Genomic DNA, 72,089 nt, shown 5'->3' on the forward strand with positions numbered 1-72,089 from the left:
TCTCGGCAAGTGGGGCCGTGTAGACCACAGTGATTAGATGCTCTTGAAAGTAAGGCTTCAACTTCTTGGCGGCAAAGTGCACGCCATAGCACATCTTCTGGTAGTGGGGGTAGTTCTGCTTGGAGGTTGACAACACTTCGCTCAGGTAATATACCGGTCTCTGGACAGGTAGTGCCTTGCCTTCCTCCTTGCGTTCCACTACAATGACTGTGCTGACTACCCGGCTGGTGGCGGCGATGTACAGGAGCATGGGCTCCTTAGGAGTCGAAGCCACCAAAATGGGTGGAGTAGTCAACATCTTCTTCAACTGGAGAAAGTCTTCGTCCGCCTTGTGGTTCCACTCGAAAAAAGTGGTCTTCTTCATGAGCTGGTATAAGGGGAGAGCTTTCTCGCCCAGCCGACTGATGAATCGGCTGATGGACGCCAAGCAGCCAGTGAACTTTTGCACGTCCAGCAGTCAACTGGGTACCTCCATCCTCTCAATGGCCTTGATCTTTACAGGGTTGCACTCTATGCCACGTTCAGAGACCAGGAAACCAAGGAGTTGGCCGGCTGGTACTCCGAAGACGCACTTCTCAGGGTTGAGCTTGATTTGGAATCGGCGCAGGTTCTCAAAGGTCTCCTTGAGGTCTTCCAGCAGTGTTCCATGCTTCTCCGTCTTCACCACCACATCGTCCATGTAGACGTGGGCGTTTCTGCCGAGTTGCTTGAGGAGGCACTTCTGCATGCAACGCTGAAAGGTGGCGCCGGAATTCCTCAAGCCGAACGTCATGGTTAGGTAGCAGAAGGCTCCAAACGGTGTGATGAAGGCGGTCTTCAGTCTGTCAGCCGGGTTCAGCTTAATCTGGTGATATCCTGAATATGCATCCAAGAAGCTCAACAGCTCGCATCTGGCTGTGGAGTCTATCACCTGATCAATTCTTGGCAAAGCAAATGGGTCCTTGGGGCAAGCCTTGTTGAGGCTTGTGTAGTCAATACACATTCGCCACTGCTTGTTCTTCTTCAGTACCAGGACCGGGTTGGCTAGCCACTCTAGAAAGAATACTTCCATAATGAAGTCGGCTGTTGGGAGTCGGGCTATCTCTTCTCCGACAACTCTTCTCTTTTCTTCTGATAGGCGGCGCAAGGGCTGCCTGACTGGCTTCGCATCAGATCGGACATGTAACTTGTGCTCGGCGAATTCCGTCGGTACACCTGGCATGCCTTTGGGGGACCATGCGAAGATGTCCTGATTCTCACGGAGGAAATCGACGAGCTTGCCTTCCTATTTGCTGTCGAGGTTTGCGCCTACGACAGTGTACCTCTCTGGGTGCTCTGGATCCAAGGGTATCTTGTTTGTCTCTTTGGCCGGCTTGAACGAACCCTCAGCCTCCGACTCCTTGGGGTTAGGCGACACCTCTAGCTGCTTGCCGGCCATCGCCACAACCCGGTCAAGGAGCCGCTTCTCGACCGCATCACCAGGGACTCGGCCAACCGACTACTTTCAGCCGCACAGGCAGACGACTTCCGGTAGTCGCCGGCTACGGTCAGAATCCCCTTGGAACTAGGCATCTTCGTCTTGAGGTAGGCGTAGTGGGGGACCACCATGAACTTGGCCAGGGTGGGTCGGCCAAGTAATGCATGGTATGGGCTCTCGAGATCCACCACCTCAAACCAAACTGACTCTCGGCGGAAGTGATCTCTGTCTCCAAAGAGGACGTCCATCAGGATCTTGCCGATTGGTGAGCAGAAAATGCCAGGAACAATGCCATGGAATACAGTCCGGCTGTTCTGAAGCTGTCTTTGCTTGATTCCTAACTTCTCCATGGTGTCCTTGTACAGGATGTTGATGTTGCTGCCTCCGTCTATCAGAACTCGCGAGAAACGAGCAGCTCGTCTATCTGTGGAAAAGGTGGCATCCAAGACCAAGGCATAGGAGCCCGGACTCGGCATCACCTCTGGGTGATCAGCTCTGCTCCAGCTGATAGGCTTCTCAGACCAGTGCATGAATTCTGGTGTCTCTGATGCTACTGCATTCACCTGCTGTTGCAGCCGCCTGCTGCGTCGATCATCAGCCACGCTGGTAAATACCACGTAGGCTCCGTGCTCTTCGGGGTACTCGTCTTGTACTGCGCCGACTGGCCTGACAGCTGGCTGCTGGGGCAGAGGCGGAGGCTGCTGCCCAGCAGGCGGGGGAGGCAGGAGGCCGTCTCCTTTGGCGATCCTGGTGAGCCAGTGGCACTTCCGGATGATGTGGTTCGACGGCTTTGCGCCGCTGTGGAACTTGCAAGGACCATCCAGAGTCTGCTCGTATGAGAAAGCCGACAACCAGTTGGGCTTGCCGCCTTTCTGTCGCTTGAGTGGAGGCTGCCCTTCCGGCTGCTGGTCTTCGACTGTCGCCACCTGCCGGCTGCTGGAAGCCGGCTGTGGGGCCTTGCGCTTGTGGTCGCTCTGCTGTTGTCGCCGACTGGCGTCTCCAGCCAGAGTTCTAGGAGCCTGAGGGGCCACTTTGCCAGTCGCGCTAACTTGAATCTCTGCCTTCATGGAGGAGTCGGCTGTGGCATACTTGTCTGCTATGATCAGCAGCTCGTCGAGGGTTTCTGGCTCGTCGCAAAGGAGCTTGTGCTTGAGGAGGGTGCCTTCTCTGCACCCGGTGGTGAAGTAATCGATAGCCTGCACCTCGTGCATGCCCTCACAAGAGTTCCGGAGCTCGGCCCAACGCGTGAGGTAGTCGTGAGTCGACTCGTTGGGGCCTTGCACGCACAAGGAAAGCTGGCGAGGTTTGGGAGGACGCTTGTACGTGCTTGTGAAGTTGCAGACGAATGCATCGGTGAAGTCGACCCAACTGTTGATGCTGCGGGGCTTCAAGCTGTTCAGCCATGTTCGGGCCGTGCCCTGGAGCATGAGCGGAACGTATTTTACGGCAACGCGCTTGTTGCCGTTCGCTATGTTGACGGCCGTGGAGTAGTCAACCAGCCAGTCCTCTGGCTTCACGGAGCCGGTGTACTTGGGCGTGTCTCTTGGGAGCGTGAACCCTTTGGGAAAGGGCTCGTCTCGAATGCGGGGCCCGAAACAAGGTGGAGCCAACTCGTCTTCTTCTTCCAGCGCCAGGGATCGGTGAAGTCGGTCGATCCGGTGGCGGGTGTCGTTTTCTCCGACTCCCTCTCGGCGGCCAAGGCGGTCGTCGAGAGTCGGATGGTCAACAGGCGGCAGGGAGACTCGCCTTTCCTTGCGAGGAGGAGGAGGCGGACAGTCGTCCCGTCGTTCTACTGCTCTTGGGCGGCCGTCTTGGTCGCGCTCTATGGTAATGCGAGTCCGACTACGGCTGACAGCCGGATCCTTGTCTTTTCTTCCGCGGGCGCCGCCAGTCGGCGTCCGAGACATCGCGCCTTGGTCTCGGCATGGAGGCGGGTCGTCGTTTTGTCGCCGCGGCGCCTCTGTGCGGCAGTGGGCCTCGTTCTGCGCGGCAGCCGCGTCGAGGAGCCGCTGGACTCGCTCCGCCATCAGGCGGCGCTCTTCACCCTCGAAGTTGTCCAGCTCGTCCGCCGCCGCCTGGGCGGCTCGAATGTTCTTCGCAGGCATGGCGTACACAAGGCGATTTGCCCCGAATAGGTTGGCGATGGCCACGCCGCGCTGCTGGACCACGCCTAGGCGGCTGGGCCTAGTTGGGGCTAGCGAGCCACCTACAGCGCGATCCATCTCACGCTGGTAGGCTTCTGACAAGCGTCTCATGCTAGCCAGCTTCTTCGCGCCTCCGACGAGCTGAAGGCGGCGCGCCTCCAACGTCTCCGCGTCAGAGTCTTCCGGAATGGGCGCGGTCAGGTCTTGCAGTGTCGCGCCAAGTGGGTCATGCGCTCCTCCGCCGGGATGCTCGTCATGACTGATGATGAGCACCTCTGTGACGGTGCTTCCGTCGCTCTCCGCGCGAGGGAGCGGCTCATCGTAGACCACCACCTTGGTGGGGAACGCGTCGAGCGACGCGGTGTCGGAGTCGACTAGCATCGGGTCGGTGGAGCCTACAGACTCCAAGTCCACGGCAGGCTCGCCGGCGATGTGGAGTTGGTCAAGGAGGCCCGCGAGGAGGCTCTCGTGGCCGCCCGTGCCTGCATCGGATGCAGGCTCGTCGGAGAGGCGAACCTCACCGACAAGATCGGCGAGGCAGCTGGCTGCGCAGGCGATCTCAGCGCCGTGCAGTGCGTCGGCGCAAACTCCGTCTGGCGTGCCAAGCTGGCTGCGCTCGCCAGGGAGAAAAGGGGTTCCCGTCCAAAGTAGGTCTCCGGACGACGGTGCACCAGGCCCCACGGTGGGCGCCAAATGTCGGGGGTTGGGTGCGACATATGCCAAAGGATGGCTTATCATGGTGGGAGCGAGTAGAACGTCGCCGGTGCTTGGAAACAGGATAAGGCGAAGGCATGCACGCCGGCGAATCTTACCCAGCTCCGCGGCTCTCCGTGGAAATAATACCCCTACTGCTGCTCTGCGGGGTCTCCGCATGATCACTATGGCAAAGTGTGTACACGGTTGCTCCTTGAGCTGTTTCCTGGAGGTAGGAGAAGGCAAGGCTAGCTCTCTCCTTCCTATATGATCTGGTCTAGTGCTAATGGATTCCAACCCTTTGCATGGGTGCCCTGGGGGGTTTATATAGGCCTACCCCCAGGGGTACAATGGTAATCCGATTGGACGCGGGCCCAGCCGTCAGTCTCTCTGGCCGCCGTCTTATCCGTCGACTCCTGGGGCCCGCCGACTGGTGGGCCCCGCCGACTGGCTCGGTACGGAGCCGACAGGCCGCGTCCGCCGCGGACGGGTCTTGCCAGCTCTAGATTACTGTAGCTGCGCCTCTAATGACGCGGGCTCGGTCATGGGGTCGTGGCGACAGCTCCGCCCTCTGGCGGGTGATCACTGTGGCCACTCCCTGTTGCGGCTGGTTAATGGTGCGTGGGGCCTGTGGGAGGGGCCGGCCGACTCCTGGGGGCCGACTCCCAACTAGGCCGACTGGTGGCGCTCTCGCCGTCTTCCGTACGCCCGCCGACTGGTGGGACCCGTCGTCCCTGGGTCGTACCGGCAGGCCGTCCTGGGCACAGGACTCCGCCCACTGGGGCTGACGTCAGGGCCGGCATGGCAACAGTGTCGCGCCGGGCGGAGATCTCCGCGGGTATGGCATACTGTGGCCACGCCTGCCCTTGGAAAAGGGTGGGAGTGGACCTTACTGTGGCCACTCCCTGTCCCGTCCCACTTTATGAGGGCATGGGGGTTGTTGGCGTCGTGGGCCGACTCCCCATGGCCGGCTTCTCTGGAAGTCGCCAGTCAGGAGTCGGCTCATCCTGAAGTCGTCCTCGGGACTCGGCCGCGAGTGGGTAGTCGGCTGCCTCACAGCCGACTCTCAGAAGGCGGCTCTTCGTCCTGGGGTCTTGAGGGGTGCATCCTGCCCCGATATCTTGAAAGGTTCTGGGCCTGGGTTAGCCTACCCGTGGCCCATTACTCCGACAGGAGGTGACAAAAAGGTTCGTCGTAAAGGGTTACGTCGATGCAAATTTTGACACTGATCCAGATGACTCTAAATCTCAATCTGGATACATATTGAAAGTGGGAGCAACTAGCTAGAGTAGCTCCGTGCAGAGCATTGTTGACATAGAAATTTGCAAAATACTTACGGATCTGAATGTGGCAGACCCATTGACTAAACTTCTCTCACAAACAAAACATGATCACACCTTAGTACTCTTTGGGTATTAATCACATAGCGATGTGAACTAGATTATTGACTCTAGTAAACCCTTTGGGTGTTGGTCACATGTCGATGTGAACTATGGGTGTTAATCACATGGTGATATGAACTATTGGTATTAAATCACATGGCGACGTGAATTAGATTATTGTCTCTAGTGCAAGTGGGAGACTGAAGGAAATATGCCCTAGAGGCAATAATAAAGTTATTATTTATTTCCTTATATCATGATAAATGTTTATTATTCATGCTAGAATTGTATTAACTGGAAACATAATACATGTGTGAATACATAGACAAACAGAGTGTCACTAGTATGCCTCTACTTGACTAGCTCGTTGATCAAAGATGGTTATGTTTCCTAACCATAGACATGAGTTGTCATTTGATTAACATGATCACATCGTTAGGAGAATGATGTGATTGACTTGACCCATTCCGTTAGCTTAGCACCCGATCGTTTAGTATGTTGCTCTTGCTTTCTTGATGACTTATACATGTTCCTATGACTATGAGATTATGCAACTCCCGTTTACCGAAGGAACACTTTGGTTACTACCAAACGTCACAACGTAACTAGGTGATTATAAAGGTGCTTTACAGGTGTCTCCGAAGGTACTTGTTGGGTTGGCGTATTTCGAGATTAGGATTTGTCACTCTGATTGTCGGAGAGGTATCTCTGGGCCCTCTCGGTAATGCACATCACTTAAGCCTTGCAAGCATTGCAACTAATGAGTTAGTTGCGGGATGATGTATTACAGAACGAGTAAAGAGAGTTGCCGGTAACGAGATTGAACTAGGTATTGAGATACCGACGATCGAATCTCGGGCAAGTAACATACCGATGACAAAGGGAACAATGTATGTTGTTATGCGGTCTGACCGATAAAGATCTTCGTAGAATATGTGGGAGCCAATATGAGCATCCAGGTTCCGCTATTGGTTATTGACCGGCCGGAGACGTGTCTCGGTCATGTCTACATAGTTCTCGAACCCGTAGGGTCCGCACGCTTAATGTTTCGATGACGGTTATATTATGAGTTTATATGTTTTGATGTACCGAAGGTTGTTCAGAGTCTCGGATGTGATCACGGACATGACGAGGAGTCTCGAAATGGTCGAGACATGAAGATTGATATATTGTAAGCCTATGTTTGGATATCGGAAGTGTTCCGGGTGAAATCGGGATTTTACCGGAGTACCGGGAGGTTACCAGAACCCCTGGGAAGTTAATGGGCCATAGTGGGCCTTAGTGGAAGAGAGGAGAGGCGGCCAGGGCAAGGGCCGCGTGCCCCTCCCCCTAGTCCGAATAGGACAAGGAGAGGGGGGCGGCGCCCCCTCCCTTCTTCTCCTCCACTCCCCCCAAGTCCTAATCCAACTAGGAAAAAGGGAGGGAGTCCTACTCCCGATGGGAGTAGGACTCCTCCTGGCGCGCCCCTCTCCTGGCCGGCCGCACCCCCCTTGCTCCTTTATATACGGGGGCAAGGGGAACCCTAGAGACACAACAATTGATTAGTTGATCTTTTAGCCGTGTGTGGTGCCCCCCTCCATCATAGTCCACCTCGATAATACTGTAGCGGTGCTTAGGTGAAGCCCTGCGTCAGTAGAACATCATCATCGTCACCACGCCGCCGTGCTGACGAAAATCTCCCTCAACACTCGGCTGGATCGGAGTTCGAGGGACGTCATCGGGCTGAACGTGTGCTGAACTCGGAGGTGCCGTGCGTTCGATACTTGATCGGTCGGATCGTGAAGACGTACGACTACATCAACCGTGTTGTGCTAACGCTTCCGCTTTCAGTCTACGAGGGTACGTGGACAACACTCTCCCCTCTCGTTGCTATGCATCACCATGATCTTGCGTGTGCGTAGGAATTTTTTTGAAATTACTACGTTCCCCAACAATAGCATACTTTATAGAACCTATGACCGAGGCATAGGGAATGACTTTTCATTCTCTTTCTATTTTCTGCCATGGTCGGGTTTTGAGTCTTTACTCAACTTCACACCTTGCAACACAGGCAAGAACTCCTTCTTTAACTATTCCATTTTGAACTACTTCAAAATCTTGTCAAGGTATGTACTCATTGAAAAAACTTATCAAGCGTCTTGATCTATCTCTATAGATTTTGATGCTCAATGTATAAGCAGCTTCATCGAGGTCTTTCTTTGAAAAACTCTTTTCAAACACTCCCTTATGCTTTCCAGAAAATTCTACATTATTTCTGATCAACAATATGCCATTCACATATACTTATCAGAAATGTTGTAGTGCTCCCACTCACTTTCTTGTAAATACATGCTTCACCGCAAGTCTGTATAAAACCATATGCTTTGATCATTTTATCAAAGCATATATTCCAACTCTGAGATGCTTGCACTAGTCCATAGATGGATCGCTGGAGCTTGCTCACTTTGTTAGCACCTTTAGGATCGACAAAACCTTCTGGTTGCATCATATACAACTCTTCTTTAAGAAATCCATTAAGGAATGTATTTTTGATATCCATTTGCCAGATTTCATAAAATGCGGCAACTGCTAACATGATTCGGACAGACTTTTAAGCATTGATACGAGTGAGAAAATCTCATCGTAGTCAACACCTTGAACTTGTCGAAAACATTTTGCGACAATTCGAGCTTTGTAGATAGTAACACTACTATCAGCGTCCGTCTTCCTCTTGAAGATCCATTTATTCTTAATGACTCATCGATCATCGGGCAAGTCAATCAAAGTCCATACTTTGTTCTCATACATGGATCCCATCTCAGATTTCATGGCCTCAAGCCATTTCACGGAAACTGGGCTCATCATTGCTTCCTCATAGCTCGTAGGTTCGTCATGGTCTAGTAACATGACTTCCAGAAAGGATTACCGTACCACTCTGGTGCGGACCATACTCTGGTTGTCCTACGAGGTTCGGTAGTAACTTGATATGAAGTTTCATGATCATCATCATTAGCTTCCTCACTAATTGGTGTTGAGATCACTATAAATGATTTCTATGATGAACTACTTTCCAATTCGGGAGAAGGTACAATTACCTCATCAAGTTTTACATTCCTCCCACTCACTTCTTTCGAGAGGAACTCCTTCTCTAGAAAGGATCCACTTTTAGCAACAAAGATCTTGCCTTTGGATCTGTGATAGAAGGTGTACCCAACAGTTTCCTTTGGGTATTCTATGAAGACACATTTCTCCGATTTGGGTTCGAGCTTATCAGGTTGAAACTTTTTCACATAAGCATCACAGCCCCAAATTTTAAGAAACGACAACTTTGGTTTCTTGCCAAACCAGAGTTCATATGGCGTCGTCTCAACGAATTTAGATGGTGCCCTATTTAACATGAATGCAGCTGTCTCTAATGCATAAGCCCAAAACGATAGTGGTAAATCGGTAAGAGACATCATAGATTGCACCATATCGAATAAAGTACAGTTACGATGTTCGGATACACCATTATGCTGTGGTGTTCCAGGTGGCATGAGTTGCGAAACCATTCCACATTGTTTCAAATGAAGACCAAACTCGTAACTCAAATATTCTCTTCCACGATCAGATCTTTGAAACTTTATTTTCTTGTTACAATGATTTTCCACTTCACTTTGAAATTATTTGAACTTTTCAAATGTTTCAGATTTATGTTTCATCAAGAAGATATACCCATATCTTACTCAAATCATCTGCGAAGGTCAGAAAATAACGATACCTGCCGCGAGCCTCAACACTCACCGGACTGCATACATCAGTATGTATTATTTCCAACAAGTCTATTGCTCGCTCCATTGTTCCGGAGAACGGAGTCTTAGTCATCTTGCCCATGAGGCATGGTTTGCAAGCATCAACTGATTCATAATCAAGTGACTCGAAAAGCCCATCAACATGGATTTTCTTCATGCGCTTTACACCAATATGACCTAAACGACAGTGCCACAAATAAGTTGCACTATCATTATTGACTTTGCATCTTTTGGCTTCAATATTATGAATATGTGTATCACTACGATCGAGATTCAATAAACCATTCACCTTGGGTGTATGACCATTGAAGGTTTTATTCATGTAAACAGAACAACAATTATTCGCTGACTTTAAATGAATAACCGTATTGCAATAAACATGATCAAATCATATTCATGCTTAACACAAACACCAAATAACATTTATTTAGGTTCAACACTAATCCTGAAAGTATAGGGAGTGTGCGATGATGCTCATATCAATCTTGGAACTACTTCCAATACACATTGTCACTTCACCCTTAACTAGTCTCTGTTCATTCTGCAACTCCCGTTTCGAGTTACTAATCTCAGCAACTGAACTAGTATCAAATACTAAGGGGTTGCTATAAACACTAGTAAAGTACACATCAATAACATGTATATCAAATATACCTTTGTTCACTTTGCCATCCTTCTTATCCGCCAAATACTTGGGCCAGTTCTGCTTCCAGTGACCAGTCCCTTTGCAGTAGAAGCTCTTGGTCTCAGGCTTCGGTCTAGACTTGGGCTTCTTCACTTGATCAGCAACTTGCTTGTCGTTCTTCTTGAAATTCCCCTTCTTCCCTTTGTCCTTTTCTTGAAACTAGTGGTCTTGTCAACCATCAACACTTTATGCTTTTCTTGATTTCTACCTTCGTCGATTTCAGTATCACGAAGAGCTTGAGAATCGTTTCCGTTATCCCTTGCATATTATAGTTCATCATGAAGTTCCAATAACTTGGCGATAGTGACTAGAGAACTCTGTCAATCACTATCTTAATTATCTGGAAGATTAACTCCCACTTGATTCAAGTGATTGTAGTACTCAGACATTCTGAGCACATACTCACTAGCTGAGCTATTCTCCTCCATCTTGTAGGCAAAGTGCTTGTCAAAGGTCTCATACCTTTCGACATGGGCATGAGTCTGAAATACTAATTTCAACTCTTGGAAAATCTCATATGCTCCGTGGCGTTCAAAAACGTCTTTGAAGCCCCGATTCTAAGCCGTAAAGCATGGTGCACCAAACTATCAAGTAGTCATCATATCGAGCTCGCCAAGCGTTCATAACGTTTGCATCTTCTCCTGCAATCGGTCTGTCACCTAGCGGTGCATCAAGAACATAATTCTTCTGTGCAGCAATGAGGATAATCCTCAGATCACGGATTCAATCCGCATCATTGCTACTAAGATCTTTCAACTTAGTTTTTCTCTAGGAACATATCAAAATAAACGGGGAGCTACATCGCGAGCTACTGATCTACAACATAGTTATGCAAATACTATCAGGACTAAGTTCATGATAAATTAAAGTTCAGTTTAATCAAATTATTAAAGAACTCCCACTTAGATAGACATCCCTCTAATCATCTAAGTGATCACGTGATCCATATCAACTAAACCATGTCCGGTCATCACGTGAGATGGAGTAGTTTTCAATGGTGAACATCACTATGTTGATCATATCTTCTATATGATTCACGCTCGACCTTTCGGTCTCTAGTGTTCCGAGGCCATATCTGTATATGCTAGGCTCGTCAAGTTTAACCTGAGTATTTCGCGTGTGCAAAACTGGTTTGCACCCGTTGTATGTGAACGTAGAGTTTATCACACCCGATCATCACGTGGTGTCTCGACACGACGAACTTTGGCAGCGGTGCATACTCAGGGAGAACACTTGTACGCTGAAATTTAGTGAGAGATCATCTTATAATGCTACCGCCGAACTAAGCAAAAATAAGATGTATAAAAGATAAACATCACATGCAATCCAAATATGTGACATGATATGGCCATCATCATCTTGTGCTTTTGATCTCCATCTTCAAAGTACTATCATGATCTTCATTGTTACTGACATGACACCATGATCTCTATCATCTTGATCTTTTATCAACGTGTCGTCACATGGTCGTCTCACCAGCTATTGCTTTTGCAACTATTGCTATCACATAGCGATAAAGTAAAGCAATTACATGGCACTTGCATCTTATGCAATAAAGAGACAACCATAAGGCTTCTGCCAGTTGTCGATAACTTCAACAAAACATGATCATCTCATACAACAACTTATATTTCATCACGTCTTAACCATATCACATCACAATATGCCCTGCAAAAACAAGTTAGACGTCCTCTACTTTGTTGTTGCAAGTTTTACGTGGTTGCTACGGGCTGAGCAATAGCCGTTCTTACCTACGCATAAAAAAACACAAGGCGGTATAGTGATTGCTTTTTGATCTTCAGAAAGAACCCTGTTCATTGAATCCGATTCAACTAAAGTTGGAGAAACAGACACGCACTAGCCACCTGTGTGCGAAGCACGTCGATAGAACCAGTCTCGCGTAAGCGTACGCATAATGTCGGTCTGGGCCGCTTCACCCAACAATACCGCTGAATTAAGAATCAACTAGTGACGCCAATCAATATGTATATACCCACGCCCACAACTCCTTTGTGTTCTACTCGTGCATTGTTGGGGAACGAGTAATTTTAAAAAATTTCCTACGCACACGCAAGATCATGGTGATGCATAGCAACGAGAGGGGAAGAGTATCGTTCACGTACCCTCATAGACCGTAAGCGGAAGCGTTATGAGAATGCGGTTGATGTAGTCGTATGCCTTCATGATCCGACCGATCCAAGTACCGAACGTATGACACCTCCGAGTTCAGCACACGTTCAGCTCGATGACATCCCACAAACTCCGATCCAGCAGAGCTTCATAGGAGAGTTCCATTAGCATGACGGCATAATGACGGTGATAATGTTGCTACCGACGCAGGGCTTCGCCTAAGCACTGCTACGATACGACCGAGGTGGATTATGGTGGAGGGGGGCACCGCACATGGCTAAGGGATCAATGATCAACTTGTGTCTCTAGAGGTGCCCCCTGCCCCCGTATATAAAGGAGCAAGGGGGTAGGCCGGCCGCCCCCTGTAGGCGCGCCAGGAGGAGGAGTCCTCCTCCTAGTAGGAGTAGGACTCCCCTCTTTCCTACTCCTACTAGGAGGGGGAAAGGAAGGGGGAAAGAGAGAAGGAAAGGGGGGGCGCCGCCCCCCTCTCCTAGTCCAATTCGGACCACAGGGGGAAGGGCGCGCGGCCTGCCCTAGGCCAGCCCCCTCTCTCTCCACTAAGGCCCATAAGGCCCACTATTTCTCCCGGGGGGGGGGGGGGGGTTCCGGTAACCCTCCGGCACTCCGGTTTTCTCCGAAACCACCCGGAACATTTCCGGTGTCCGAATATAGTCCTCCAATATATCGATCTTTACGTCTCGACCATTTTGAGACTCCTCGTCATGTCCGTGATCATATCCGGGACTCCAAACTACCTTCGGTACATCAAAACACAAAAACTCATAATACCGATTGCCACCGAACTTTAAGCGTGCGGACCCTACGGGTTCGAGAACTATGTAGACATGACCGAGACACGTCTCCGGTCAATAACCAATAGCGGAACCTGGATGCTCATATTGGCTCCCACATATTCTACAAAGATCTTTATCGGTCAAATCGCTTAACAACATACGTTATTCCCTTTGTCATCGGTATGTTACTTCCCGAGATTCGATCATCGGTATCTCAATACCTAGTTCAATCTCGTTACCGACAATCTCTTTACTCGTTCTGTAAAACAACATCTCGCAACTAACTCATTAGTTACAATGCTTGCAAGGCTTATAGTGATGTGCATTACCGAGTAGGCCCAGAGATACTCTCTGAGAGTCGGAGTGACAAATCCTAATCTTGATCTATGCTAACTCAACAAGCGCCATCGGAGACATCTGTAGAGAATCTTTATAATCACCCAGTTGTGTTGTGACGTTTGGTAGCACACAAAGTGTTCCTCCAGTAATCGGGAGTTGCATAACCTCATAGTCATAGGAACATGTATGAGTCATGAAGAAAGCAACTAGACCATGCCGGCGCGCGTTGCTGCGCCCGTCTATTTTTTCAATCAAATGATTGTGATTTTTGTAAATATATGAGGCATAACAAGGAAGTAACTTGTAAAAAGGATTTCGCCCCAATCGAAGAGTGGAACTAAAAAACGATTTGCTTCATGATTCTTCATAAAGCCGTAGTGTTCTTAAAATTCTTTGTAAGAGGTTGCCAAAGAAATACATCAATTTTTGCAGAATAACAATCGATTTTTTTAGTAAGAACTGTTTCAGTCAGAGCCTCATTTGGCCGTACAGAACCAGTGCTCTCATCTTCTTGTTGAGCTATATATATAATTTCTTCACTGATATATATCATCCTAAGCATAAAAAATGACATGTTACATGATCGTCGCATGGATATGCAAATTAAATAACTATTGCTTAGAAGAACAAATGAACTTGTTATACTTCATTCCTAAAATGTAATACATACTGTAATAAAAAAAATTAAAACAGTCGCTTGCAGGAAATATCTGTAAAGACAGTCATAAGATGGATCTGGTACCAGAAAACTACAAATCACTTGTAGGAAAGGGTCGGGTATGTGTATTCGAGACTTAATAATCGTTGAAGATACATACTCTAAAAGTCTACAACCTGTAATAACACACTCGAGTTACACATTATGAAGGCGAAGTGCATAGGTTCAATCTGGACAAATGATTTCCTTGAAAGATAAACCGAGGAAAGTACTTGGAGTATGGACATAGGATTTATCTCTTAGCAACTCCTTTTCATCATATATAAAAGAGAAAAGTCCTTCATTGCGCTTTAGGACCTGCAGTAACCAAAAACTATTGAGCCGGCGGTCTCTATTTGATACTCGCGCGTTGGCCTAAGATGACATTAAATTGATCTATGAGTAACATCCAGATCGCATATTTATCTGAATAGACAAAGATATTATAGCCAAGAAAGACTAATTTGTCAATGTCATGGAAATTTATATTAAGGCTAACTGATCATACGTTGATGCATAATCTTACTTCAGATCAGCGATTTTGTCGTCGGAGCAGTGGCCCAGCCTGTCTAGCTCTATCTAGCGAGGAATAGAAGCTCGTCTAGGATTATAAGGAATCCAATGGCTGGAGACATCCAAAATTTCAAATCCGACAGCTAAAATCGCTGATAGCCTGAGAGGGCTGGATTAATACGCTGTTTTAATATGCTTCAGAAAATCAAAGGTATATATAAATAGTTCATAGTTGGTTTTTGATGTCTAGTTGATGTATTTTTCTGGTGTCTTGGAACAGTCCATGTGAAGATGTGTACATCATATCAGCTGAAATTATTTGTACCACCCAAAAGACAAATAACTTACTTAATAGCGAACAAAAATGAAATGTAATTAAACTGCAAGAAGTTACAAAAATAAAGCAGTCACTATGTGCAGGAATCCGTGCAATGTTTTGGAGGTAAATCTGCACTGAAGTGGAAATAGAGAAGCATTGCATGACCTCTCGGCAGATCAAAACCTATATTATCTTCCTTACACTCTTTCTTGGATTGGCATTTAGTTCAGCACCTACAGGGTTACAATCTACAGTACTTCCGCAGATGATTCCTAAGCATTTGAAATTAAAGGACAAAAATATGCATATAATTAATCTGACCATATACATGCAGTAGCTTCTGAAGGGCCTTCTTTTTTGGCAAGAAAGCTGCTGAAGAGACCATAGTTTTCTAAATCTCTAATAATAGGTAGCCATACAATTTACTTTTAAAAGCACACTTAAGCGACTATAGTAGTGCCTAAATATGTGGTACAGTATAGCCACAACAACCGATCTAGTATCATAATACGGATCAGGCATTGTCTACAGAACACAAAAAGGAATCAGAGTTAGTGAATCCTCGCAGAAGATCGTTGGACCAAAAGTGGAATTACTGTATCATAATATTAGAAGAAAAGTACCCATGACGCATTATCTGCAATACCCATGTGTCAGTTGCAGCGTCAGATGGTTTGTTGACATGCAAGTTTTAACTAAGCATGATAGAACCATCACCCAAATATATAAAATTTACAACTTACCATAACTGATCATCTCCCAAATAGTACCTATAGATAGAACACATGTTCTAATCCCCCTGGCCTGTTTTTAATTAATTATGGAATATCAACTAACTTCACCCTTTTGCATCCCAAGAAGAATAAGATGAGTCCCCGCGAAGCTTTGTACCTTGTAAACCTCATTGACCTAACCGGATAGAATCAAGAGAAAATGTATAGGATTGAAATGGAGTTTAGAAGTGGAAAAAACATACCTAAAATAAAATCAATCATGAATTAATACCGATGGTATTAAAAGTCTCCCAATTCTGCTAATCAGTTGCAATATTATCCATTGAAGAAGAGCGCAGAACATAGAGAAGCCAATGTATAGTCACTTGCATGGTGAAAAATTTCATCCTCGGTCACTCAAAAAACTGGAAACTTAAGTCAATACCTGCAAGACATCCCTTGTGAGATGAAGCAAGAGACTATCCAGTGTGGGAGATGGAAGATCGGGCAAAGTAGTGGCACCTAAGTTTCATGCACATTTTTCTTGGCACAGATTATGGGCAAAGTTTCATTCGATATTAATCTTCTTGGCATCATCAAGCCATTCACCTAACGCCATCACGGTAGGAGGGGTTTGTCACGGCCGCTTCACACCTTCATGAAAGGAAACTGCCGCATACAGTAAAAAACAGTACCATGGCATCAATGATATAGAAACATAAACTAAGCAATCGTACATCCTTAATACATGGATACTAAACATAAAGATAATGGTATGGCAGTCCATGTGAATGAACTAATTAATTGGGCGACAGCCACCGGAGAACAACTCATTACTCATATATACATAATCTCTTAATATCACACACACTTAGGTTAGGAGTAGCAAAACAAAGAACAGCTAAAAGAATGAGAAAACTATTTCTTTCAAGCACGTGAACACGCTGTATCACACACCACGGTCATTCTTATGGGTTGAACATCAGGAAGACCCAGTCCTTGGTTCTTATGACCGCCCGACACCTGGATTGATCGGCCCTCGGTTCACCCGCATCTGGCGCTTCCGCTTGATCCCCTCAAGCTAGATTCCCTCGCGAGTGGCACGAGGCGGTCGCCCACTTCGCCTGAATTGAGCGGACGCAGCATCCGCCTTGGTCAGGGTTAGCGAGCACACCAATCGCCCGAGACCGATCGGTTCGATGCTTTTTGGACCGCTCACGGAATGCTCCCTCGCTATATGGGCTGTTTGGCCCAATTAACCAGATTAGTCAGAAAAAGTTACGGGAGTAGCTGCCCTCACCAAGATGCGGCCTGCGGGGTCGGGAGCTTTGCATCCATCGGTTAGAGACGGCCATAATGTGAAATCAGATCTGAAGGCTCCGAAGGCTGATAGCGTGAGGGAGCTCCTAGGGTGTGGAGATCGGCGGACGCCGCGGGCGGGGGTGAGGGGTAGGGGTACCTTGAGGTGTCCGGCGTACTGGTGGCATAGGGAATCCGGGTCATGATGGGGACGTAGGATCTCGCCGGCTTCAGCACCGGGACGGCGGCGGTACACCACCAGTTTGGCCGTCGGTAGAGAAAACGAGAGGTCGGGGAGGAGGTCTCCTGAGGGAGGGGAGCGCTCAGGGGAGGAGGTCTCCTGAGGTAGAGCAGAAAAAAAATATGCCCGTCAGGATTAACCAGATGAGCAACGGACCTGGCGGCGGTGCACACATCGTGGGAGAGAGATGAGAGGTCGGGGAGAGGGGACATCTTTCTTCTCTGCATCGAGCCCCTCGAGCGAGTGGCTTAGCGGCCTGTACGTAAATGGGCTTGCAGACCGTCAAAGCCCAATCAACCACAGGCATTCAAAAAAGTTTCCAGAATAGCGGCCTGTTAGGACAGTCAGCCCACTTCACGGTAAACTACTGCTTAGACATAGATCTGACGGCCAGAAACTAATTAAACGCGAAATCTAACGGCCGAAAACGTTGATGGCCTGAGAGGGCTCGCTTAGTGTTCAGTTTTAATATATCTAAATAGCAACAAACTAAACGATCATTGTGCTAAGCTAACAAATGGGTCAAGTCAATCACATCATTCCCTAATGATGTGATCCTGTTAATCAAATGACAACTCATGTTTATGACTAGGAAACTTAACCATCTTTGATTCTGTTGGAAATATGCCCTAGAGGCAATAATAAATAAGTTATTATTATATTTCCTTGTTCATGATAATCGTTTATTATCCATGCTATAATTGTATTGATAGGAAACTCAGATACATGTGTGGATACATAGACAACACCATGTCCCTAGTAAGCCTCTAGTTGACTAGCTCGTTGATCAATAGATGGTTACGGTTTCCTGACCATGGACATTGGATGTCATTGATAACGGGATCACATCATTAGGAGAATGATGTGATGGACAAAGACCCAATCCTAAGCCTAGCACAAGATCATGTAGTTCGTATGCTAAAGCTTTTCTAATGTCAAGTATCATTTCCTTAGACCATGAGATTGTGCAACTCCCGGATACCGTAGGAGTGCTTTGGGTGTGCCAAACGTCACAACGTAACTGGGTGGCTATAAAGGTACACTACAGGTATCTCCGAAAGTGTCTGTTGGGTTGGCACGAACCGAGACTGGGATTTGTCACTCCGTGTAAACGGAGAGGTATCTCTGGGCCCACTCGGTAGGACATCATCATAATGTGCACAATGTGATCAAGGAGTTGATCACGGGATGATGTGTTACGGAACGAGTAAAGAGACTTGCCGGTAACGAGATTGAACAAGGTATCGGGATACCAACGATCGAATCTCGGGCAAGTGTCGTACCGATAGACAAAGGGAATTGTATACGGGATTGATTAAGTCCTTGACATCGTGGTTCATCCGATGAGATCATCGTGGAACATGTGGGAGCCAACATGGGTATCCAGATCCCGCTGTTGGTTATTGACCGGAGAGTCATCTCGGTCATGTCTGCATGTCTCCCGAACCCGTAGGGTCTACACACTTAAGGTTCGGTGACGCTAGGGTTATAGAGATATTAGTATGCGGTAACCCGAAAGTTGTTCGGTGTCCCGGATGAGATCCTGGATGTCACGAGGAGTTCCGGAATGGTCCGGAGGTAAAGAATTATATATAGGAAGTGCTATTTCGGCCATCGGGACAAGTTTCAGGGTCACCGGTATTGTACCGGGACCACCGGAAGGGTCCCGGGGGTCCACCGGGTGGGGCCACCTGCCCCGGGGGGCCACATGGGCTGTAGGGGGTGCGCCTTGGCCTATATGGGCCAAGGGCACCAGCCCCAAGAGGCCCATGCGCCAAGAGATGAGGGAAAGGAAGAGTCCTAAAGGGGGAAGGCACCTCCTAGGTGCCTTGGGGAGGATGGACTCCTCCCTTGGCCGCACCCTTCCTTGGAGGAAGGGCCAAGGCTGCGCCCCCCTCTCCCTTGGCCCTATATATAGTGGGGGGAAGGGAGGGCAGCAACACCTAAGCCCTGGCGCCTCCCTCTCCCTCCCATGAAACATCTCCCTCCTCCCGCAGCGCTTAGCGAAGCCCTGTTGGAATCCCGCTGCTTCCACCACCACGCCGTCGTGCTGCTGGATCTCCATCAACCTCTCCTCCCCCCTTGCAAACAACAAGAAGGAGGAGACGTCGCTGCTCCGTACATGTGTTGAACGCGGAGGTGCCGTCCGTTCGGCGCTAGGATCATCGGTGACTTGGATCACGACGAGTACGATTCCATCAACCCCGTTCTCTTGAACGCTTCCGCGCGCGATCTACAAGGGTATGTAGATCCACTCCTCCCTCGTTGCTAGATGACTCCATAGATTGATCTTGGTGACATGTAGGAAAATTTTGAATTTTTGTTACGTTCCCCAACAGTGGCATCATGAGCTAGGTCTATGCGTAGTTTCTATGCACGAGTAGAACACAAAGTAGTTGTGGGCGTTGATTTTGTTCAATATGCTTACCGTTACTAGTCCAATCTTGATTCGGCGGCATTGTGGGATGAAGCGGCCCGGACCGACCTTACACATACTCTTACGTGAGACTGGTTCCACCGGCTGACATGCACTAGTTGCATAAGGTGGCTAGCGAGTGTCTGTCTCTCCCACTTTAGCCGGATCGGATTCGATGAAAAGGGTCCTTATGAAGGGTAAATAGCAATTGGCATATCACGTTGTGGTTTTTGCGTAGGTAAGAAACGTTCTTGCTAGAAACCCATAACAGCCATGTAAAACATGCAAACAACAATTAGAGGACGTCTAACTTGTTTTTGCAGGGTATGCTATGTGATGTGATATGGCCAAGAAGAATGTGATGAATGATATGTGATGTATGAGATTGATCATGTTCTTGTAATAGGAATCACGACTTGCATGTCGATGAGTATGACAACCGGCAGGAGCCATAGGAGTTGTCTTTATTTATTGTATGACCTGCGTGTCAACATAAACGTCATGTAATTACTTTACTGCTAACCGTTAGCTGTAGTAGTAGAAGTAATAGTTGGCGAGACAACTTCATGGAGACACGATGATGGAGATCATGATGATGGAGATCATGGTGTCATGCCGGTGACGATGATGATCATGGAGCCCCGAAGATGGAGATCACGAGGAGCAAAGTGATGATGGCCATATCATGTCACTATTTGATTGCATGTGATGTTTATCATGTTTATGCATCTTGTTTACTTAGAACGACGGTAGTAAATAAGATGATCCCTCATAATAATTTCAAGAAAGTGTTCCCCCTAACTGTGCACCGTTGCGACAGTTCGTTGTTTCGAAGCACCACGTGATGATCGGGTGTTAGATTCTAACGTTCACATACAACGGGTGTAAGACAGATTTACACACGCGAAACACTTAGGTTGACTTGACGAGCCTAGCATGTACAGACATGGCCTCGGAACACAAGAGACCGAAAGGTCGAGCATGAGTCGTATGGTAGATACGATCAACATGAAGATGTTCACCGATGATGACTAGTCCGTCTCACGTGATGATCGGACACGGCCTAGTTGACTCAGATCATGTAATCACTTAGATGACTAGAGGGATGTCTATCTGAGTGGGAGTTCATAAGATGAACTTAATTATCCTGAACATAGTCAAAAGGTCTTCGCAAATTATGTCGTAGCTCGCGCTTCAGTTCTACTGTTTAGATATGTTCCTAGAGAAAATTTAGTTGAAAGTTGATAGTAGTAATTATGCGGACTAGGTCCGTAAACTGAGGATTGTCCTCATTGCTTCTTAGAAGGCTTATGTCCTTAATGCACCGCTCAGTGTGCTGAACCTCGAACGTTGTCTGTGGATGTTGCGAACATCTGACATACACGTTTTGATAACTACGTGATAGTTCAGTTAAACGGTTTAGAGTTGAGGCGCCGAAGACGTTTTTGAAACGTCGCGGAACATATGAGATGTTTCGAGGGCTGAAATTGGGATTTCAGGCTCGTGCCCACGTCAAGAGGTATGAGACCTCCGACGATTTTCTTAGCCTGCAAACTAAGGAGAAAAGCTCAATTGTTGAGCTTGTGCTCAGATTGTCTGAGTACAACAATCATTTGAATCAAGTGGGAGTTGATCTTCCAAATGAGATAGTGATGTTTATCCGAAGTCATTACCACCAAGCTGCTAAGCTTCGTGATGAACTATAATATATCAGGGACATATATGATGATCCTTGAGATATTCGCGATGTTTGACACCACAAAAGTAGAAATCAAGAAGGAGCATCAATTTTTGATGGTTGGTGAAACCACTAGTTTCAAGAAGGGCAAGGGCAAGAAGGGATACTTCATGAAACGGCAATTCAGGTGCTGCTCTAGTGAAGAAACCCAAGGTTGAACCCAAACTCGAGACTAAGTGCTTCTGTAATAAGGGGAACAGCCACTGGAGCAGAATTACCCTAGATACTTGGTAGATGAGAAGGCTGGCAAGGTCGATAGAAGTATATTGGATGTATTATGTTAATGTGTACTTTACTAGTACTCCTAGTTGCACCAGGGTATTAGATACCGGTTCGGTTGCTAAGTGTTAGTAACTCGAAATAAAAGCTACGGAACAAACGAAGACTAGCTAAAGGTGAGCTAACAATATGTGTTGGAAGTGTTTCCAAGGTTGATATGATCAAGCATCGCACGCTCCCTCTACCATCGAGATTGGTATTAAAACCTAAATAATTGTTATTTGGTGTTTGCGTTGAGCATAGACATGATTGGATTATGTCTATCGCGATACGGTTATTCATTTAAGGAGAATAATGGTTACTCTGTTTATTTGAATAATACCTTCAATGGTCTTATGCCTAAAATGAATGGTTTATTGAATCTCGATCGTAGTAATACACATGTTCATGCCAAAAGATATAGGATAGTAATGATAGTACCACCTACTTGTGGCACTGCCACGTAAGTCATATCGTTATAAAACGCATGAAGAAGCTCCATGTTGATGGATCTTTGGGCTAACTCGTTTTTGAAAAGTTTGAGACATGCGAACCATGTCTATTGGTGTATATACATGAAGAAACTCCATGCAAATGGACCGTTTGGACTCACTTGATTTTGAATCACTTGAGACATGCAAATCATACCACATGGGCAAGATGACTGAAAGCCTCGTTTTCAGTAAAATGGAACTAGAAAGCAACTTGTTGGAAGTAATACATTTTGATGTGTGCAATCCAATGAGTGCTGAGGCGTGTAGTGGATATCGTTATGTTCTTACTTCACAGATGATTTGAGTAGATGTTGAGTATATTTACTTGATGAATCACGAGTCTGAATTATTGAAAGGTTCAAGTAATTTCAGGGTGAAGTTGAAAGATCGTCGTGACAAGAGGATAAAAGATCTATGATATGATCATAGAGATGAATATCTGAATTACGAGTTTGGCACAGAATTAAGACATTGTGGAAATTGTTTCACAACTAATATAGCCTGGAACACCATAGTGTGATGGTGTGTCCGAACATCATAACTGCACCCTATTGGATATGATGCATACCATGATGTCTCTTATCGAATTACCACGATAGTTTATGGGTTAGGCATTAGAGACAACCACATTCACTTTAAATAGGGCACCACGTAATTCCGATAAGATGACACCGTATGAACTATGGTTTAGAGAAACCTAAGCTGTCATTTCTTAAAAGGTTTGGGGCTACGACGCTTATGTGAAAAGGTTTCAGGCTGATAAGCTCGAACCCAAAGCGGATAAATGCATCTTCATAGGACACCCAAAACAGTTGGGTATACCTCCTGTCTCAGATCCGAAAGCAATAAGGGATTGTTTCTAGAATCGGGTCCTTTCTCGAGGAAAAGTTTCTCTCGAAAGAATTGAGTGGGAGGATGGTGGAGACTTGATGAGGTTATTGAACCGTCTCTTCAACTAGTGTGTGGCAGGGCACAGGAGTTGTTCCTGTGGCACCTAAACCAATTGAAGTGGAAGCTTATGATAGTGATCATGAAACTTCAGACCAAGTCACTACCAAACCTCGTGGGATGACAAGGATGCGTACTACTTCAGAGTGGTATGTAATCCTGTCTTGGAAGTCATGTTGCTAGACAACAATGAACCTACGAGCTATGGAGAAGTGATGGTGGGCCTGGATTCCGATAAATGGCTCGAGGCCATATAATCCGAGAGAGGATCCATATTTGAAAACAAAGTGTAGACTTTGGAAGAACAGCTCGATGGTCGTAAGGCTGTTGAGTGCAGATGGATTTTAAAAGGAAGACGGACAATGATGGTAAATGACACCATTAGAAAGCTCGACTTGTCGTTAAGATGTTTTCCGACAAGTTCAAGGAGTTGACTACGATGAGACTTTCTCACTCATAGCGATGCTAAGAGTCTGTTGGAATTACATTAGCGATTACTGCATTATTTATGAAATCTTGCAGATAGGATGTCAAAACATTGTTTCCTCGATGATTTTCTTGAGGAAAGGTTGTATGTGATACAACCGGAAGGTTTTGTCAATCCTGAAAGATGCTAATAGGTATGCAAAGCTCCAGCAATCCTTCTAAGGACTGGAGTAAGCATCTCGGAGTTGGAATGTATGCTTTGATGAGATGATCAAAGATTTTGGGTGTATACAAAGTTTATGAGAAACTTGTATTTCCAAAGAAGTGAGTGGGAGCACTATAGAATTTCTGATGAATATATGTTGTTGACATATTGTTGATCAGAAATGACGTAGAATTTCTGAAAAGCATATAGGGTTATTTGGAAAGTGTTTTTCAATGGAAAGCCTGGAATAAGCTACTTGAACATTGAGCATCAAGATCTATAAGGATAGATCAAAACGCTTAATGGTACTTTCAAATGAGCACATACCTTGACATGATCTTGAAGGTGTTCAAGATGGATTAGTCAAAGAAGGAGTTCTTGCCTGAGTTGTAAGGTATGAAGTTAAGACTTAAAGCTCGACCATGGCAGAATAGAGAGAAAGGACGAAGGTCGTCCCCTATGCTAAAGACATAGGCCCTACAGTATGCTATGCTGTGTACCGCACCTGAAATGTGCCTTGCCATGAGTCAGTCAAGGGGTACAAGAGTGATCCAAGAATAGGTCACAAGACAGCGGTCAAAGTTATCCTTAGTAACTAGTGGACTAAGGAATTTTCTCGATTATGGAGGTGGTAAAAGAGTTCGTCGTAAAGGGTTACGCCGATGCAAACTTTGACACTAATCCAGATTATTCTGAGTAGTAAACTGGATTCGTATAGTAGAACAGTTATTTGGAATAGCTCCAAATGTAGCGTAGTAGTTGCATCTACAAGATGACATAGAAATTTGTGAAGTACATACGGATCTGAATGTTGCAGACCCGTTGACTAAAACCTCTCTCACAAGCAACATGATCAAACCCAGAACTCATTGAGTGTTAATCACATAGTGATGTGAACTAGATTATTGACTCTAGTAAACTCTTGAGTGTTGGTCACATGGCGATGTGACCAGTGAGTGTTAATCACATGGCGATGTGAACTAGATTATTGACTCTAGTGCAAGTGGGAGACTATTGGAAATATGCCCTAGAGGCAATAATAAATAAGTTATTATTATATTTCCTTGTTCATGATAATCATTTATTATCCATGCTATAATTGTATTGATAGGAAACTCAGATACATGTGTGGATACACAGACAATACCATGTCCCTAGTAAGCCTCTAGTTGACTAGCTCGTTGATCAATAGATGGTTACGGTTTCCTGACCATGGACATTGGATGTCATTGATAACGGGATCACATCATTAGGAGAATGATGTGATGGACAAAGACCCAATCCTAAGCCTAGCACAAGATCATGTAGTTCGTATGCTAAAGCTTTTCTAATGTCAAGTATCATTTCCTTAGACCATGAGATTGTGCAACTCCCGGATACCGTAGGAGTGCTTTGGGTGTGCCAAACGTCACAACGTAACTGGGTGGCTATAAAGGTACACTACAGGTATCTCCGAAAGTGTCTGTTGGGTTGGCACGAACCGAGACTGGGATTTGTCACTCCGTGTAAACGGAGAGGTATCTCTGGGCCCACTCGGTAGGACATCATCATAATGTGCACAATGTGATCAAGGAGTTGATCACGGGATGATGTGTTACGGAACGAGTAAAGAGACTTGCCGGTAACGAGATTGAACAAGGTATCGGGATACCAACGATCGAATCTCGGGCAAGTGTCGTACCGATAGACAAAGGGAATTGTATACGGGATTGATTAAGTCCTTGACATCGTGGTTCATCCGATGAGATCATCGTGGAACATGTGGGAGCCAACATGGGTATCCAGATCCCGCTGTTGGTTATTGACCGGAGAGTCATCTCGGTCATGTCTGCATGTCTCCCGAACCCGTAGGGTCTACACACTTAAGGTTCGGTGACGCTAGGGTTATAGAGATATTAGTATGCGGTAACCCGAAAGTTGTTCGGTGTCCCGGATGAGATCCTGGATGTCACGAGGAGTTCCGGAATGGTCCGGAGGTAAAGAATTATATATAGGAAGTGCTATTTCGGCCATCGGGACAAGTTTCAGGGTCACCGGTATTGTACCGGGACCACCGGAAGGGTCCCGGGGGTCCACCGGGTGGGGCCACCTGCCCCGGGGGGCCACATGGGCTGTAGGGGGTGCGCCTTGGCCTATATGGGCCAAGGGCACCAGCCCCAAGAGGCCCATGCGCCAAGAGATGAGGGAAAGGAAGAGTCCTAAAGGGGAAAGGCACCTCCTAGGTGCCTTGGGGAGGATGGACTCCTCCCTTGGCCGCACCCTTCTTTGGAGGAAGGGCCAAGGCTGCGCCCCCCTCTCCCTTGGCCCTATATATAGTGGGGGGAAGGGAGGGCAGCAACACCTAAGCCCTGGCGCCTCCCTCTCCCTCCCATGAAACATCTCCCTCCTCCCGCAGCGCTTAGCGAAGCCCTGTTGGAATCTCGCTGCTTCCACCACCACGCCGTCGTGCTGCTGGATCTCCATCAACCTCTCCTCCCCCCTTGCAAACAACAAGAAGGAGGAGACGTCGCTGCTCCGTACATGTGTTGAACGCGGAGGTGCCGTCCGTTCGGCGCTAGGATCATCGGTGACTTGGATCACGACGAGTACGACTCCATCAACCCCGTTCTCTTGAACGCTTCCGCGCGCGATCTACAAGGGTATGTAGATCCACTCCTCCCTCGTTGCTAGATGACTCCATAGATTGATCTTGGTGACACGTAGGAAAATTTTGAATTTCTGCTACGTTCCCCAACAGATTCAACAAGCTAGTCAAGTAAAGGCATACTAGGGACACTCTGTTTGTCTATGTATTCACACATATACTAAGTTTCTGGTTACTACAATTCTAGCATGAATAATAAACATTTATCATGATATAAGAAAATATAAATAATAACTTTATTATTGTCTCTAGGGCATATTTCCTTCACGGACGACCCGCCGGAGTTTGGGATGCCCCGCTGCACATGCTATAAGAGGACGTAATCTACCTGAGCTACTACTTTTTCGCCTCAGTGTTTGTTTAGTAAGCACTTTGATAGAAACTAAGGGGTTATTTGGTTCGAGGCCTAATCATGCCACACTTTGTCATACAATGTTGCCACACTTGTCTAAGGTTAGTTTTTCAAAATGAGAGGCACAAGTTGGCAAGCCTAAGGGAATCTTGCCACACTTTTTGAGTGTATGTGATGTGGGATCCTAATGTGCCTTTGCTTAAGGTGTGACTTGAACCAAACACCCATTCAAGTTGGTCAAACTTGCCTAACCTTAGGTGTGGCAACCTTAGGCAAACTTAGTAGCAAACCAAACAACCCTTAATAAATCAAGATGGAGGTAATCGCAAACCAAACAACCCCTAATAAATCAAGATGAAGGTAGTACAATGTAGCGCTGTCTGATAGATGTAATTGTGTAAGTTACTTCCTGGAGAAATATAAGAGTGTTTAGATCACCAAAGGTTGGATCTACTCTCGAATTTCAGGCAGATTTGATGAAGATTTATTTACCGAGAAGCGGGTGCAGAAAGTTGTGCAGCCCGGCTGCGGTGCGGTGCAGGAGAGACGGCTGATCGAGTCTGAACTGAACTGAATATTGCTTGTTTCCGTCCAGACCGGCTCCTCCTCCTCTTCCTCCTACCAACCCAACCCAACCCAAGCCAGCCCCAGGCCCCAGCTCGTCGCGGCTCTGACTGAATCCCCCCTTCACCACCGGACAGCTACCGCCGACGCCCCGATCCCACCCCTCTCCCCCTCCCCCTCCCCTGCCGCCGCCGCCGCCTCTCACGCCCCCTCCCCGCCGCGACGTAGGTCGCGCCCCGTCCGTCGCCGCCTCGTCCGCGATCTCAGGCCGCTTGGAGGTACGTACGAGCTTGTTCGATTGTTACCGTCCAGCGATTAGCTAAGCACCCACCGACCTCCACGATTTCTGCGCGCGCACGGCACCCCACCATCTAGATCCCTAGGTAGCAAGGCGTCCAAGATGAGATAAGAATATTCCTGTTCCTGCGGAGTCTCTGTTCATGTCACCGAGACATTTTCTTTTTCTGTTTATAAGCACCGGTATCGTGACCCAGTCGAGATTTTCTGATCTGCCCTCTGTTTTCTGGCAGATACGCTCGTCGATTCAGCCCCGCGGCCGTCGTCCAGCGAGGAGGGGAGATGCAGGTCAGCCACTCATCTCTTGACTAGCATCAGTGATTTAGTTAGGCCTAGGGCGTTCCACGATGTCCAACCTTGTCAGTTCAGTCTAGTGTATGACCCAAGAGCTAGTGGGAGGTTCACGATAGGGCAACCCAGACCAACCAAAATTCTTGTCAAATTCCCAATTCATGCAAACTTTTATACTAGTCAATAACATTTCTACCATATGATAGTTTTACAGTCCTTTTTAACTAGGCAGCGCCGGCCTCTTGAGGCTCGACAGTTTTCTAGGCAGCGTTTGCCTCTTGACATAGAAATAACTAGGCAGCCCCTGCCTCTCGACAGGATTCTACATCAAAAGCAACAGGCGTAGACCACCACGAGTTCATGCCACCAGCAGATCCCTTGTTCCTTGGCGCAGCCTCAGTTCCTATAAGATCAAATGGCAGGCATGAGAGGAAAGATAAGTGACAGGCTGCAAAAGATTTGGCAAAACAAAAGAAAATGTTAGCAACACTACAGCCTACGGATAAAGCATCTAGAAAATTAACTAGTAAACAAAGTTATGGTTTGCAAGAAAGAGATAAAGCAACACTCTGCAACCTACATGAGCTTCTACAAGCTATGTTCTGCGGCCATGCGTTGGCGTCCAAAGGTGTTATCATCAGAATATGTTCAGAAAAGCATATTATCAAAGAATAGGGGATACAAAACAGTAGGACGAAGCAAAGCATCTTTGGTAGCATGTTATCGATATAGGAAAAGTAACAAGTAACAAAAGTTAACTCCATATAGCAGCTCTTTCGATGACCCCATGTTATTTAGTTATGTTTCTTTGCTGGGAACACTACTATGAATAAAATGCAGTTGTCTTGCGATACTAGTAGCTTAATTATCGATCTGTTCAGTAACTGTTATTTTTCAGAACAAGTGTGTCATTCTGCAGACTGGACTTGTAGTTGTGCTGCTGGAGATCATGTTTTGATATTCATAATAAAATTAACAACTAAATTATCGGGGCATGCCTAATCGACAACCTATTATAATTGTAACATGCCATAATTAGTGAAACTTGTCCGTAGTTAAGACCAAGGTAACACTTCTTGTCACTCGATCGTTTATTTTTCTCCAAAGGACACCCCGGCTGGATTTCATTATCATAGCAATAACAATGTCCCAAGCGTCTGTGCACACATGAAGAAAGAAGAGAAAATTCCTTATTTGACACTACTTTAAAATGTGTTTCCTTATTTGACACTAGAAAACTTTTTCTTCCCTATTTAACATGGGGTCTATATTTTATGCCTTTCATGACACTTTTGTCTATTTTTTCATCTAACATTATTAAATTGCATGTAAAAAGACAGTTTTGCCCCTCGTATAATATGAACTGGTCATCTGGAATACGTCGATGAGCTGTCGACTACAGTACATGCCCCGTCCCTGTGGTCGAGCTCCTCGGCCGCACGTCCTGGCAAGAGGCAACCTGGGCAAGGCGTCGCGCACGTCTTTGCCAGACAGCAAGATACCCCTGACCAAAATGGACTCAACCGGATTCCACTCCATACACAAGGACCAGCTCGTGGACTCGGTCAACACGCGCGCATGCAGGGTGCAAGTGCAATGGCGCCGCGCTCCGCATGCCTCCGCCTACTCGACAGCCTTTCTATTTAGATTCGGTAGCGAGCTGCCCCACTCGTTGTATCACATATCACATGAGGGGCAAAAACGTCTTTTCAGGTGTCATTTAACACACTTAAGGCTTAAAATGGACAAAAGTGTCATGAAGGGCATAAAATTTAGACGCATTGTTAGATAGGGAAGAAATTTTTTTGCAGTGTTAAATAGGGCAAAAAGTTTTAAGACAGTGTTAAATAAGGAATTCTCTCAAGAAAGAGTTAAACTATGCTTGGTGATCAGCCAAGAAGTAAACTATGCTCGGTGATATGCCAGAACAGGATAGTCACAAATGGAGTTCCATAAAGCAAGTCTATGAAGAAGAGATTGAACTCACCTAGGTAGTAATGGTGCAGAAATAGAAATACTGCACGGGTCCACACCTGACCAACCAATTGTTACCAGATTTAACCAACCTTGTATATTCATAAGCAAAAGTAAGTTTGAGTGAGGCACTATTATGTAACATTGATAGGAGCTCGGATTCGATCAACAATTCAACTGAAATCCAAAGTTTCCGCATAATAACATGAGGCAGAAGGTTAACAAAATTATTCCCAGGTTCAGGTGGTGGTGATCACCAGTCGCTTACTGAGGCTACTTGATTACACCTGTTAGCCCTAGCTGGATGGTATTGCCTAATGTCTGAATACAGCTTAGGTAGTCTTATTCAGCAGCTTTTTGGAACAAATTAGTATCGATCTCAACAGCCACAATCAGAACTACTGCGTCCCAGTTTAGTGATGTTATTTGTTTCCCGTTGCTCTCAGGCAATGATAACCTTGGTTCTTAAAACATTCTGACAATGTCTTCGGTCTATAGGCATCAAGAGCTAGGCTCTTCAAGGAGTACAAGGAGGTGCAGCGAGAAAAGTCAGCCGACCCAGATATCCAATTAATCTGTGATGATTCAAATATATTCAAATGGACTGCTGTAATCAAGGTATTTGCTTCTATCTCAAGGTGATGCAGGAACGAGCAGTATCAGCTTTGTTACTGATGCCTTTTCTTACTGTTTATGTCGTTAGGGCCCATCGGAGACACCTTTTGAAGGTGGCGTATTTCAACTTGCATTCTCAATTCCCGAGCAGTATCCTCTACTGCCTCCGCAAGTCCGCTTCATCACCAAAATTTTCCACCCAAATGTTCACTTCAAGGTTACTTTCTATACTGCCTTCTTTGAAATACATGCTTATTTTGGGGTATATGTATGAATTTGTGTTTTTTTGACCTTGTTGAAAGAAGGTAGAATCCTGATCTTCTTGGTTCCTGTTATTGAATTTTTCCTGCAATAACCTGAATCAATGTTTTATAAATATAGACCCATTTGATACTATTATTTGTTTGGTTTGTACTGTTGAAATTCCCTGCAACACATAAATACATCATGGGCCCATTTATGTGAACACAGCAAGCAGTACCTGTTGCTAAATCCAAAACTAAAGGGAAATTTCTGTTTCCTCAATTTCTCTTCTATTGTTTATGTCTCTAGACTGGTGAAATATGCCTGGATATATTGAAAAATGCATGGAGCCCTGCATGGACCCTACAATCTGTTTGCAGAGCCATTATTGCGTTGATGGCCCATCCAGAAGCAGACAGCCCACTTAACTGTGACTCAGGTAGCTTCATACCCTACTCATGAATTCGTTTTAATCACATTACTCGCTATTTCCTACTGGTGAACTGATTGGTGTTTATGTTCTCACTGTACGTCAAGCTATGTCGCATGAAAACGTCGTCGCCTTTATGGATTCAGCTCCTTTGTGACGTGGTTCTTTGAATTGCCTCTATAGTGAGGTGGTAGATACTAGGTTTCAAAGTATTGCCAGCTTTTAATACTTGGTATGTTACACAAGATTTGTGATTTACGAACCAGTGGGCTGTTACCCTAATGAAACCCCTGAATATTATAAGGTAAGGGTATCAAGTATCCATGGATAAATGGTGAGAGATTATCAAATCGATCACGGCTGCATTTAACATGGCATCCATGACATGAGGAATCGCTGGCCTCCATCATGGATCTGAACTTATACAAAATGGAAGTGATAAGTCTCTCTGCTTGCACAACTCCTGACATAAAGCGTGTAGATTTCCCAAAATCAGTTTTTGTTCAGCCGTCATACTGCTTAAAGTAGCAGGCCATAATATCGGTATAGTTGGGTCATAATGCTGTTTCCTGACTTCCCATTTGTGTAATGCAATCACAGGCAATCTTCTTCGCTCCGGTGACATCAGAGGCTACCAGTCCATGGCGCGGATGTACACCAGGCTAGCTGCCATGCCAAAGAAAGAGTAATTTGCAGGGTTGCAAAGGTACACCAGAGCAGTAGCGCTGGCGCTGGCTGATTGATTCATGCATGTATCAACTCCCTAAGTTGTCAGGTGTAACTCGTTGCTATCCCCGTATGAACTTGTGTGGTCTGATTTTCTTACCCGACTTGTCGTTGTGGGTGTAATGTTGATTCTGTTGGGCTAAAAAGGATTTAAGCGTAAACGCTTGATTCATGATGATGTGTAATAAAATAATCCTCATAGGGAATTGGTAACATGTATATGGTTCCTCCAGTGCGCTATCCTCTGGTTGATTACCTGCTGTCCTCCTGTACACTTTGAGTTGCTGAAGCCTCGATGCCCCTACATATATGCATTGGTCCTTGCAGTTAAGTTTTTTTTTGAGGGATAAGGCCTAGTCTTTATTGATCAAAGTCCACAATGAGTGGGATTTTGTTTACATCATGTGGTTGGCCAAACCACACATGACGCCCCGTGGCTAAATTTAAAGCGTGTCTAGCTAACTTATGAGCTTCCCTATTACATTCACGACCTTCATGAATAAAACTACAAGTAAAATTGATAGAACGAAGTTTGATCTCATTGATGATGGCGCCATGCTTTCCCTGCGAACCTTGGTTGATGTCCTCGACTACCCCTTTAGCATCTGAAGATATGACAAAACGCTGCAAAAGGAGGTCATCCGCAATGCAGAGTGCCTCCAGGCAAGCCAAAGCTTCCAGCGTCGTCGGGTCATGTACGCCTTGCACCACCAGTGCGCAGCTGCCTAGATAGTTTCCCCCTGAGTCACGGCAGACCACCGCTACTGAACCACCCCTGCCTATCCTCACAGCTGCATCAACATGGACCTTAGCATAGTTTGCGGGTGGGGCTCGTGGTCGGGTGCTCCTGATTCTTTCCATATGAATCCTTGGCGCCCCTTCCGGTTTTCTTTCCTTTAATTGTTCAAGCTCACCAATGAACCTCGTTGTGAAAGAGTACAACGATTGTGGGCTCTGGAAGATTCCTTCATGGATGGATTTTCTTCTGGTCGTCCAGATTGCCCATAACATGACTGCCAGTTTGACAAACAGGACATGTGATAGCGTCTCCATCTGTGCAAACAAGCAGTGTTTTGCGTTGGGTTCCAAATTTGCCACAAGTGACTGCCCAATCTCATTCTCTACTAAAGCCCAAACACACCTGGATGTAGTGCACTCAAGTAGGGAGTGGCGCCATGAATCCGGAGAACCACATAATCCACATGTCGAGGAGTTAGACATATGTCGATGAGACCGAACATCTTCCGTCGGCAGGGATTGTTTTGAGAGCCGCCATAGGAACATGCGAGTTTTCCCGGGAACTTGGGTTTTCCAAAGTGTTTTCCATTCTTTCTCTTCCCCTCTAGCGCCTGACGAGCCTGCTTGACCTTCCAGCCAGGCTTCCCGGCGCTGCCTCGTCGCCACAAGCATATTGTATGCCGATCTCACGCTAAAAAGACCATTTTTCTCAAAATGCCAAGCCCAGAAATCTGATATGTTTCGGGTGCAAAGGGGTATGCTGGTTATTACTCTGGCATCAAAAGGCAAGAAAACTTGCCGGACCCTCTGAATATCCCATGTGGCTGTCGTTGCTTCAATGATTTTAGAGACAAATTGTGGGGGGTTCGCTGTCAAGCAGCCATAAGGGCGAAGCATCTCACTTCGTGGGAGCCAATTATCAGTCCATATTCTAGTACTTTCTCCATTGCCTATTCTCTTAATGATTCCCTGCTTTAGTGTGTCTCGGCCTTCTATTAAAGATCTCCATATTTGGCTCGGGTGGGATCCCAAGGTAGCTTCAAGAATTGTCGAGTCAGGGCAGTATACAGCTTTCAAAATACGAGCACTCAAGGATTCCGGGTTTTGAAGTAAGCGCCATGCTTGCCTAGCTAGCATAGCAAGATTGAAAAGCTCAAAATCCTTAAAATCCAAACCTCCCATGCTTCTTGGTTGTGTCATATCCTTCCAAGATACCCAATGTGGTTTGCATTTTCCTTCCTTGCTTCCCCACCAAAACTTCCTTATGAGTATATTTAGTTTTTCACACAAACCCCTAGGCAGTTTGAAACATGACATGGAGTAGACTGGCACCGCTTGTGCAACCGCTTTAACCAAAACCTCTTTCCCAGCAGTGGAGAGTGATTTTTCAATCCATCCTTGGATCCTACTCCATAAATGATCCTTTAAACCCATATGCAGTTAAGTATACTCTTGTGCTTCCTCTCCCCCACTGTCCACTGATAGTCTTATCGACCGCTTATGTCGTTTTGGACCAGAGTCCAGAGGCCCAGGCAAATTGGACTAGAGGCCAGTCAAATATTGCTACTGTAAATATATTTTGTTTGGTATATCACATTGACTTCCTCAATATGGTTTGGATGATTATCGGCTAAGAATGTAAAAATATCGGAGTGATATATTTTTTTGAATAAAAAGGTAGAGCATTTTCTACCTTATGCATTCAGAATGGGCAAAAGTGCCCGGATGACCAAAGTCATTTACATGAAGGTGATGTTAACGCTGCACACTATGTGCAGCAGGCCATCACTAGACCTGAATTAGGATACAAAGCACAGGGTGGGAAAAGAAGAGGCAACTCTCAAAAGGCTAATTAGGAGCGAAAACATTTGCCACACAATAAAAGGTTATGTCTGTATGTGGTTTAGCGCGCAGGCTCCATAGCTTGATGAGGTCGTGTCATGTGGTTTAGCGCGCAGGCTCCATAGCCTGATGAGGTCGGCAACCTTGTTGTATAATTGTCTCGTTTCAAAAGGACCTATCAAACACCTGGGCATTCCTGGCATTCCAAAGGATAACTGTGCATGCTGTGAAGAGAACATGCCACTTAGTGCCGTATCGAGCCCGCGGCTGCTGTGAACCTAAGAGATCACCTGCTGCCATAGAGGATGAGGCAAGTTCCTGTATCTCTAGCTTGGACCATAGGGCTTGTGCTAGCTTGCATCTTAGCAAAATGTGGTTCATTGTCTCCGCGGCTGGGCATAGATCACACCCGTTATGTGGTACAAGTCTGTCCCAATGCTTTTTTAGCATATTGTGTCAAGTGTTGTGTCTGTCCCGGAGGGCAATCCACAAGAAAACACGGTGCTTGTGCGGTATGATCCTGTTCCAGATATATTTAGCTGACGTACAAAGCTTTCTTCTAAAAGTGAGCAGCTTGTAGAAGTAGTCGGTAGTAGCACATTTGTTTTCCAAAAGAGGCACTCTGGTGTCTGGCATACCTTCCTGTAGCTGAACATTACTCAAGATTGCGGACATGCCCTCTAGCTCCTGTGTTGCTATGGAAGAGAGGTTTGGATGTAGTTGAAAGCTCCATTGCCCATGTCTGAACCGTGAGGCAACTGTGCAGAACTTGGACGTGGAGAAGGAGAAAAGAGTCGAGAAGCATGTCATGAGCCGACCACAATCGAGACAGTGGTCGTGCCAGAATGCAGTACCCTGTCCATCCCCAATCTTGCATTTGGTAACCTCCATAACCACTCGTAAGTTGGGCTTGAAGCCTCTCCAGATAGCGGTGTCCCGACTTTGTGGAGACTAGGAGATTTCCCTCTGACAGTAAGTGCGTGCAAACCAATTGTAACATGGAGCTTCCCGCTGCTGCAATATCTTTGCCATGAACTTGCAAACGAGGGCCCTGTTGTGTGCTGCAATATCTCTTACCCTCAACCCTCCATTCTCTTTTGGCAACATGACCACTTCCCAAGCGACAAGGCATTGTCCTCCCTTGACCTAGTTCTTTCCTTGCCATAAGAAGCCCCTCAGGATTTGTTCAACCTTGTCTAGAGATTGTTGTGGCCATAAAAAACAACTCATGAAGTAGCTGGGGATCGCTGCCAAGACTGCGTTAATCAAGGTCAGCCCCCCCCCCAAGACAGAAAAGTAGCCAGCCAGCCAGCCAGACGCTTGTCCACTTTGTGAATCACAGGCATCAATAGGCCATGCGTGATCTTGTTGATAGAAAGGGATAATCCAAGGTATGTGCACGGGAAAGCTGTCACTTGACACTGTAGAACATCTGCAATACTCTGGCAGGTTTGTTGGTCAAGGCATACTGGCATAAGGATGCTCTTGTGGTAATTGATCTTTAGTCCCGTGAAATCACTGAAAGCCTGTAGAATCCGTTTGATAACCCATGCTTGCTGGATGTCCCCTTGCATTAAGATCAACGTGTCATCCGCATACTGCAGGATCGGGAATGGTCCATCTCCTCCAAGTGGGTGCTTAAGGTTCCCCGCTTGGTGTTCCCTTTTGCAAAGCTGTTGCAAAACATCGGCGACTAGGATGAAGAGGTAAGAGATAGGGCATCCCCCTGCCTTAAACCACTTCTTGATAATATCCTCTCCCCAAGAGATCCATTGATTATAATCCTGGATGAGCTAGTTGATAGGATATCATGTATCCATCTGACCTATCTGCTTCCAAAACCTCTGGCTGCAAGGATGAGCTTCAGAGTATCCTAGCTGACACTGTCAAACGCTTTCTGGAAATCTAGCTTGAGCACTAGCATTGGCTTTTTCATCTTTTTTGCCTGCTGTACCAGTTCGGCTGCCAGTGCAAAATTTTCAGCTATGCATCTTCTAGGCAGAAAACCAGATTGTAGAGGATGTATGAGGCTCAGAATGAAATGTTGTAGCCAGACTGTTAGAACCTGTTGCAAGCTTGGGTATACTAGCTTTCTGGAAATCTAGCTTGAGCACTAGCATTGGCTTTTTCATCTTTTTTGCCTGCTGTACCAGTTCGGCTGCCAGTGCAAAATTTTCAGCTATGCATCTTCTAGGCAGAAAACCAGATTGTAGAGGATGTATGAGGCTCAGAATGAAATGTTGTAGCCAGACTGTTAGAACCTGTTGCAAGCTTGGGTATACTGTGGACCAAAGCAATGGGTCTAAAATCCTTAATATCCATTGGGTTCTCTTTCTTTGGGAGCAACACAATATTGGCAGTATTGATGCCGCACATATCACTACCATGCTCATAGAAATCCTGAAAAATATGACATACAAAACAAAATGGTACGCATGGATCTTCCACTCCATATACTTATCCAGATTTGGAGCACCCCGAGAACACTGGTATGGTGATCTTGATGCGACCACACTGGTTGTGTCGCTGCCCAGAACCATGGCGAATTTCAGCATCTCGCCGCGGTCAGCGTCAATAGCCTCCATGAACAGATGAAAACATCATCATCAGAGTAGCCTCGGTTGTGCGACGGTGATCATACCAGGGTGTCGTATCCCTTTGCCTCTAGCTGAGGCTGAACAACCGCAGTCAACTGATGATGTGGTGTAAATGGTATTGTCAGGCCCAAGACTGAAGATCCCCTGTTCCCGCGTGCCAGTTACGATTATAGCCGTCCATCTCGCATCCTAGGGTCACCAGGAAAAGTTAACGGTTCACTTAAGTGGGTCACTCTCCTCCGTTGATCGACCATCCAATGGCTGTGAAGGCGCAGGAGAAGCTGTTCATCGCCCAACAAGCCATGTGCTCTGCTTTTTCTGATTTTCTGCTTTCTAGCTGCTGTAATGGCTATAAAAGCCAGCTCTCCCTTCAACTCGAGGCATGTAATAGAATTATTGGGTGTAAACCCTAGCCGCCGATGGCGTGCTAACTACTTTCCCCTTCTTCCTGCAATGAAAACCCTAGCTAAATTCACCCAGTTCTTGTCTGAATCTCGCTAGTTCGTGTTAAAATTTAGTAGATTGGGACTCTGGTCCTGACAATTGGTATCAGAGGCCAGTCCTTCCTCGGCGGCGGTGTTGATTGGAGCACTGTAGAGGTTGGCTCCGGCTATAAAATCCCTCTTTGAGCTCTGATCTGGTGGCGGAGGCAGTTGGTGGTGGCCGGAGTGGCAGCGTTCGGGTGTAGTCAGAGAGACAGCCTGGTTGCCTGAGAGTAATTCTCTGGTGGTAAAATTCCAGCTCCTGTGATCTGACCGTGCACCATCGGAGGCGGGCGCAGGCGGCAGCGTCGGCGGCGGTGACAAGCCATCCCACCCTCCCAACCCCCTATGGTGGTGATCGCAGACGGCGAAATCATGACGGGCCATGCTGATTCAGGTTCAACCGCGGAACTGCAGCTCGAATCCCTCGAATTGGACATCAAGACACTGCAGCGGGACCGAGAGGAAGATCGCAAGGAGTTCCAGCAGTTTCAAGCGACAGTTAAAAGAAATTTTGCTACGATGCAGAAGAACTTCAACAAGATCCAAGACAACTTCTGACGCTTAATGTTAGAGCCTGAACCAGCCCAAGAAGAAGGTGTGGAAGGGCAAGGTAGTGTGCAGATGAAGGACAACCAGATCAACTCACCGCAAGTGGCTCCGGGTCGGCCAAAACAACTACAAGCACCTACTCCTCCTTCTGTAGCAATGCCTGAAAAAGGAGCTCCTTTGCCAATTGGTACAGCTGTTCTCCGTGATCAGACAGGTAAAGAACTGAACATGGATGGCACTCCTAAAGTTCCTTATAGACACCCACACTATGGGCAAAGCAAGGAAAAAGAACACCTTCAGAAAATACAGAGAGATGTAGTTCAGCTGGAGGAAATGCAAGAAGAAGATGGGGCTGAAAATTATTACAGAAGAAGGAATGTTCTTACGGTCAAGCCTGCTAAGTTGAACATCTCTGAGTTTGACGGACAAGACCCTGAATCTTGGATTCAGAACTTGGAGCAATATTTTGCTGCTGCAAGAACTCCAATTGAGCATAGGACAGAGATGGCCATTTCTTATCTTAAAGGCCCTGTTATTCAGTGGTGGAGGGGTACTGGCTATGCACCCTCTAATGTACCATGGCATAAGTTTTGTTCTTACCTATCTGATAGGTTTTCTGTGGAGTCAGCTTGTGACGCGGTCAGTAACTTTCATGCTGCACATCAAGCAACAACAGTGGCTGCTTATGTGGAACAATTTGAGCAACTAGTGAATGGAATGAGAAGAGAAAACCCTGCTATTCCTGATGATTATTATGTCTCCAGTTTTGTTTCAGGCCTCAACCCTTATATCAGAAGCTTAGTGGAGTGTTTTCAACCAAAGGATCTGCAAACTGCTGTGTGGTATGCCAGAAGAATGGAGAAATCTCAGCCTCCCTCTCAATCAGTGCAAAATAAGCAGTATGTGCCTCAACCAAGAAGACAAGTCATGTTTGAACCACCCAAACAACTGCTTCCTAATGCAGCACCAAACAGGAATGTGGTTATTCAGCAAGCCAAACAGAACCAGGTGTGTTATAAATGTAGAGAGCCTTGGGTGCCTGGTCACAGACAGGTGTGTAAAATGAACCAGAAAGCACAAATTCAAGCTCTACAAGCTCAGGAGGATGGAACCCCTGAAACTATTTTTGTAGCAGAGTATGATGATCAGGAACTGGACAATACAGAGCAGATAACTGATGAAACTATATTGAAAGTGTCCATGCATGCTGCTATGGGCATTGGAGCAACTAAAAATACTTTCATACTGACAGTTAAGATGGGTAATACTATGGCAACTGCACTGGTGGATAGTGGTAGTACTACTACTACTTTTATCTCTCCACAAATGGCTACCAAGTTGGATGTTGTTCCTAGTTCTACACCAAAAACTAAAGTAGTGGTTGCTAGTGGAGGCATCCTTTGGAGTGAATTTCAAGCAAAGAACTGTCACTATGAAATACAGGGCCATGCATTTATTGATAGTTTCAGAGTGCTGAAGTTAAAGGGGTATGACATCATCTTAGGAGTGGATTGGTTGAGGAAATATAGCCCCATCCAAATGGATTTTATTAAGATGGAAATGGAAATATCTGCTCCTGAAGGACAGTTTATCACTTTTGTGGATGAAACTGTACCTCTCTCTACTGTTATTGAAGTGACTGACAACACTGAAAAATTAGTGGAACAAGCTGTGTGTGGATTTTTCTTGTTCACTAGTTCTGGTCCTCAAATGATAGCAGCTGCTCAAGAAGTACCTGCTGCTTTTAAACCACTGCTAGATCAATATGAGAAGCTCTTTCAAGAACCTACTGAACTTCCACCAAGTAGGCCTTGTGACCACAGAATTCCCTTGGTAGAGGGAGCAAAAGTAGTCAACCAAAGGCCCTATAGAATTCCTCAGCACCAAAAAGAAATTCTTGAGAAAATCATCTTAGAACTTCTCAAGAATGGAATTATCAGGCCCAGCACTAGTCCTTTCTCCTCTCATGTGCTGTTAGTTAAAAAAAGGATGGAACATGGAGGCTCTGTACTAATTATAGGAAATTAAATGCAATTACCATAAAAAACAAATATCCCATTCCTGTTATAGAATATCTGTTGGACCAGCCACTACTAGGAAAAGGGCTACTAATGGCGCACCAGTTTTGCCTACTAATGGCGCACTACTGGTGCGCCATTAGTATCATGCCACTAGTATTTCTTACTAATGGCGCACCACCGGTGCGCCATTAGTATCTGGTATACTAATGGCGCACCACGCAGTGCGCCATTAGTATAGAACACCATGCGCCATTAGTATGCCTCCCAGGGGGCCATATTTAACCATGTGCTTTGGCATACTAATGGCGCACTGTTGGGTGATGCACCATTAGTATGAATATTAGGGTTTTTTTTACTTTTCTGATTTTTGCACAGGTTACAAAATATATTATTTGACAGAATATAGACAGTAGCACACAGCAACAGCAGATTCATCGAATACAATAGAAGATTAGTCTTCGAATACAATTCATCATATTAGTCTCCGAATTCAAAAGACCGAACAAAGATTAAACATTACAAATCTCGAGACCGCGAGTATCGAGTTTGTCTTCACATTACAAGTCGATATCGATCATCTAAACTACCATCACATAGAAGAGAGCTGCGGTCATCACGATGAGCATCATCGCGATGAAACTGGTCTTCATCCGGTTCCTCCAACGCTCCCTCCTCTCTCCCGCTAGATAGCGGGCGTATCTAGATTCCGCCTCCGCCCTAGTGGTGTACCCTTTGTAACTGTTACCGCTGAAACGGTGAACCTGTCTCCGACACTCCTCCCAGTCGTCGTTGACTCCGGGAACCTTACCCTTGTACACGACATACGACGGCATCTCTATGCACAAGCCAAACAACAGACAATACATACATAAGCAATATATTAGTATGCAACAAAAGGATTGGAAGAGAAAAGCAAGACATTAATAGCACAATTCATGGTCCTACTAATAAATAGCATCGATTACATCTAAGTTGAACGACTGTCCAAACCAAAGAGACATACAATTCATTAAAGTTTAATTACAACATGAGCCAATCAATGTTTCAGAACTACACATCACTACTTTCGACTCGACTCATGGGACAGGAGCGTGGATGAAGCCGCCGTCTGTCGTGATGGTCAGGAAATCACGGGCGTTGTCAGCCTGCATTTGTAGCATTCCGTCTATCTCACTGTTGGACGGTTGATATCTGAGGAAGAACTGCCCCGAGGTATGAAGGACATCTTGATGGATGATGTCCACAAACTCCGACTGGATGCGAAAGAATTCTTGTCTGATGTCCGCGTCCTGGATTGCCGACAAGCTCGCGGCCCAATCTTTGAGATTATCTGGTAGCAGAAGGTGATGAAGGTCCCTTACGATTGCCCGCATGTGATGGAGGGCGTAGTAGGCATCCTTCTGACCGCCAGGCGGCTGCTTGGTGCAGCATAACGTCGTATTGTGGGCGAACACGTGCTTGCCGTACTTATGAACTGCCCTGGTGAAGGTGCCTCCAGATTTGGCGTAGCCAGGGAGAACATCATCAAGAACTTTCTTGATATTTGTGTAGTCTATCTTGGAGTCACGGTTCGGGTCGAAATACGTGGCCATGGAATATTTCGGGCTTAAGAGGATGAGTGTGCAATGTGTGTCACTGCACAGAACCCGGAATGTTAGAAAAAAAAAGAACGATCGAAATCTAAGAAATCATATGTTACGGGGCGGTTAAGGGATGACTTACTCGGGAAAGTAAGCCACAAGGAAGTTATCCTTATCTGGGTTTGCCAGAATGACGCCTTCGAGGTGTGAACTCGCGACTTGGCGGTCCCCAATGCTGCTCAAGAGCTTGGCACGCATGTAGAAGGGGTCGACTATCATGATGTCCGGGGTCTTGTCTCTAATGATCCGCATCTCCATACTCAGCGAAAACATCCGAACGAAGGTGTAGTGCAGCGGATGAAGGTTAAACATAGCAAAGATGTCATCAAACCGCAGGACGATCATACCCCCGATGTCGCCATCCACAAAGCCCTTGCCCTCTGGCACCTTGGCCACGAAAACCGGGTATGACACATCATTCTCTCTGAGATGCCGCTTCTCCAAAGAAAGAACACTGTCGTGTAGGCTCCGCATAGCACCGGTTGCAGCATTGAGCATATTTGTTGGTAGCATCGCCCTACCCGCCACATGCACCCTCCTCGAGATATCCTTAGGTGAAGGTGGCCCGTCCTGAGCATGGATCGTACTCGGTGCCGGCTGGCTCGCACCGGCGCCCTTTTTAGTCTTCGGTTTTCGGCTCTTCTTCTTGATCTGCTGTAATGGGACCGAGTTCTGCTCACAGACCGCCTTCTTGAGCGTGTTGGGGCTGATAATATTTGGCACCTCAGCTATCTGAGGCTCGGTGAAGGTGGCAGCTGGAGGCGTCTCCTGAGAATTGAACGCCAGACGACACCTATTGCAACTGGGTTTCTCCGCCGTACCAGCTAGATCGCGGTCGTCTTGGTTGGGTTCTTGAGAAGGAGGCCCACAGAACTCGTCACTGCACCCATGTTCGGCAAAGTACTTATCGACATTGGTAAATGTATCGTCGTCGTTGTCGTCGTCGTCTGGATCCTGTGCCATATGCATGTCCGGATCCTGTGCCATAGGGATGTCCGGCATGTCCGGTAGCGTTGCGGCGTTCTTGCCATGGCTTGGCATCGGCATGACTGGCGGTCTTGTCTGTGGGTGGTGTCCCCCACCCCCAAACGAATCTGGCTCTTCGGCCAAAGCAGGGGCCAGCTTACGCAGGTGTTGAGGGTCATCTCATCTTCTTCATCGGCCCCAGCGGGTTGAATCGGAGGTAACAACTCGTCGCAGCCTGGCAGCACCCGAACCACTTCAACCATATACACTGTGGGTGGCATCGGATTACCGTGGAACACGGGGTTGCCCGGTTGAACGATTCTGCCCTTGGCGACATCGACCAACTCGCCGCCCACGAAGTGCAGGAGAGTGCAAGGAACGTCGGCGGCGCCCTGCGAAAACATGTAGGGCGTCAGGGATGCCCAATCAAAGGCAAGGAGATGAAGTCATCGGCCGAGAGGCTTAGTTACCATGGTGCCATCGAGCTCGACTAATGTCGAGGCACCGCCAACGGCGGGCGTGCAACTGACGGAGGGGCCGCTTGCTGGCGAGGTGCCGGCCGGCGTACACCCGGGTGCATTAAGCTCCAATGCCCGTGCCGGCGCCGGAGACATGAATACCGCCTCCGCCGGAGACACCAATGGCGCCGCCTGCACGCTGTGCGAGTTGCTGGTCGTCAAGCTGGGAACCGGGGGAGGCCCCTGTTGGCCGCCCGCAATCCACGTCGTCAGCCCATGAATCAACGTAGGCACCATGGCGTTGAGCTTCGTTCCCAGTTGTTGTTCCACTTGCTCTTGGACAAGCTCCGGAATCCGCGCCACTTGTGCCTTGAGTGCTTCAACCTCGCGCGACTGGCTTTCCGAGCTGGTCTTTTTCTCCTTTCGCCCACCAGCGGTATAGTATGACGACCATTTTGTGGACAAGCCTTTGCCGGCCACACGACCAGCTGACGTCGGCTTATTGAGCTTATCCTTGTTTTTCATTACGTTCAACGCCCTATTCAAAGGGGTGTCGAAAGGGGAGCTCTGAGACGACCCCGCGCTACTGCTTTCTTTGTCCTGCAGAAGGAACGTGAACGATTTAGAAATATTGGGGATTAATTAGAATGCAACCATATGGAGCTAATTACGCGGGGGTGTATTCCTTACCAGAACAAGCTCAAGTGCCTTGGTCTTCGGATCCGTGGTAAGCTCCTTTGTTACCGGGTCCTCCTTGTACCGGGCCCTGAGAAAGTTCCTGGTCTGCTTGTCACGATATTTCTTGAAGCGGGGCGGTAGGCCTTGCTCGGCACGCTCCGCGTCCTCCTTGTCCCATATAGGCTCCGCCACTTTGTAACCGCCGGGACCGAGTTGGTGGACCCCTAAGTTCAACTGCCGCGTTTCTTTCCCCCACTGACTTGATTCGGAGGTTGCGGGGCTCTCGCACTTGATCTTGAACTCCTTGTAGTCATCTTTGCTCATCAAAGGATATTTCGCCTTAATCTTCTCATAACTATCACCTTTTTCAATCATTGCCTTCACCGTGCTTTTCCAAGTAGACAGGGCCGTGCTCATCCTCGTGAGGGCGGCACCATTCACTTTATTCCCTGAGAGGCGTGTGTTTTCAAACTCAGCGGGGAACTTGTATCGTTCGTGCAGCTTCGTGAAGAGGAGGCTGCGCAAATTTCCTCGGTCCTTATGCCTTAGGTTCTCGGTGTTGATCGAGACGGTGCTCCGGAGAATGCACCCGAGCTGAACCGAGTACCCCTTTACTATATGTTTGGGAGCCGTCGGATTCCCGTCGGAGTTCACTTCAGTAAATTCCTCCCTGACGGTGCCGAGCATGTTCGGGCACCGGTCCTTCCATTGCCTCTTCGGTTGGCTGCCATCTGTGCGTGTGCCGCCATCATCAGTGGTGGCATCCGCGGCGCCATCATCAGTGGTGTCATCCCCGACGCCACTAGGGGTTGTGTAGTCAGGATCAGTGTCTTCCGCGGCGTCCTCATAGCGGTGAGGTTCTTCCTCCAACTCCCAGGACAGCTCCCAGAATTGCTTGCCGCCCGAACCGCCGGCCTCATCGTTGTGGGCCATGTTTCGCTCCAAATAGGAAAAAAGTTTGGTCAAAAAGTTGGTTATTGTCAAGGAACAAGATCATGGTCTCATCATTTAGGGTTTGTCGACATCAAGTCATCCTAAAAGCTAAGCTTTTATCATTTAGGGTTTGTCGACGCCGAGGCACCCTAAAAGCCTAAGCGTACATCATTTAGGTTCTCATCGACACCGAGGCACCCTATAGAAGCCAAGTTAAGTTTTCATCATTTAGGGTTTATCGATGCCGAGGCACCCTAGGTTAGGCCTAATCACTTGGCACTAATCACTTGGCTCTATTGCCACCTATGTTGGGTTTATCATCTAGGGTTTATCGATGCTAAGGAGAATTCTAAGTTGGGCCTAATCACTTGGCTCTATTGCCACCTATGGTTTAATGCAGCAAGAATGGCGGGGCAGTTGATCCTACTTAACTAAGTACTAAGATACCCCGGCCCATGCATTAGTCGCAAGTACCCCATATGTCCGATTTTTAGCAAAGTAATGCTAAAATTCACGGAAAATTTTAGCATGACCTTTGCTGAAAATAGGACATATGGAGTACCCGAATTTGCCGAAACATAAGTTAATTGACATTTCGGCAAACTCAAGGGCCTCTCGGGGTACCTGCAAATTCATCACGACACGAAGGGCCTCTCAAGGGCCTCAAGCAGCAGCGACATCTCCCAGGACCCCATTTTTTGCAACAATCAGAGCAGAGAATTCAGCATATTTCTATACAACAACACTGTAAAGATGAAGAACAGTTCTACATCAGCCCATTTATATACAACAACAGTACTATAGTTCAGTACCATATGCCTACATTTCAAAATCCAATCATCTCACAATCAAATAAAATTTCCAGAGGCAGAGCCACTGTACAATACTGTATCAAGGCAACAACCTAATTTCAGTAAGGAAATTAACCGAATTTAAAGAGATAAAGCTTCTTGGCTCTCCACACTCTACTCCACTGGAGGCACCAGAACTAATTTGCAATCAACCCTGAACAATAAGTATATTTCAGACATCTGGAACTAAACTAACCTAACTAATCACAACAAGGTGGCATGCATAGAAATCTGGAACTAAAGTACAATCTGGATTTATAGCACATGCTGCAGCCACTATAGAAGTTATTAACGTAACAATAAAAGCCTTCAAGGGGCAAATAAAGCCACAGTTCAAGTGCTCAAACTCTCAAAGGGACATGTAGGAGCAAACCTTGGAAGCAGCAGGAGCAGCTGCAACAGGAGCCGATGATGCACTCACCCAGAGGCCTAGCCAGGGAACCTGCATAATCAACAAACACATAAAGCAACCATGAATATAATTAAACACATACATAGGCAGATTAATCTGCCATGCTAAGTGATAGCATACTAAGGTAGAACAGAAAGCACTATAGCCCATTATCTGTTGTTTGGGCACTACCGTGAACACCTTGATAGATATATTTGTGCGGCTTTTACCAAAAAACTGAGTGGTAACTGATCATTGAACACTATCTGTTGTTTGTCAGTACTATTTTCTTACACTAATATTTCAAAACATGCACACATCTCTGTTTCTGAGTGTCAGGAAATGATCGCATGATATCTTGCACCACAAATCATCTCAAGCAATACTGCGGTAACCAAAGATGCCCTTCCTGTCACCACAAAGCAGCGAGCAAGCATATGCAGCACATGAACATGCATGCTGTCACGTGACACTTACCTATGATTGAAAAATAAAGATGAAACTGTTCTGCGGTATTGACAGTAGAGAAGCAGAGAAGTAGTGCACTGAACAAGAAACAGTAGTACTTTTCTACACAGTAATCACGTGTATATCAGAAGGATAGTTTTTCATCAGCCTAGAACTAGCACAAATCAACTCAGGTCTCAACCAACATACTAAAATTAGTATTGTCACCATTAAGACCTACGTGGATCATTTCATTTGTGAACACATTTGATTGTCCAAACATAGTACTCCTAGCATATTCTAGTTGTTGCTAACACTACTCCTAACTGATGTTACCATAAGAGCTAAGATAGCAAAAACTACATAAAGCACTGCAGCATTCCATCATGAGTGCACATCTACAACAGCACAGTTGCTACTAGTTCACAAGGATACCAGATCAGATCAGAGATCAGGCTCACCGTGCACACTTATCCACCTTCCCCTTGCTCCGCTTGTTGACAATGGCCAGGATCACCTTCTTGTTCTCATCTAGGTACTGCACGGTTCCAACGCCAAACTTTTTCATGTTAATACATTTCAGTACAGGCATATCTTTGAATACTAGTACATCACAGCTCAGTGCCAACACCTCCATGTTCTTGATGTTTTCCCACATCAGTCAGTCAAGCACAACACATGAACAGACCATTTATCACCAATTAGGTACCAGATTGGGGATTAGGTAGTATTGATTATATGCACATATACAAAAGATCTGACTGATTGTTCTCGAATGACTGATTATATGCACAGTTACATGAACAGACCATTTATCACCAAAAACCTATCTGTTGTTCCCGAATGACTAATTGTTCCCGAAGAAGAAGGAAGGGGAAGGGGGAGGAGAGGGGAGGGGCTCACCTGCGAATATGTAGTCGAGGTCGTACACGGCGCCGGGGTTGCGCCGGCGAGCTTGCCACCCACCTTGGAGCCGGAACCCTAGGGGTCGGGGCCTGCGCAAGACCACAGCCAGGAGGCGCAGCCACACGCGAACAGCGAGGTCAGTGAAGGTGGCGCGGGGGCGAGGGCGCGGGGGAGCTGCGATGGTGGGGGGCGCGGGGGCGGCGGGGGTGGGCTCGATCTGGGCCTGGACGGGCGGCTTCTTCGCGGGGAAGGAGAGGCAGGGAAGGCAGGGAAGAAGAAGGCAGAGAAGGAGAGGCGGCGGCGTCGCCGACGGCGTGCAGGCGCGACGGACGGAGGGGGCGGAGCAAGGCGGGGCGGCGGCGTACGGTTGGGGCGGAGGGGGCAAAGTTAGGTCGAGTGGGGATCTGGCGAGGGAGGGGAATAGGTGGAGTGGGGGTGGGTTAGCAATGGCGCACCTCCCCCTAGTGCGCCATAAGTATGACGATAGCGATGGTGCACCTCCCCCTGGTGCGCCATTAGAATTTTGTTTTGATTACAGTTCGAGCACTCAGGTTATATTCCCCCTAACCGTATCCCCATCACAACACACACACTAGCCCGACTGGTCAGCACGCAGCACACACACTAGGAGGTCCTGGGTTCGATTCCCAGGCTCCCCAATTTTGTTTTTATGCATTTTTTCTTTGCACATATCTTTTTATCCATGCATCCAAATATAACATGTCACATATGCTAGATGCTCAGAATTTCATGTAGAAAAATAATATGCAGTTTGTTGCCATGTTAACAACATTTAAAATGCTGTTTGATATTTATTTGTGTTTAAATATGTTCAAACTTGTTTAAATCATAATAGTAATATTTTTTTATAAAAACAATACTAACTTGTTTAAATTTGTTTTTTTTGCAATTTTAGTTGCATTCATTTGTGACGGTGGAGCGGGCCGGGGAGGGTGCGGGGGAGAGGGTGCGGAGGGTCGGCGGCGGCGGCTGGTGGAGCGGGGGAGAGGGTGCGGGGGGGGGGGGGGTGCTCGGCGGCGAGGGCGACCGGATCTGGCGAGGTGGGATAGCGATCGAGATGGAGGGGGATCGAGATCGAGTGTCTATGAAATTTAAAAAATATTCATGAGTTCAAAATTAAAGTGCTCATGAAATACAATCAAGAAATGAAGGCTACAATTTAAATACAATCGATCTTAGCTAGCTATCTATTCACAATCTTCTTGCCCTTCTTTTTCGCAAATGGAGTTCTTTTGTGGAATGGACGTCCTTTAGGTAGGGTGGTCCTGCTTCTTCTTGTGGTGTATGCTGCTACTTCATCGTCGTCGTCATGTTCGATCTTCGGGTCGCCGTACTTGTCGAAGTCTTGCTCATTGGCTACTCCATCCATTCCGATGATCTTCCTTTTGCCTCTCCTCACGACAACACGACTGGGCTTTGTCGGATCGGTAATGAAGAAGCATTGGTCCACTTGGGAAGCCAGTACCCATGGCTCATTTTTCGCGGTGACGTTTGCGCCGGCGGTCTTGGATTTGGCTTCGGGTATAACCATGGTGGTGAAATACCGGTCTTCTTTTAGGACGCTCTTGGCCCATCTGACACGGAACATCGGGACCTTCTCTCCAGCATAGCTCAGCTCCCAGATCTCCTTGATCCTTCCGTAGTATCTGTCCTTGTCGTTACCGGTGTAGGATTCCATCGTTACCCCGGAGTTCTGATAACCATCGCTCTTCATGTCCTTGTCCTCGGTGTAGAATGTGTAGCCGTTGATATCGTACGCCTCATAGGTCATCAGGTTGTGCTCGGCGCCCTGTGACAAGGTGAATATGAGTTGTTCTTCCGCGGAAGAATCCTCATGTAAAGGGTACGACAGAAGCTTCTGCTTGAACCAATGCGTGAAACATGAGTTGTGCTCTTTGATTATATGTCCGTCCGTCCTTTGTTGGCCTCGGTCATTGTATGTCTTCTCAATAAAGGTTTTGTGCTCTACCACCCAAGGATCGACCACGTCTATGTGTTGTAGCTCGACTAGGTTTGCTCTTTCAAAGTCGGCGAGTCGACCCTCGAAGTCGACATGCATTTCGCGGCGACCCTCACAGTGACCCCATCCAGCAAGCCTGCCGAGGTGCCTGTTGATGGGCAGACCAACGGGGTTCTCGATGCCTAGATAATTCATGCAGTAGGAGATGCACTCTTTGGTCTGAAAGCCCCTGGCTATGCTTCCCTCTGGACGTGACATGTTGCGAACGTATCATTTGATGACACCATTCATCCTTTCGAACGGCATCATGCTGTGCAGGAACATCGACCCGAGTTGGATGATATTCTCCACGATATGGACCAGCAGATGCACCATAACGTCGAAGAATGCGGGCAGGAAGTACATCTCAAGCTCGCATAGTATCACCATGATCTCTTCCTGTAGCCTTCTGAGTTGCCTCACGCCAACCGACTTCCTGTAGCGTTTCACGGACGTGCGCATCCATGATCCCACGGATTGCAACTGGAAGTATCTGCGTCATCAGCACGTGACAGTCGTGAGACTTCATCCCGCTGAACTTCTGCTTCACTGGGTCTAGGTATCTGCTTATCTTCCCCGCGTAACTGTAAGGAAGTTTTACTCCTACGAGGCAGGTGAAAAAATGCTCGATCTCCTCCTGACTTAGAGTGAAGCACGCGGGAGGGTAGTCATTTCCCGTCTTCTTGGCCTTTTTGCCTTTGCGACGATTTTCTGTGTCCTGCTTCGCCTCATCATCATCATCATCATCATCATCATCATCATCATTAGCGTGAAGCTCCTACCTGATGCCCATTGATTTCAAGTCTGCCCTTGCTTTCGGCCCATCTTTGGTCCTCTCTGGCATGTTGAGCAGGGTACCAAGCAGACTCTCGCACACGTTCTTCGTGATATGCATGGCATCAAGGCTGTGAGGCACACGGTGGATCTTCCAGTACGGAAAGTCCCAGAAAACAGACCTTGTTTTCCATACCTTCAGCAGTGGCTCTGGCGCCTTTTTCTTCTTTCCCGGCAGTGGGCAATCTTTCCAATTTTTCAACAGCCCGTCTATTTCCTCGCTGCTCCTCATACGCGGGCGTCTTCGGGGTTCGGTTTCACCATCGAACAGATCCTTGTGTTTCCTCCATGGGTCATCGTCGTGAAGCCACCTTCGATGTCCCATGAACACGGTTTTCGAAGACCCGGGATCTCTATCTAGCTGGCGATACATTGTGTCATCCATGCACCTGACGCATCCAGAAAATCCGTGGACCACCTGCCCCGCGAGATATCCGTAACCGAGATAGTCGTGCACCATCGTGAGCAGTGAGGCTCTCATAGGGAAATATTCTTTCTCTGCGGCGTCCCATGTATTGGCTGGCGTTTTCCACAGCGTGTCTAGCTCCTCTTTCAGCAGCCCCAGATACAGATTGATGTCGTTCCCTGGTTGTTTCGGCCCTTCAATTAGCATACTCATGTGAATGTACTTCCTCTTCATGCACAACCAAGGGGGAAGGTTGTACATCCACACAAACACAGGCCAGGTGCTATGTGTGCTTCTCTATCTGCCAAACGGATTGACTCCATCGGTGCTCGTGCCCAGCACGATGTTCCTTGGATCCTTCCCAAATTCTGGGTGTTCGAAGTTCAACGCTTGCCACTGGCTCCCATCCTTAGGGTGACTCAGCATCTTGTCTTTTTTATTTATCTCCGGATCATTTGCGTCATCTTCTCGCTTCTTCTCCTCCCTATCCGCATGCTAATGCAGGAGCTTTGCTACCTTAGGGTCCGCGAAATACCTCTGCAGATGTGGAGTGATCGGAAAGTACCACACCACTTTTCGAGGAGCTTTCTTCCTCTTCTTGTATCGAGTGACGCCGCACACCAGACATATGGTAGACTCCGCGTGCTCGCCCCGATAAATGATGCAATTGTTCATGCACACATGGTATTTCAAATGCGGTAAATCCAGAGGACACACGAATTTCTTCGCCTCCTCGAAACTGGTCAGGCACTTGTTCCCCTTGGGAAGACGTTCGTGCCAGAATGACATGTTCTCGTCGAAGCATGCGTCGGTCATTTTGTGTTTTACCTTCATCTCCAGAGCCATGAGCATTACTTTCAGGCGGGTATCCTCGGGTCTGCATCCTTCATACAATGGAGTAACCGCGTCTATCTCCAGTTGATCCAGCTTGGCATTCTCTCGGGCGGCAGCTCTTGCGTTATCCGTCTGCTTGAGAAGCAGCTCTTGAATATGAGGGTCCTGCACCCAGCCCATCAATGGTCCATCGTCGTCTGCTCCGCCGGCATCTTCATCTTCATGATCATGCCCTTCGTCTGCTCCGGCATCTTCCTCATCATCATGTCCGGCATCTTCTACATGATGACTATGTACAGCATCACCATCGTGATCATGTCCTGGAGATTCTTCGTCTTCTCGCTCGCCCGAGCCGCGGTGGTTGTCTTGCTGCCCTTCCTCATTTCTTGCCCGGCCCCCATGGACGGCTTCATAGTCATCTTCATCACCTTGCCACCGATAGCCATCCATGAAACCACGCAAGAGCAGGTGGTCCCACACCTGCCCGGAATCCGGGTCCGCAATAAGGCTCTTCAGCTTGCATCTTCGACACGGACATCTTATCTCCGTCTCGTTCTTTTGAAGCATCTCGGCCTTTGCGGAGCTCAAAAACCTATTCACGATGCCTTCGGTCATCGTGCGGACCATGGTCGCCTGCGGGGTAGAGCAAAACGATATTTTAGAACCAAGAAAAAATTTGGCATGACTTTCCCTAAAAATAGGACCAAAAAGAATGCATAGTGCCAAAATTCTCGCCAAAACAGAAATGAATCAACATTCCGGCAAAATATTGGCAACTATCGCATTTCAAATACCGGTACCTGCAAACACAAACATATATGCAACACCACAAACATGTGCAACACCACAAACATACATAGATCTAGCTAGGCCACAAAAAGTGCATGTGCACGTTGTTGGAGCGAGCTAGGGAGAAAAAAGTAGATCTACAACATGAAGATAGCTTTCCCCTTACTTACCTATAAAAAAAAGGTAATTTCACCACTTAATTTTGATGAATCTATGGTGCAAATGAGGTGAGGAGGAGGAGGCAGCCGACAAGCTTGGAGAAGAAGGTGGAGGGAATGAAGTGGGGAAAGTGAGTGTGTTGGTGTGGCAGTCCAAAATATCTAGCTGGTCCCAGGTTACTAATGGCGCACCATACAGCCATGCGCCATTGTAACCCAACATACTAATGGCGCACCTGCTGGCCGTGCGCCATTAGCAGTTTTGCAAAAAAGTAAAAAAAATATACTAATGGCGCACCGTGGCAGAGTGCGCCATTACTAGTTTAAACTAGTAATGGCGCACTTTGCAACGGTGCGCCATTAGTAGTTTTGCAAAAAACAGAATAAAAAAATACGGTAGTGGCGCACTCCATGGCTGGTGCGCCATTACTAGTTAGAACTACTAATGGCGCACTTTGCTAGGATTCACCATTAGTATGTTTGGAAAAATGAAAAAAATTGTTACTTGTGGCGCACCTTGTGCCTGGTGCGCCATTAGTGTCTTCCACACTAATGGCGCATCGCCACATGGTGCGCCATTAGTATATAGTAGTGGCGCACCACTTCTCTGGTGCGCCATTAGTTTCAATTTCATCTATAGCCCTTTTCCTAGTAGTGAGCTAAAAGGAGCCAAAATATTTTCAAAAATTGATTTGAGAAATGGTTATCACCAGATCAGAATGGCTGAGGAAGACATTCCAAAAACTGCCTTTGCAACTCACATGGGACTGTTTGAGTACTTAGTGATGTCTTTTGGACTTACTAATGGACCTCCTTCATTTCAGGCCTTAATGAATCTCCTATTTGGACTTCTCAAATTTGTAGTGGTATTTTTTGATGATATTCTGGTGTTCAGTTTTTCCATGGAAGAGCACTTAGATCATCTCAAGCAGGTGTTTGATATATTGCAAGCAAATAAGCTATATGCCAAGTTAGAGAAATGTTCTTTTGGCCAGAAGGAAATTGAGTATTTGGTCCATGTCATTAACTCTGAGGGAGTTTCTACTGATCCTACTAAAATTGAGGCTATTAAATCATGGCCTGCTCCAACAACTGTAACTAAATTGAGGAGTTTCTTGGGATTAAGTGGATATTACAGGAGGTTTATCTAGGGATATGGGATAATCTGCAGGCCCCTCTTTGATTTCTTGAAGAAAGATGCTTTTGCTTGGGCACAAGAGCAACAACAAGCATTTGAAACACTGAAGCAAAAACTTACTCATACACCTGTGCTGGCTCTGCCAGATTTCAAAAAACCATTTATCCTGGAAGCAGATGCTTGTGGTTATGGTTTAGGTGTTGTACTGATGCAAGAGGGCAGACCACTTGCTTATTTTAGCAAGAGTATTGGCCCAAAAGCTGCTGCATTAAGCACTTATGACAAAGAAGCTATGGCTATTATTGAAGCTGTGAAGAAATGGAAACATTACTTCTCTGCTACTTCCTTAATCATCAGAACAGATCAAGAGAGCTTGAAGTACATCCAAGAGCACAAAATCACTGAGGGCATCCAACACAAGCTGTTGTTAAAGTTCCTTGGACATAATTTCACTATAGAATACAAGAAGGGCAAGGAAAACAAGGCTGCTGATGCACTGCCTAGAGTAAAACATGCAGTTTCTGCATTATTTACTACTGCTGCCTCACTTGCTTGGGTTAAGGAAGTAGTGAGCAGCTACCAGCAGGATGATAAAATCAAGGAACTAATTGCTGAGTGTTCTATGGATAAAATCACTGGTAATGCTTACTCCTTCAAGTTGTAGTGGGGAAAAGCACTAACCTGAGGCAGGAGATACTAGCAACATTTCACAATTCTGAGCTAGGAGGACACTCTGGTGAGAGAGCTACTTATTGATAACCCGCAAGTATAGGGGATCGCACCAGTTTTCGAGGGTAAAGTATTCAACCCAAATTTATTGATTCGACACAAGGGGAGCCAAAGAATACTCTCAAGTATTAGTAGCTGAGTTGTCAATTCAACCACACCTGGAAACTTAATATCTGCAACAAAGTGTTTAGTAGCAAAGTAATATGATAGTAGTGGTAACGGTAGCAAAAGATAACAGTAGTAAAAGCAATGTTTTTGGTATTTTGTAGTGATGATAGCAATAGCAACGGGAAAGTAAATAAGCGAAGAACAATATATGGAAAGCTCGTAGGCAATGGATCGGTGATGGAGAATTATGCCGGATGCGGTTCATCATGTAACAGTCATAACCTAGGGTGACACAGAACTAGCTCCAGTTCATTGACGTAATGTAGGCATGTCTTCCGAATATAGTCATACGTGCTTATGGAAAAGAACTTGCATGACATCTTTTGTCCTACCCTCCCGTGGCAGCGGGGTCCTTACGGAAACTAAGGGATATTAAGGCCTCCTTTTAATAGAGAACATGAACAAAGCATTAACACATAGTGAATACATGAACTCCTCAAACTAAGGTCATCACCGGTAAGTATCTCGATTATTGTCACTTCGGGGTTAACGGATCATAACACATAATAGGTGACTATAGACTTGCAAGATAGGATCTAGAACTCTCATATATTGATGAAAACATAATAGGTTCAGATCTGAAATCATGGCATTCGGGCCCTAGTGACAAGCATTAAGCATAGCAAAGTCATAGCAACATCAATCTCAGAACATAGTGGACACTAGGGATCAAACCCTAACAAAACTAACTCGATTACATGATAGATCCCATCCAACCCATCACCATCCAGCAAGCCTACGATGGAATTACTCATGCACGGCGGTGAGCATCATGAAATTGGTGATGGAGGATGGTTGATGATGACGATGGCGACGGATTCCCCTCTTCGGAGCCCCGAACGGACTCCAGATCAGCCCTCCCGAGAGGTTTTAGGGCTTGGCGGCGGCTCCGTATCGTAAAACGCGATGATTTCTTCTCTTTGATTTTTCTCTCCTCGAAACTCAATATATGGAGTTGGAGTTGGAGTCAGAGAGGCATCAGGGGGCCCAGGAGGTAGGGGGCGCGCCCTAGGGGGGCAGGCGCGCCCCCCGCCCTCGTGGGCAGGTGGTGGCCCCCCTGGCCTTCATCTTTTACAGGTATTTTTCATATTTTCTGAAAAGTGGCTCTGTGAAGTTTCAGGTCATTCCGAGAACGTTTGCTCCTGCACATAAATAACACCATGGTAATTCTGCTGAAAACAGCGTCAGTCCGGGTTAGTTCCATTCAAATCATGCAAGTTAGAGTCCAAAACAAGGGCAAAAGTGTTTGGAAAAGTAGATACGTTGGAGACGTATCAACTCCCCCAAGCTTAAACCTTTGCTTGTCCTATTCAGTTGAAAAACTGAAAGTGATAAAGAAAAACTTTTACAAACTCTGTTTGCTCTTGTTGTTGTAAATATGTAAAGCCAGCATTCAAGTTTTTAGCAAATATTATAACTAACCACATTCACAATAACGCATAGGTCTCATGTTTACTCATATCAATAGCATAATCAACTAGCGAGCCATAATAATAAATCTCGGATGACAACACTTTCTTAAAACAATGATAATATGATATAACAAGGTGGTATCTCGCTAGCCCTTTCTGAGACCGCAAAACATAAATGCAGAGCACCTTTAAAGACCAAGGACTGATTAGACATTGTAATTCATGGTAAAAGAGATCCAGTCAAGTCATACTCAATGTAAACTAATAGTAATGAAAGCAAATGACAGCGGTGCTCTCTAACTGGTGCTTTTTAATAAGAGGATGATGACTCAACATAAAAGTAAATAGATAGGCCCTTCGTAGAGGGAAGCAGGGATTTGTAGAGGTGCCAGAGCTCGGTTTTGAAACAGAGGTGAATGATATTTTGAGTGGTATACTTTCATTGTCAACATAACAACCAAGAGATGGCGATATCTTCCATGCTACACACATTATAGGTGGTTCCCAAACAGAATGGTAAAGTTTATACTCCCCCTTCCACCAACAAGCATCAATCCATGGCTTGCTCAAAACAACGAGTGCCTCCAACTAACAAGAGTCCCAGGGGGAGTTTTGTTTGCAATTATTTTGATTTAGTTTGCATAAAGCATGGGACTGGGCATCCCGGTGACCAGCCATTTATCTCGTGAGTGAGGAGCGGAGTCCACTCCTCTTGAGAATAACCCACCTAACATGGAAGATACAGACAACCCTAGTTGATACATGAGCTATTCGAGCATACAAAACAGGATATTTATTTGAAGGTTTAGAGTTTGGCACATACAAATTTACTTGGAACGGCAGGTAGATACCGTATATAGGTAGGTATAGTGGACTCATGTGGAATAACTTTGGGGTTTAAGGGATTGGATGCACAAGCAGCATTCCCGCTTAGTACAGGTGAAGGCTAGCAAAAGACTGGGAAGCGACCATCTAGAGAGCGATAACAGTCATGAACATGCATTAAAATTAATCAACACCGAGTGCAAGCACGAGTAGGATATAATCCACCATGAACATAAATATCGTGAAGGCTATGTTGATTTTGTTTCAACTACATGTGTGAACATGCGCCAAGTCAAGTCACTTAAATCATTCAGAGGAGGATACCACCCTATAATACCACATCACAACCATTTTGATAGCATGTTGGCACGCAAGGTAAACCATTGTAACTCATAGCTAATCAAGCATGGCACAAGAAACTATGATCTCTAATTGTCATTGCAAACATGTTTATTCATAATAGGCTGAATCAGGAACGATGAACTAATCATATTTCCAAAAACAAAAGAGGTCAAGTTCATACCAGCTTTTCTCATCTCAGTCAGTCCATCATATATCGTCATAATTGCCTTTCACTTGCACGACCGAACCATGTGAATAATAATAATAATAGTGCACGTGCATTGGACTTAGCTGGAATCTGCAGGCATTCAATAAAGAGGAGAAGACAAGGCAATATGGGCTCTTTTGTCAGATAAACAATAATGCATATAATAGCCACTTCAACAATTTAATTATGGTCTTCTCCTATCGACCCTCAAAGAAAAGAAAAGAAATAAAACTATTTACACGGGAAAGCTCCCAACAAGCAAAAGAAGAACATGAAATCTTTTTGGGTTTTCTTTTTAATTACTACTACAAGCATGGAAATTAAACTAACTAAAAGCTACAACTATTTTTTTTGTTTTCATAAGGTTTATTAAACACACAAGAAGAAAGCATAAAAAAGGAAAATAAACTAGCATGGATGATACAATGAAAAAGTATGAGCACCGACATCTAGCAATGAGTGTGTGAACATAAATGTAATGTTGGTGGGAAATATGTACTCCCCCAAGCTTAGGCTTTCGGCCTAAGTTAGTCTATGGCCACGGCTGGCCTGGCGGATATCCATAATAGTAGCTGGGGTCGTACTGCGATGCGGCAGATATCGCCTACTGAGCTGCAGCATGGCGACGAGCGGCCTCCGCTCTCCTCTCGTACTCATCTTCCTCCTCTCTGGTAATAGTATATCTTCCTCTTGCCTGATAATCAAAGAAGGCAGGAGCAGGGAGAGTAATACGGACGGCACGGCATCTGTCAAAGATTAGTCGATACCGGAGAGGTGATTCGTTCCTCTTGACAAACTAGTGGTGAACTATAGCATTAAAATCTAGATAAGCAGGAGGTAATTCAATATCATCTTCGCGTATGGCTATACCAAGAAAATTAGCTATGCGGGTTGCATAAATTCCACCAAAGAAATCTCCATTAAGTCTATTAAGATGCAACCTACGTGCAACAATGGCTCCCAAATTATAAGATCTGTCTCCTAACACAACACTCCTAAGAATACTGAGGTCAGGGACACACATGTGACATGCCTCATCTTTACCGTTAATGCATCTACCTATGAAGAGAGCAAAGTAATGTATAGCAGGAAAGTGAATGCTCCCTATGGTAGCTTGTGTAATATCTCTAGATTCTCCCACAGTTATGCTAGCAAGAAAATCTCTAAATTCAGATTTGCGAGGATCCCTTATACTACCCCATTGTGGAAGTTTGCATGCAGTGGTAAAATCCTCAAAGTCCATAGTGTAAGAATTATCATAAAGATCAAACAGGACAGTTGGAGAATTACGTGAAGTTGAAAATTCAAACCTCCTCACAAAGGCACTGGTGAGGTTATGATACTGACTGCACTTCTCTTCCTCGAAGCTCACGAGATCAGCGTTACGCAAATATGCGTTGAATTCTTCCTTAATTCCCGCTCGATCCATAAAGTTCTCAGAAGGCCATTCACAAGGACGCACTGGAGCGTCTCTTGGTGGCTCGTCATCAGCATCACGCATTGCAAGCCTGGGTCCTTGCTTCCTTGAAGAACCACCTTAGAACATTTTCCTAAGCATATTTCTTCCTCTGGAAAATTCTGAAAATTTTAGTAACTTCAAAATAAAAGTAAACCAAACTCAATAATATTGATAGCAACTACTCCTACAAGTGCCTAGAGCCTATATTATGCATCAATACTACTTGGAACCATATAAATTTGACATGCAAGCTCAAGAACAGGGTCACCTAAGCAACAAAAATTTGCAATGAATAAAGCACTAGAACAAAAACTAATTGGACCAATGGAGGAGTCACATACCAAGGAACAATCTCCCCAAACAGTTTTGTGAGAGGTGCTTTGAGCAAGGAGATCGAAAATGGCAGCAAAATGAGCTTGGACTCGGGTTTGAGCTGGATATTCGTGTTTGGGGGGGGGAGAAGGAGTGTGTGGGTGAAAGGATAAGTGGAGGAGGGCCACCGTGGGCCCACAAGGCAGGGGGCGCGCCCAGGGGGTAGGGCGCGCCCTCCACCCTCGTGGGCAGGTGGTTGGCCCCCCTGCTATGTTCTTTGTGCCAAATATTCTCAAATATTCTGGAAAAAATCATATTTAAATTTCAGGGCATTTGGAGAACTTTTATTTTCGAGGTATTTTTATATTGCAAGGATAATCAGATAACAGACAGAAAAATATTTATATTTATTTTATTTAATATAAATAACAAAAAGTAAAAGTGGGGTACAGAAGGTTGTGCCTTCTAGTTTCATCCATCTCATGATCATCGAAAGGAATCCACTAACAAGGTTGATCAAGTCTTGTTAACGAACTCATTCCGAATAACATGGAACCGGAGAAATTTCGAATAACACTATGTTACCTCAACGGGGATATGCACATCCCCAATAATAATAATAATACCATATTTCTTCTTGACAGTAGGAAGAGGAAATTCATAACCTCCAAATATAATCGATGGAAATTTTCCAATAGAGTTGATACTATGAACTTGAGGTTGTTTCCTCGGAAAGTGTACCGTATACTCATTACCATTAATATGAAAAGTGACATTGCCTTTAGTACAATCAATAACAGCCCCTGCAGTATTCAAAAAGGGTCTTCCAAGAATAATAGACATACTATCGTCCTCGGGAATATCAAGAATAACAAAGTCCGTTAAAACAGTAACGTTTGCAACTACAACAGGCACATCCTCACAAATACAGACAGGTATAGCAGTTGATTTATCAGCCATTTGCAAAGATATTTTAGTAGGTGTCAACTTATTCAAATCAAGTCTATGATATAAAGAGAGAGGCATAACACTAACACCGGCTCCAAGATCACATAAAGTAGTTTTAACATAGTTTCTTTTAATGGAGCATGGTATAGTAGGTACTCCTGGATCTCCAAGTTTCTTTGGTATTCCACCCTTAAAAGTATAATTAGCAAGCATGGTGGAAATTTCAGCTTCCGGTATCTTTCTTTTATTTGTAATAATATCTTTCATGTACTTAGCATAAGGATTTGTTTTGAGCATATCAGTTAATCGCATACGCAAAAAGATAGGTCTAATCATTTCAGCAAAGCGCTCAAAATCCTCATCATCCTTTTTCTTGGATGGTTTGGGAGGAAAGGGCATGGGTTTCTGACCCCATGGTTCTCTTTCTTTACCATGTTTCCTAGCAACAAAGTCTTTCTTATCATAACGTTGATTCTTTGATTGTGGGTTATCAAGATCAACAGCAGGTTCAATTTCTATGTCATTATCATTACTAGGTTGAGCATCATTATGAACATTATCATTAACATTACCACTAGTTTCAGGTTCATTACCAGATTGTGTTTCAGCATCAGAAATAGAAATATCATTTGGATTCTCAGGTGTTTCAACAATAGGATCACTAGAAGCATGCAAAGTCCTATCATTTTTCTTTTTCTTCTTTTTAGAAGAACTAGGTATATCTATATTATTTCTCTGAGAATTTTGCTCAACTCTCTTAGGGTGGCCTTCAGGATACAAAGGTTCCTAAGTCATTCTACCAGTTCTAGTAGCCACTCTAACAACATTATCATTATCCTTACTATTCAATTCATTGAGCAAATTATTTTGAGCTTTAAGTACTTGTTCTACTTGAGTGATAACCATAGAAGCATGTTTACTAATAAGTTTAAGTGCACCTTTAACATTAGCCATATAATCACCCAAGTGTTCAAGCATATTTGAATTGTTTTTCAATTGTCTACCAAAATAAGCATTAAAGTCTTCTTTCTTAGCCATAAATTTATCAAACTCATCTAAGCATGGGCTAGCAAATTTAGTAAATGGGATTTCAGCTTTATCATATCTATAGAGAGAATTTACCTTTACTATCTGTGTCGGGTTATCAAGACCATGAGTTTCTTCAATAGGTAATGGATTAAGATTATATGTTCCTTCAATAGGCGGTAAATTAAGACCGTGTATTTCTTCAATAGGAGGTAAATTCTTAACATCTTCAGCTTTAATACCTTTTTATTTCATATATTTCTTTGCCTCTTGCATATCTTCAGGACTGAGAAATAGAATACCCTTCTTCTTTGGAGTTGGTTTAGGAATTGGCTCCGGAGGTGTCCAATTATTTTCATTTGTCAACATATTATTCAATAGAATTTCAGCTTCATCCGGTGTTCTTTCCCTGAAAACAGAACCAACACAACTATCCAGGAAATCTCTGGAGGCATCGGTTAGTCCATTATAAAAGATATCAAGTATTTCATTTTTCTTAAGAGGATGATCAGGCAAAGCATTAAGTAATTGGAGAAGCCTCCCCCAAGCTTGTGGGAGACTCTCTTCTTCAATTTGCACAAAATTATATATATCCCTTAAAGCATCTTGTTTCTTATGAGCAGGGAAATATTTAGTAGAGAAGTAATAAATCATATCCTGGGGACTACGCACACAACCAGGATTAAGAGAATTAAACCATATCTTAGCATCACCCTTTAATGAGAACGGAAATATTTTAAGGATATAGAAGTAGCGAGTTCTCTCATCTTTAGTAAACAGGGTAGCTATATCATTCAATTTAGTAAGATGTGCCACAACAGTTTCAGATTCATAACCATGAAAAGGATCAGATTCAACCAAAGTAATTATATCAGGATCAATAGAGAATTCATAATCCTTATCAGTAACAAAGATAGGTGAAGTAGCAAAAGCAGGGTCAGGTTTCATTCTAGCATTTAGAGATTGCTTACTCCATTTAGCTAATAACCTTTTGAGTTCATTTCTGTTTTTGCAAGCTAAAATAGCTAAAGAAGCTTCTTGATCAAAAACATAACCCTTAGGAATAACAAGTGATTCTTCATCATCACTTTCATCAGTATCATCAGATTCAATATTTTCAATTTCTCTAGCCCTAGCAAGTTGTTCATCAAGAAAACCACTAAGTGGCATAGTAGTATCAGGCATAGAGATAGTTTCATCATAAGTATCATGCATAGAAGAAGTGGCATCATCAATAACATGCGGCATATCAGAACAAATAGCAGAAGCAGGTATAGGTGTCGCAAGCTTACTCAAAACAGAAGGTGAATCAAGTGTAGAGCTAGATGGTAGTTCCTTACCTCCCCTCGTAGTTGAGGGATAAATCTTAGTTCTTGGATCTTTCAAGTTCTTCATAATGATAAGCAGATATATATCCCAAGTGACTCAAAGAATAGAGCTATGCTCCCCGGCAACGGCGCCAGAAAATAGTCTTGATAACCCGCAAGTATAGGGGATCGCAACAGTTTTCGAGGGTAAAGTATTCAACCCAAATTTATTGATTCGACACAAGGGGAGCCAAAGAATACTCTCAAGTATTAGCAGCTGAGTTGTCAATTCAACCACACCTGGAAACTTAATATCTGCAGCAAAGTGTTTAGTAGCAAAGTAATATGATAGTAGTGGTAACGGTAGCAAAAGGTAACAGTAGTAAAAGCAATGTTTTTGGTATTTTGTAGTGATGATAGCAATAGCAACGGGAAAGTAAATAAGCGAAGAACAATATATGGAAAGCTCGTAGGCAATGGATTGGTGATGGAGAATTATGCCGGATGCGGTTCATCATGTAACAGTCATAACCTAGGGTGACACAGAACTAGCTCCATTTCATTGATGTAATGTAGGCATGTATTCCGAATATAGTCATACGTGCTTATGGAAAAGAACTTGCATGACATCTTTTGTCCTACCCTCCCGTGGCAGCGGAGTCCTTACGGAAACTAAGGGATATTAAGGCCTCCTTTTAATAGAGAACCGGAACAAAGCATTAACACATAGTGAATACATGAACTCCTCAAACTACGGTCATCACCGGTAAGTATCCCGATTATTGTCACTTCGGGGTTAACGAATCATAACACATAATAGGTGACTATAGACTTGAAAGATAGGATCTAGAACTCTCATATATTGATGAAAACATAATAGGTTCAGATCTGAAATCATGGCACTCGGGCCCTAGTGACAAGCTTTAAGCATAGCAAAGTCATAGCAACATCAATCTCAGAACACAATGGACACTAGGGATCAAACCCTAACAAAACTAACTCGATTACATGATAGATCCCATCCAACCCATCACCATCCAGCAAGCCTACGATGGAATTACTCATGCACGGCGGTGAGCATCATGAAATTGGTGATGGAGGATGGTTGATGATGATGATGGCGACGGATTCCCCTCTCCGGAGCCCCGAACGGACTCCAGATTAGCCCTCCCGAGAGGTTTTAGGGCTTGGTGGTGGCTCCGTATTGTAAAACGCGATGATTTCTTCTCTCTGATTTGTTTCTCCCTGAAACTCAATATATGGAGTTGGAGTTGGAGTCGGAGAGGCAACAAGGGGCCCATGAGGTAGGGGGCGCGCCTTCATATTTTCTGGAAAGTGGCTCCGTGAAGTTTCAGGTCATTCCGAGAACGTTTGCTCCTGCACATAAATAACACCATGGTAATTCTACTGAAAACAACGTCAGTCCGGGTTAGTTCCATTCAAATCATGCAAGTTAGAGTCCAAAACAAGGGCAAAATTGTTTGGAAAAGTAGAACGTATCACTTATCACAGAGTAAAACTAGTCTTTCATTGGCAGGGTATGAAACAAGATGTGATCACATTTGTGAAAAATTGTCCTGTCTGCCAGTTGAACAAGTCTGAGCATACTCCTTACCCTGGATTGTTAGAGCCACTGCCTGTTCCTGATTTTGCATGGGCTCACATTAGCATGGATTTTGTAGAGGGTTTACCCACATCAGAGAACAAGAACTTGATCCTAGTGGTGGTTGACAGATTCACTAAATACTCTCACTTCATTGCTATGAAGCATCCTATCACAGTCCAGTCTGTAGCAAGAGCATTCTCTGAAAATGTGTTTAAACTTCATGGAATGCCACTAGTGATTGGAACTGACAGAGATAAAATTTTCACCAGCAATCTCTGGCAGAAGTTGTTTAAATCACTGAACATCAAGTTGCACATGAGCACTTTTTATCATCCACAAATTGATGGGCAGACAGAGAGAGTGAATCAGTGCTTGGAGAATTATTTGAGATGTATGTGCTTCCAGCAACCAAGGAAATGGCATGGATGGCTGGCCCTAGCAGAGTGGTGGTATAATACCTCTTTCCATACCTCTATGAAGATGACGCCTTTTCAAGCTCTTTATGGTTTTCCACCTCCTATGGTCGCTGAATCAGCTCTACCTGACACTATCTATGAGGACAATGAGGATTTGCTGCAGAACAGAGAGCTAGCAGTAGAAGTGATCAAGCAAAACCTCTTGAAAGCACAAGCTAGAATGAAATTCTTTGCTGATAGAAACTGGAAAGAGAGAGAGAGTTGGTAGTGGGAGAAATGGTCTATCTTAAGCTGCAGCCTCACAGACATAATTCTCTCAGTTTGCACAGACACATAAAACTGCACTCCAAGTTTTATGGACCATTCAAAATTCTGAGTAAAATTGGAAATCATGCATACAAGTTGCTTCTGCCTGAGGACTGTCAATTGCATGATACATTCCATGTTAGCCATCTTAAAAGGCACATTGGTCCCAAAGTGGTGCCCTCCTCCAATCTTCCCCTGGTTGGTCCAGATGGGACAATCAGAATTGAACCTGAGGCTATTCTGGAGAGGAAGCTAATTCCAAGAAAGCAAGGCAGTATAAGCATTCCAGTGGTCAGGTGGTTGGTGAAATGGGCAAATCTACCACCAGAAGAGGCAACTTGGGAAGATTCAACTTTTATCCAGAAGGTTTTTCCTGCATTCGGAGCTTGGAGGACAAGCTCCAGCTCAATCGGGGGGGGGGGTATTGTCAGGCATCTTAGGGTCCAATTACGATTATAGCCGTCCATCTCGCATCCTAGGGTCACCAGGAAAAGTTAACGGTTCACTTAAGTGGGTCGCTCTCCTCCGTTGATCGACCATCCAACGGCTGTGAAGGCGCAGGAGAAGCTGTTCATCGCCCAACAAGCCATGTGCTCTGCTTTTTCTGCTTTTCTGCTTTCTAGCTGTTGTAATGGCTCTAAAAGCCAGCTCTCCCTTCGACTCGAGGCATGTAATAGAATTATTGGGTGTAAACCCTAGCCGCCCGTGGCGTGCTAACTACTTTCCCCTTCTTCCTGCAATGAAAACCCTAGCTAAATTCACCCAGTTCTTGTCTAAATCTCGCTAGTTCGTGTTAAAATTTAGTAGATTGGGACTCTGGTCCTGACAAAATGGTGAAATCAACATCGTGGCGAGCTGTCTTGCCTTTTTCACATCAAAAGTAGCAGCTCATATATTTCCTCGAGCTTCAAAACTTATCAGCACAGCAATTGATCCGCAAATTAAGTATTAAGGAAATAATAGGATCTCAGCTTACAAGATTTGGTGCAAAACGAAAGAGACAACATGCAAACCTTGCCACGTCAGAAATCACATGGAAGATATGGGGCGACGAATCGTATAGCTATAGAAAGTCTCCTCCAATCCGCATGCACGACAACAAACCCTAGATGAGATTTCAACTTATATTCGGAAGAAAATGGGCATACTCTACCATCTAGTGTTTTTTCAAGTCAATTCTACCATCTAGGGTTTTCCAAGTCATTTCTACCATCCACCATCTAGGGTTTGTTCAGACTCCTCCACCATCTAAGGTTCAACATTGTAGCAGAACCTTTTTGCATATCAAAGCCCTCACTCCGGAGGGAAGAGACATGTTACCCCCATAGAATACACACCAAACTTTGATGGGCTGCAAGTCCCGGACTTCATGTTGTACACGTCTTTCGTCTCCATGAAATAAATCACATCTTCCTCCACCTCTCCACAAGGCGCCGGGACAGACTTGGAGAAGTTCATGCTAACGAAGAGTGCTCGACCGCCTCCTAGCACTTCGGTCAGTGGCACCCAAGCGTGTGTGCTAAAGTCTGCTTCGAAAACATCCACCTGGAGAGTGTCCCACAGAGTGGCATAATAGGGCTGCTCACGGTGTTGGAAATGATGCCTTACCATGAGTAACTTCCCATGCGACTCGATGAGGTGCTAGCTAGTTTTGATGAAAACATCAGGTCCAACGTCTTGATCATATTCAGTGGATAAATTGATATAGGTAAAGCCATTGTCTTCCTCCTCTTCCTCGTCGTTGTCTTCTTCATCTTCCTCCTCTTCATTTTGGTCATTATGGTCCTCCTCGTCAAAAGTGGTCGATGCATCATAATAATCATCATAGTGGAGCGATTGCTCGATGACATATGTTCCCATTGTAACCATGGGCCTTCCGTTTCCATACCACGTGAGGTCAAGGGGGATGAGGTCCTCAGCCATGGTGATGGCATACAGTTTGTCACCAAGAAACGCGATGTCAATGATGAAGTTGCTGCTGGCTCTGGCGACCACACACCCTTCCCTCGCTGGAATACAATGAATGCATGCTTCCAGTTGTTGGTGATGACGACGATGACATCGTCAACTGTGGAGCGCATGAGAAACTTGCGGATGAGAGACCTACCATCGTCGATGACAGCGTCGAGCTCGGGCAGCGGCAGAGACCTCTTTGAGAAAGGATTGTGCAGGACATAATTGTGCACAACATAGTACTCCAGGAGCTCGTCGTCGTCATCGTCGTCATCGTTGTCATCGTCGTCGTCGTCGGTGGTGTGCTTCTAGCCGAGGCCGAGGGCGAGCCACTTGTTGATGGATCCGACAGACGTGGCGTTGTCGGGGAGGTCGTGGGCATGGCTGCTGTAGGGGGCGATGACGAAGCAGTCCGGGAGGGCAATCCACGGCAGCGAGCGCGCTTGGGGGCCATGGCGGCGCACGCCCGAGTGCCATGGACGGCACACGACACCGTCAGCGCGGCAGCAGGCGCAGTTCTCCGGGTCTGGAAGGCTGGCCACCAGGATGTGGAGGTTCCTCAGCACGTAGCCGCACCAGTGCAGAATCGAAAACGCCAGGTCCATGTAGGAGAGGTGTATTTTTTAACCTGAGGAGAGGTGTGATGTCTACTACACAACCTTCTTCTTGTAGACGTTGTTGGGCCTCCAAGTGCAGCGGTTTGTAGGACAGTAGCAAATTTCCCTCAAGTGGATGACCTAAGGTTTATCAATCCGTAGGAGGCGTAGGGTGAAGATGGTCTCTCTCAAGCAACCCTGCAACCAAATAACAAAGAGTCTCTTGTGTCCCCAACACACCCAATACAATGGTAAATTGTATAGGTGCACTAGTTCGGCGAAGAGATGGTGATACAAGTGCAATATGGATAGTAGATAATAGTTTTTGTAATCTGAAATAATAAAAACAACAAGGTAACAAGTGATAAGAGTGAGCGTAAACGGTATTGCAATGTGTTGAAACAAGGCCTAAGGTTCATACTTTCGCTAGTGTAAGTTCCATCAACAATACTAACATAATTGGATCATAAAACTATCCCTCAACATGCAACAAAGAGTCACTCCAAAGTCACTAATAGCGGAGAACGAACGAAGAGGTTATGGTAGGGTACAAAACCACCTCAAAGTTATTCTTTCCAATCAATCCATTGGGCTATTCCTATAAGTGTCACAAACAGCCCTAGAGTTCGTACTAGAATAACACCTTAAGATACAAATCAACCAAAACCCTAATGTCACCTAGATACTCCAATGTCACCTCAAGTATCTGTGGGCATGATTATACGATATGCATCACACAATCTCAATTCATCTATTCAACCAACACATAGAACCTCAAAGAGTGCCCCAAAGTTTCTACCAGAGAATCACGACGAAAACGTGTGCCAACCCCTATGCATAGGTTCATGGGCGGAACCCGCAAGTTGGTCACCAAAACATACATCAAGTGGCACGTGGTATCCCATTGTCACCACAGATATCCATGGCAAGACATACATCAAGTGTTCTCAAATCTTTAAAGACTCAATCCGATAAGATAACTCCAAAGGGGAAACTCAATTCATTACAAGAGAGTAGAGGGGGGAAGAAACATTATAGGATCCAAATATAATAGCAAAGCTCGCGATACATCAAGATCGTAACATCTCAAGAACACGAGAGCGAGAGAGAGAGAGAGATCAAACACATAGCTACTGGTACATACCCTCAGCCTCGAGGGAGAACTACTCCCTCCTCATCATGGAGAGCACCGGGATGATGAAGATGGCCACCGAAAAGGGATTGCCCCCTCTGGCAGGGTGCCGGAACGGGTCTAGATTGGTTTTTGGTGGCTACGGAGGCTTCTGCCGGCGGAACTCCCGATCTATTCTCTGTTTTGGATGTTTTAGGATACGTGGGTATATATGGGTGCAGGGAGCACGTCAGGGGAGCCACGAGGGCCCCACGAGGCAGGGGGGTGCGCCCCTACCCTCGTGAGCTCCTCCTTCCTTCCTTGATGTGGGGTCCAAGTCCATCGGGTGGCTTTCGTTCCAAAAATAACTTCTCTAGTTGATTTCGTTCCGTTTCGACTCCATCTGATATTCCTTTTCTTCAAAACACTGAAATAGGCATAAAACAGCAAATCTGGGTTGGGCCTCCGGTTAATAGGTTAGTCCCGAAAGTAATATAAAAGTGGATAATATAGCCCAATATTGCCCAAAACAAAAGATAATATAGCATGGAGCAATAAAAAATTATAGATACGTTGGAGATGTATCAAGGTGTATTTTTAATCCTTCTCTTTTTGGTTCAATCGTACGTATTGGCGTGCAACTTGACCATGTATATATAGCAGCGGAAAAGAAGTTGGGCTCCGGATCAGAACCGTCCACAAGTTCTTGGCCCATCCGACTTATGGTCGGTATCGCTGTTTCACCCAATAAAAAATAAGAATAATAAATCTAAAAAACCAATATAAAAAATAGACTTAAGAAAACTCAATATAAAAAAGTCGCCAAAAGGCTGCAACGAGGCGGGATTTGAATGTTGATCATACCAATCTGCAATTCCTGGACTTGTCACTACAAAAAAATACACTTCCGTGATTATACGTGTTTGTCACAGTAGGTCGCGTTTTTTGTCATGCATGTACATCCATGACAAATTTATGACAGAATCAAGATAGTCATACCTGTGCTGTCATAGAAGTGTTCCATGACATTACCAAAATTATCATCATGGAAGTGTCCACTTCCATGACGATAAATCGCGCGTCACAGAAGTGCTTTCGTCAAGGGTGACCGACACGTGGCATCCATTGTAACGGAATGCCGTTAAGCTATCAGGTCGGGTTTTGGATCCGATAACCCGTTAACAGCCCCGACCAATGGGAAATTTCCACGTGTAAAATTCTTATTGGCCGGACGAAACACGTGTCAGCTCGTCAGTGGGTCAGATAGGCGCCTATGATACGTCGACACGTGGCACGGCCCAATAGAGGCCCATTCCTGTGAAAAGGCCGGCCCGTTTGACTTGGTCAAAAGGTGGCGGGCCGGCCCATGGAAAGCCTGTTAACGGCTTGTTCGCATATAGCCCATTTACAGCCCGCTAACCTAAGGCCCGTTACGCCCTATCCGAATTAGGCCCAGTAGCGTCATCTGGGCCATCCAATATGATTGCAGCCCGTTTTTACTTCTGGCCCATGTATGGCCCATGACGTCTTTCGGCCCATATGAGGCCCTATGTAACTCTTGGCCTATTAACGGCCCATAATGAACAGTGTATCACTTTACACCCATTAACGGCCCGTGGTGAAACTGGCCCGTAATGAACAGTGTATCACTTTATACCCATTAATGGCTCGTTATTCCGTTGGGCCGTTTCCAGCCCATGTTATCTTTCGGCCTTCTCAGAGCCCATTTATTCTTGGGCTCATTTCCAGCATTCGTTTACTTACGGCCCGTTACTATCATTTTCTGCTTGTGGGCCAAATTCAGCCCGTGGTTACAGTCGGCCCGTTTGTGGTCCGTTAATTCGTTGGGTCATTTTCACAGCGTCATCAAATACGACCTATTAACGATGGCCCGTTACTGTCGGCCCATGAACGGACGATTCCAACTCTAGCCCGTTTACGGCCATAATGCGGCCTGTTATTGGCCCATGTTTGGCCAATCGATCATACGGCCCGTATAAGGCCCATTGATGATACGGCCTGTAGAAGGCCTACTATTTCTATGGCCCGTAGAAGGCCCACTGTTTCTACGGCCCGTAGGAGGCCCAGTGTCACTACAGTAAATATTAGCCCATGGTTATTGTGGCCTAGTTTTAAAAAATAGGTTATTGCAGCCACTAGTTAACCGTGGAAAAGAACTGCAATGACTACAAGAAAACAAATAAACAAGACAACAAGGAAATAAATAAGCAAGCAACTAACGCTAGGCTATCACGGCTATTACACATATTACATCCACTGGGCATCAAAGTTCACCACCAGTGCAAATATAGGGAACAAAGCAGCATATCATATACACTGGCCGTCAAAATTGGCCACCAGTGCAAATAAACGCGGCAGCAAAACAAGAGCATAACTGAAACAACTTCAGAAGAGCTCAAGAAACGTTATCCTGGGTATCCACCATGCTGGCAATAAGCTTAGCAAGCTGATTAGCTTTGTCATGTTTGGCGCTAAAATCCTCCAACGCTTGCTGTTGCACCAGACAGTATGCATCTGAATGCTCCAGGGACTTCCGCAGTCCTTCCGCTTCTTGTCGCAGCATAGCTGATCGATGTCTTTCAGCTTGTAGTTGAGACTCAAGAAACCGAACTGATTCAGACAGTGATTTTGAATAGCTTGTGCAAGAGGTAGTGGCCAGTAACTCCAACACTAAACCAAGACAGGATGTGTCACTATCCTGAACCTTATCTGCATTACTTCCTTTACCGTTGCTTAATAAGGCACTCTTCCCCAATATTCTGTCAGCATTCTAAAAGAAGAAACAAGCAGACACATAACAAGTTTAGCATGTACTAGTATATGAAACTCATTTCGGTGAACCAGTTCATTAGTAAGGTGGACAGGATTAAACTACCAAGTCTTCTATTGCCAAGTACTAGTACATAATAAAATCATCAAACAAACATATATCTATGTCCTATGGTAGCAATGAAATCTTAAATTAGAACAGTTGTTCTTCAGGTTGAGGCACTTGTTCTACATGAACAGAGTACAGTAAGACGCAAGAATATAATACTTAAAAATGGAAAATGAGCTCATAGACCTTACCACATTCTTGGTTCGGGACCAGTATAGAACAAGGCGTTCCCAGTCATCATCCAGTAAATGTGTCTCAGGAGAACGCAAGGGAATTTGATGAGTTTCTTTGCCGATCAAGTACATTTTCTTCAGGTAATTCCGATACTACCACCAAGAATTCTTGAAGATAGCAGAGGTATTAGCACAGGTTACCTCATCCTGAGTTTCCAAATCGGTCCTTCTCTATAGAGAAAAATGGGAAAATTTGCTGTATTATAACTATCATGGAGGTAGGATGTATGGTACGAAGCAAAGTAATTGCCATGAATAACATTACTTACACATAACTCCTGGACAAACACCTGCAACTGGCATTTTCCTTCATCTTCAGTATAATATTTCCAAGATGGGAAGATATGCACATGCGATTTAACAACATCAAATGTGATAGATGCTAAACTACGACTAGCTGGTTGTGCTTCCTCCACAGGAATAGGCGTACTAACTAGTGGAGTTGGGGTTCGCCGTGATAGTACTGGCCCTTTGGGCACTGGATCTGCCTTACTAACTGCTCTTGTTTGGGAGCTCTGTGGTGGAGATGGTGTTGTGTTAACAGGAACTGGGTTACTATCGGCTGGGGTTGGGGTTAGATTGGGTGAAGCTGGTTCTCTGTCCATCGTAGTAGGGGTACAATCTGCGAGAGTTTGGGTTATGTGTGGTAGGGATGGTTCTTGTGCATGTACAACTGGTGTGCTATCTCCACCAAGAGGTAGCACTGTTTTATTTGAAGACCGTGTTTTTAGTCCGCTAGATACTGGCATCACCCGC

The 72,089-nt window shown here is 45.7% G+C and overlaps 1 protein-coding gene and 1 pseudogene across 1 annotated transcript; both read left to right on the plus strand.

The window, feature by feature from the left end:
• The first annotated feature begins 27,251 nt into the window (after positions 1–27,251).
• On the plus strand, positions 27,252–32,051 carry PEX4 (peroxin4). Its single transcript, XM_048675561.2, has 6 exons — positions 27,252–27,498; positions 27,751–27,805; positions 30,281–30,400; positions 30,486–30,614; positions 30,950–31,079; positions 31,671–32,051. Exons 2-6 carry the CDS (start codon positions 27,800–27,802, stop codon positions 31,757–31,759), a joined length of 474 nt encoding a protein of 157 aa, XP_048531518.1. The 5' UTR covers positions 27,252–27,498; positions 27,751–27,799; the 3' UTR covers positions 31,760–32,051.
• A 5,752-nt stretch (positions 32,052–37,803) lies between these two features.
• Positions 37,804–40,035, plus strand: LOC147972654 (uncharacterized; annotated as a pseudogene).
• Positions 40,036–72,089: the final 32,054 nt, after the last annotated feature.

Source organism: Triticum urartu, chromosome 5A (assembly GCF_056163025.1).
Source record: "Triticum urartu cultivar PI428250 chromosome 5A, HENAU_Tu73, whole genome shotgun sequence".
NCBI lineage: Eukaryota > Viridiplantae > Streptophyta > Magnoliopsida > Poales > Poaceae > Triticum > Triticum urartu.

Excerpts from the sequence above, each read along its gene's own strand:
- PEX4 (XM_048675561.2), top strand. Across the intron at positions 30,401-30,485 it reads AATGGACTGCTGTAATCAAG|GGCCCATCGGAGACACCTTT; the intron begins GTATTTGCTTCT and ends TTATGTCGTTAG. Across the intron at positions 31,080-31,670 it reads CCCACTTAACTGTGACTCAG|GCAATCTTCTTCGCTCCGGT; the intron begins GTAGCTTCATAC and ends ATGCAATCACAG.